This window comes from Pinus tabuliformis, chromosome 7 (genome assembly GCF_031772625.1).
Source record: "Pinus tabuliformis cultivar Carrire ecotype Pingquan chromosome 7, CPIR1, whole genome shotgun sequence".
NCBI lineage: Eukaryota > Viridiplantae > Streptophyta > Pinopsida > Pinales > Pinaceae > Pinus > Pinus tabuliformis.
In genome coordinates this window covers 1,561,694,409-1,561,766,497 of record NC_142293.1, presented here as the reverse complement: position 1 = coordinate 1,561,766,497, position 72,089 = coordinate 1,561,694,409, and the positions used below count along the sequence as shown (strand labels likewise).

General features: G+C 34.2%; 1 protein-coding gene and 2 pseudogenes across 1 annotated transcript; 1 reads left to right on the top strand and 2 right to left on the bottom strand.

The window, feature by feature from the left end:
- Positions 1-43,497: 43,497 nt before the first annotated feature.
- LOC149254001 (benzyl alcohol O-benzoyltransferase-like) lies at positions 43,498-45,011 on the top strand. The gene is made up of 2 exons (XM_089456974.1): positions 43,498-43,929; positions 44,020-45,011. The coding sequence occupies exons 1-2, from the start codon at positions 43,498-43,500 to the stop codon at positions 44,932-44,934; spliced, it is 1,347 nt and encodes a 448-aa protein (XP_089313100.1). The 3' UTR covers positions 44,935-45,011.
- Positions 45,012-49,883: 4,872 nt separating this feature from the next.
- LOC149254000 (heat shock 70 kDa protein, mitochondrial pseudogene) lies at positions 49,884-50,288 on the bottom strand (annotated as a pseudogene).
- Positions 50,289-53,106: 2,818 nt separating this feature from the next.
- LOC149253999 (glucan endo-1,3-beta-glucosidase 14 pseudogene) lies at positions 53,107-55,588 on the bottom strand (annotated as a pseudogene).
- Positions 55,589-72,089: the final 16,501 nt, after the last annotated feature.

Below are 72,089 nucleotides of genomic sequence, written 5' to 3'. Positions count from 1 at the left end.
GTGATTTTCCTTTAAAAATTGTGATTGTGATTTGTGATTCCCCATCACAAATAGCTTTCACAATTTTCAATGAAACTCACCATATCTCGCCTTTACAATCTTTGACTTGGACATGCAAATCTATTTTCTCCTCACAGCACTCTGGAAATATGACATAAAATTGTCGCCTATGGGTAGAGCTTGTCACCATTTAATAAAGCACAATTCATGCACAATTCACAATATATCTTCCGTCTCTATCTTTGAAAGATGCAACAACGACTTGTGATATATCTCCCATAATCACTTACCACTACCTCCTTTGCCATCGCAAATCGTAAACCTTATTTCAAGTGAATTCCCTTCTCCCTTCTCTCATTGTGACTTGTGATCTTGTGACCTTTTGTCTCCCTGATCCCATCAAACTCCACCTATTATAACCCATTAAACTAATACATCATGAAGTCAACCCCTTATTAAATACATTAACACATATTTATCCCATATAAACTACACATTGTACACATTGTTCTAGCCATCGAATGTGTTGCCACATATTTCTTACAACTCTAATGTCCAGGGATGAACCGAGATTACTTTCAAAGGAAAAACTATTATGAAGGAATAAAGAACCTCAAAAATAAGAAATGCCAGTTAATATGTAGTAGTTGGGTCATATTCACATATTCATGTGCATCTAAAGCGATTTTCATGTGCTATGAGACTAATAGGCTATCTAGAGTTTTGTAGAGATTAAATCATATGTGTTCTTGACAAACCTGTAAGAAATTTTATTAGGGGAACAACATACAATATTCAAAGAACTATGCAACATTTATTACTAATGCATTGGGACAAAATTCTGCTACCTAAAATTATGGAATTCTGTTTAGATTTTATCTTGCGATCGGGCTGCAAAAGGTCTAATACTACAGGATGTGTAAAATTCGTTATTGCATGGTCATTATTCCACCGTGGCTCAAAGTTGAATGTCAAAAGAAAATGCTAATGGTTGTTTAGGTGAGTTGCGCTTGGCACCAGATGGAAATAAAATAATTTCATAATGTTAAATGATCCCAAAACTAAATCTTTGTTTGGGAAACAACAAATTCACATGCATGGGAGGCCTACCTTTGTGATGCTAGATTTTGGTATATTATGTCATCTCCAATATTCAATGGCATACTAGAAAGTTTGAGTTTTCCATGTATATATGATTGCAGAACATACACAAGTTTCAAGCCATCAACCCCATATCCTGTCAAGGATTTGCATATATCCAATAATTTTTTATAAGGGAAGGAAAATTCACAATTACAATGATGGTAAGAGAACAAAATTGACTTCCTTTCCTATATGTTTCATCATAATACAACAACCTTGCTAAATGTGTAAGTGCCAGAGGGTCATTTGTCATTTTTTCATTGTTGTGGATCAGCATGAGTAGCTTGATCATCATTTTGGAAAGATTGTGAGACCATGGTATGAAATTTTTTTGGATCTAGCTACCAATAATTGGACAATCGAGAACAAAGGCTCCATATACTCTAAAAGGATATTTTCTCAACTCATATATGATTTGTTGTATTTTCATGGACAAGTTTTGCACACACTTAACAAGCTTGAAGGCTTTAGTGAGGCCTAAGGCTATGGTAGGCTAGAGACCAAAATATTATATATATGGCCTCTTCCTTGTAGCAAAAACACATTGGAATATGATTACAAAAGAGGAATTTTGGGAGATGATCGTGATTCAGAAGTATAAAGTTCTAGGAATGTCGTTGTATTGGATCCAGAGAGATAGGAAAAACAACAGATGTCTCAATAATTTGAAGGATTTAAGATTGGAATTCCCTCTAATTGGTAATTAGTTGTCTTGGCAAGTTGATAATCACACAGAGGTTAGGGTAGGTATTGATGGCATAAAGGGATAGCAAATCTAGTCCAACTGTTGTATGAGAGTGGCAGATGTACCTGAAATTTTAGGGGATCTATCTACAACAATTATTTGCATTAGGAATGGTAAATTGCCTAGGATGTAATAATTAAAGGCCAAAGTCACTTGGTCTTGTAACCAGGGTTGTGTACTTGGCGTTTTCTATGCTTTTTCAACTCTTCAATTTCACATCATATTCCATGTGGCTTCTAGCTTAATGTTATCGCTTTTGGCTCAAAATTGTTGGTGTCTTTCCCTACCTTATATACAATTAATTCCACAAAGGATCAAGGGATGAAGGTTGTAGGAAAATAACATCCCTTTGACATTACTGCATCAAAGGCGTCAAAGTTCATAACTTATTCTATTAATTTAATATTCCTATTCCATGAGAGGGTTGCACAACTAGGGTTTTCCTATTTGTAGAATGACTCAACAAAGTATCCAGGACATCCCCACATGATATGCATTGTATACTTCACTATATCAATAAAGGTAGAGAATTTTAATGCTTATGAGGAATCAAATATGACAACAAGCAAGTTGGCTACATACAAGCTTCTAGGAGAATAAACCAATGGAAACCATCTCGCGGTTTTCAACAACATTCTCAATAGGATTTTGGTTCAAAGCACATGTGGATACCTCATAATCTTCCTTTTGTTATAAATACTATTAATCCATATTATAAAAATGCAAAATTACCAAAATTCATTAAACATTAGAGAGTCATGAGGAAGTTCAAGTCATGAGGGTATGTGAAAGATAATGGTAGGTGAAAGGTTTCCTCACTTCTCTAAATATATCTTCATGCCTCATTTCTAAGGGGACTTTTAGCACTTGAGCTAGGCTAGGAACTAAATAGCTAATTTGTGTTGTAGGAGCTAGAGGCACTTAGCTCTTGGTAGATAGTAGGGTGAGTTGTGGTGAGGCTAGGGTTTTCCCTTGAAGATGGTATGAGCGGCCTATGTTCCACTACTAAGATTTGATGGAATTCCTAGATATGTACTTGAATTTGTAGCATGAATAATGAGAAGTTCTTCACCTTTGGCATTGATTCCCATGCATCTTCATAGTAGTTGTATTGACTATTCAATATTTCCATTATGTTTGTATGTGTTCTTTCATGTAATTAATATGTTTGTGAACTAATTCATAGATGTTGCATGTGTGTTTTCTTTCAAATATCTGCTATTTATTCCACGTTAATGCTAGTAATTTATTGTGAACTATTTTGCAGTTAATATCTAGCACTTTCTTAATTGTATGTCTTAGATGGTCTTGGCTAACCAACTCCTCTTTGAGACATACTTCTTCTTATTATTATTTTTCCTTATTCTTGTACATTGCTTTTTGAGTTTATTAATCATGGGTTGATATCATCCCATTGCTCTAGGAATTTCATTCTTGTCCTTGCACTAATGTATCCACATTTAACAACCAGGAGAAAAAACACGTGGTAGCAATTGATCCCACATATCGGAGGGGCTCCTATCCCAAATGGTGTGAGGTCTAATTGAGACTTCACATCAGGGAGACCCCTAACTCTTAGCGAGACATTTTTCCCAGTCAATAGGAATTCTAAACATCATAGCTCTCAGGCTAGCCAGAATGGTAGATCTAATGAGTAGATAAACTAGGAAGGGAACAAAAACAGAGCCAAAGAAGAGTTTAAAGGAAGAAGAACACTTAAATTTGGGACCTGCACTTTGATACCATGTCAGGCTAGGAAGGTAACTCCCAATGTGTTATTTTCATTAAGGTGAATGTGATTATATACAAGTAGAATGGTGACCTTTGGTATTCCAGTTCCAAGGTCTTTTCCTGTTATAATAATGTAATAAAATAAGTAAAAAATCTAGATACAAGTTCTATATTAAATATTAAATTAAAAATAATAATAAAACAAAAATTACAAACTAATACTAAAGAACTCCTGCTATAAAGTTCTAAAAAACTATGTATTTTCATGAAGATACTATAAAGATTTCAGCTATTTAATTTGAGGTACCTTTCTTGATGTTTGTTAAAGAATAATTATCTTTGCTACATTACTACAAGAAATATATTTTTTATTCATATTTTTTCTCCAAAACTAATTTTTGACTAGTTATGAAAAGATCAACTACATGTAGCCCCTATACTTTATTGAACTCATGAGCTTGAAACCCTTTTTAGGGAAATAGAAATGCCCATGAGATCCTGAGTTCAATTTTCTTGGGACAACATTTATATTAGCCACATTTGTAAAGATTTTATTCAATTGTGATTAAAATAATTTCCAAAATAATTGAGATAATTGAGATAGTGACAACATCAAAAAAATGACCATAGAGTTTTTAATTTCACTCATAATTTCATAATTTTCATAAAGAAAATTATTTTAATGTCCACGAGGCTAAAGATATCCTATGGGACAGACTTCTTCTTCATCTGCTTGATGTATTCATCCATTTTTCTGTGAAGCCTCACAATAAATGCTCCTAGCTTCTCGACAAACCCCTCGCTAAATAAATTATCCCAAGAGCTAGTTGTGAACATATCTGCACAACTTTCCCTATTGTCTTTGAAGGCCTCACATTCTAAAATAAAATGCTTTTCTGTGTCCACTTTTCCAAAAGAACAAAAACTACATACTCTTTCCTCCCACCCTTCTTTTGGCCTTTTCTAGCGCCTTTTTGCACAACGGAGTTGATGAGAATTAGTCCTTAACTGAGTAATAAGAATTTTGGCTCTCCAAGAGATATTGGCCTCTACATGTGCTTTTGGTTGATGACTATGAGTGGGATTAAACACTTCGATATAGTACTTTTTCTTTCTTCCTAGATCCTTATCCAAACTACGGTCTTTTGGAACTTATCCATACCAAAAGCTTTTATCTCTTTGTTGTTTATGGGACACACGTTCAAGCAAATACCCCATTTACTAAACCATTTGTTATTTTGATGCATCCAAGTCTTTTTCTATTGCACAATATGTCATTAAAGACAACCTTAGGCCATCTACCCTATTCCATTTACTCAATTGTTTTTAAATACCTTATGGCTTTCACCATAGCGATTGCTTCAATAGGAGCAACCCCTTTTTCACTTAACAAGATAGCATAAGGAACTGCACTTTTAATATTGAATTTGTTTGTAATCAATTGCTTCTGAATTTTCTCAATTTTTTCCGTTGCATGTTGAATGTACTGTTGGCCCATACTTCATAACCATATATAATCACTAAAATAACTAAAAGCCCAAAAAGAGTTTGATTGGTTTTCCAATCCCATAACTCTGCCTCTCTACACCTATTTTGAAAAGCATAAAATTCTTTCCAACCCCCCAAAGTTCTTTTCTTTCTACAACCATTCGAGCTTATATTTTTGCTGAAGTCAATTCCGAGGTATTTGTAATCTGTAACTTCTTCCAGAACGTTTCCTTCAAAGTAGAACTTATGTTGGTTATGTTTTATTTTTTTAGAGAAAACCACTACTTTCATTTTGTTCATATTGACTTGCATCCCCACACTTCTGCAAAAATGCTCAAGGGATAGTAAGTGCTCTTACAAATCAAGAGTCGATTTAGCAATCAAAATAAGGTCATATGCATACAAAAGAAGCCTTATAACAAATTTTCCCAAATAGATACCATCACCCACTTGTGAATTTAACCACTCCTCAAGCTTGTTGATATATAAACCAAAAATGGTAGGAGACAGCGGGCAACCTTGCTTGACCCCAATATAGCTTCTAAAACTTTCAGAAATGTCTGCTATAGTTCTAATTTTGACTTTCACCTCTTCATACAGCCTATGCACAACTGCTCTCAAATGTTTAGGAACCCCAAGTTCCTCCATTCTGTGCCAAATGTTATCCCTAGGAACCATGTCAAACGTTTTTCTAAAATCAACAAAGCAACAAAAGACTTCTTACTTTTTCTCCCAAAATTTTTCAAATGATGTGCCTTAAAGTTATACAATGATCAACTGTGGATTTTTTAGGTCTAAAACCTTCTTTCCCTTTAGCATGCTTATCTCTTGCTTCTTCCCACTTGCTAATTTTATTTTCTAGCATGCTTCCAAATAACTTTGCAAACAAATAAAATAGCTTTATGTAAAAAGTAAATATGCCACTTTTGGAGTCACGCCAAAGATCTGCACATCGAAGTTGGATACAACGGATGTAGGGGGAGGCGCCACGTTAGTTCATCCAACCTGCAAGATATTTTATGAACTGACGATGTTCGTACATGAGTTATAGTTGCAGAATAAGAACAAAAAAATTTGGACCAATAAAATATTAGATAAATAAAATTAAAATATTCAAAAAAAATAAATGAATTTCATTTTGTAAATATTTTAAATATTAATTAAAATATTTTTTTATATTAATTAATATTTATATTTTAAATTTTATTAAAAATAAAATTTATATATTCAAAATCAATCCAATGGAAGTACAAATTTATAAAAATTCCTAATTGGTGAAATTCTAATATGGATAAAAAAAAGGTTGTCTGAAGAAATCACATCGGTAAAAACAAACCAAAATATGACAAAGATCGCAAACTTATCTTATTCCTACCTGCAAAACAAAACAAAATATGACAAATATCGCCAACGTGGCGACCACTTTAAGAGTGTTGCGGATCATGTCATGCACCACACCAAGTTGTGAACTCTATAGTTTTGTGGGCGGAATAATTAGCACGATTTTCTAATCCTGTTGGCGGAGCTCATGATCTTCTGGATATTCCTACTATCATCCAAGCAATTACTTCGCACTCTCCCAAAGAAAGATCAATCAACCTCCAGGTGACTTGTATGATGACATCATGTAAAACTGAGTGAGCTACCATTTTTCTCGTTCTTTCTTCTCGTGTAATGAACCCCTACATTCATTTCCATGTCCTTTAGTGGATTCACTCCAAGATCTGCATGTTGAAGCTATATACAACGCATGTAGGAGGAGGTGACACGTTAGTTCATCCTACCTGCATTTTTTTTATGAACTAACAATGTTCATACATGAGTGATCATGGAGAAATAAAAGAAAAAGGATTTTAACCAATAAAACTCTAGGTAAATAAAATTAAAATATTCAAAAAAAAATAAATGAATTTCATTTTGTAATGCTATACTTATAAATTGTTATTTAATTTTTAGTCAAAAACTGGTTAATTCCCAATCAACACAAAAAACGAATGCGTAATACCCTGCCGCAATGAGGAAAACACAGATCTCCTTCATACTTAAAAAAAAAGTAATTATAAACCAAATTAAAATTTTTTTACTACCAATTACATTACCTCTCTATATAAAATTGATGTAAAATTAAATTGAAAATTAAAGTATTTTGTTTGTGAAAGATATAAGGAGATTTGTTTTATTGCTATTTTTTAAGTTGATATTGTTAATGTAAGTATTATTTGATTTTTTAAAATGTAACATTACAAAAAAACCTCTTTATTCTTATTGTAAAATGCCTCTCAACATTCACATACAAATTTTTGATGATGTGGTTGTGTGTAACATCCATTGGGAAAATTGTAAATAATAGTTACTTCAATTAAAAGACATGATAATGTTGAAAAACTTTGGAAAGGTTAAAGGTAAGTAGGAATGTTTAATTTTATTTTTTTTTGAAAATCATGTTTATAATGATGCAGGATTTGTGAACAACTCACTTGGAAGCCATGGCTATTTGTGCCTCACATGTCAAGGTGGTTAGTTAGTTATGGATCAGGCAGTTACCTGCCCATAATCTCTCCTTGAGAATTAAAAATGAAAAAAAGTAACCAAGAGGATAATGGTACTTGAGGTAATTAAGGAGAGAATGGTAGCAAGAAATAATTGTGCTAAGAAACCGTGTTGAAATGGGTTCATGCAACAATAAGGCTTGGACTAAGTCTGTTTATGACTAGATAGTCATAAAAAGATAATTGCGTAGAGTAACTGCTAGCACCCTGTCTGTGAGGATAGCACGGGGGAGACACAATGGGCACTGGTCTCATGGAAGGGACGTTAAGGCATTGTTTCCAAAGGAGTTCTAGAATCTCGGCACGAGGTCAAGGCGAACAAATCAGAGGAACACATGAGTATACTGGACCAGTGTATATTTTTATTAGTTATAAAAGAGTCATGTAAACAAGTCTGTAATGACAGAGTTAGAATAAATAGGGTCACTTGTCTGTTATGTGGAAGGCCAATAATGGATCAAATCGGATGTTGTAAATAAGATTAGTATAATGTGGAAAGTAGCATGCTTGTCCTTATAGTTGTATGTGGTGGAAAATAATTACAATTGAATAAGATTAAATTATAGTAAGTGTTTCTCTTTCTGGCAAACAAGTATGAAAACCCTCATTCAAAATTCAAGGGTTATTAAAGAACAATAATCTGGCAGTGTGGGTTAGTTTCCTAGCCTATCAAAGGAACGACTTAGCATGGAAACAGTCCCTGACTTTCTAACCTCACGATAATCAAACCAATAAATATAATCACCCAATATAATTATAAATATCAAAGACAGAATACAAGAATTTAATATTGATCAGAAGTATTTTAACAAATAGATATTCTTTTTCAAACCCCAACCACAAAATTCAGTGTAAACTACAAAAGCAATTCGGTGAACGATTTTAATAAATATACAGTAAAATATGCAATAGAACAATCATCGATAATCACATTGAAATCGTGGAAGTTATTGTATGCCAACCATGGATAACCCTTGCTCAAATAGAGCAATAACAGATCGCTATAATTCCCATTGCCTTGAGAATTTAACTACTACAGTGCTAGGAACTACTAGAGGGAAAATCTAGAAATCATTTTAATAAAATCTTATAACACGAGTATCGAATTTGTATTAAAATAAGAGTGATAACTCCACATTAAATATTAATCCTCCTAGATACGGAGGGGTCAAGCCTTTACAGTCGTAAAGTTCTAGCTCAACATAAAGAATAAACTTAGCCATGTAAACTCAAACACTTCATGTCTTCTGGCGACATCAATAACCTATAACAAGAAAACCTTGTAATAGCAGAAGGGTTCAATGTACCTGGAACAAGGTGAAAAGAGGCGGAAGATGATTAGGGTCATCATGTTGCCGTCAACAAGAATCATAAGAAGAGTTAAATACCTGCAGGAAGATAACAAATGTCAATATAACAGTTCTCAATTTAACTAAAAACAAAGTCAGAAATTAATCATAGAGGGGTTACTGTACCTATAAGTCACGAAGTCCTATATCCTCGGATAGTATTCCTGTCGGAGAGTAACCACATCAAAATTAGAATTTCCATTAGTATAAATCACCAAATAATAAGGTTGAGAGATGGCATGATATCATACAACCTTCTTAACAAGAAACCCTTCAGTGTATTCGACCATTGAAGAACCCCGTTCCAACTGGTTGAACAATGACCTGTAAGAAAATAATCGTAGGACTGAGGAAATCATTGTATTAAACCCTGGTGTGCAGTCAAATGAAAAATTTCAAGTGAACATACCTTAGTTCTATGTGTTATCGAGTTAATATTGACATGCCAATGCCAATTAAGAGCCTTAGTGACATAACATTCCATGGAGAAACAACAAGGAGACTATGGAGGTAGAAACAAGAAAACTCTACTGAGGATAGAGAAAATGAGACCGCACCAGAGAGAACCCAAGTGGTAGTTACTTGACCTATTAGAAAGAATCGCCACCATCGATCTAGCATCTTCACTCCAAGCTATGGATGAGACTCGAATCCCAAACACGTGCCAAGCGTAAAAAGGATATGAACTCGAAGCTTCCAACACTTGAGCTTGTTTGCCATTCTTAAATAACTAGGGTGGTTAAGTCCACTGGTTAGATCATACCACCAACAACATATAGAAATATATATAACAATGGCGTTCTAATATTTATGCATATGTATAGTCATCTTATCATAAAAGAAATATGTATGTAATGTAGAGTGTACAACCGCAAATGGAAACATAACCATGTTGTATGTTGGTTAATAAAAATTGAAATGCAGTTATAAAATTATCATTTAATTTAATACTGACATTAATACACCATTTGGTAAGAGTGAAGGTACTAGGAGTCATGACAAGTGGCATTGGAGCCATAGTTGCAAAACTATGGCCTCTAGGTTAACAAGGAAATAACAATAATTGTGATGTTCACAGAGAGTGAAGAGGTGGATACATTATGAGCAGAGCATGATTTACACCAGTAAGGCTTGGAATGGGAGCAGGTTCAACACCCTTTTCAAAAACTAATTTGGAAATGTGGGTACAACTGGGAGAAGAATCACACACCACTAATGCTACTATACTCGAGACAGTTCAAGAGTTGAAGAATGAAATGGCAAGATTACGAGCTGAAATTGAGAGGTTGATGCAAGAACAAGAAAAAAATATGAAAATTTTGTCTTACAGAAAAAACCAACGACAATCCATTCCCAGTCCAAAGCAAGAAAACATGATGGGAAATCAAGAGCAAAGAGATGAAAATCTAGAATCAGAAGGTGACCAAGAAAACCAAGAAGAGGAATCAAATAATGTGTCAGATCATAAAAAGCACAAGAGATAGAAGGTTGAATTGTAGGGAGAATTTAAGAAAATAAAGCCTCCAACATTTGATGGTGAACAAGAGGAGGTTGTTGATGCCTAACTTATCAATATGAATAAGTACTTCTAATTGTATGAATATGATAATAATTTAAAGGCTTGATTGGCAATCTATCAACAATAAGGGAAAGCCACCTTATGGTGCAAGGAAGTGAAAATAGTACGAGGAATTAATGAACAGAGTGTGACTTGGGAAAAATTTCAGAAACACTTTAAAGACAAGTATTTAACCAAAAGTTTTTATGATGAAAAAGCGAAGGAATTTCATGACCTCCGGTTAGGACAGCTGAGCATGAATGAGTTCATAACTAAATTCATATCTTTTCTATAATACGTTACTTATATACGTGAGGATAAGGTGAAATTTCAGTGATTTATTAGCATTTTTCCTGCATTTCTGAAAGAACGTATAGAGTTTGACAATCTGAAAACTATGGACAACTATAAGGAAGGTGCATATATGTTATCAACAAATGAAGCAAAAGGGAGATGCAAGAAAGAAGTGGGCTGAGAAGAAAGGACCCAAGTTTTCACAAAGTGCTAAAGGGAATAAGTCCACAATTGCTAAAGGATCTTATAAAAATTAGTAGAGACGAAATGCCAATTAGACCCAGCAAAGGTTCAGATTGCCAAATGAATCGAAATCCAGTGAACAATCAAATAAAACTGAAGTGGAGACAACAACTAGACCTCTAGTACAGTGTTGGGGATGTGGGGGACCACATTATGTTAAGAAATGTCCTTAGCATAAGGGGACAAAACTAATTGCATAGATTCAAGAAGCATCATCCGTAGGTGAAGTGGCAAGAAGTTTACCTAGAATTAATGCCGCTTTAGAAGACCATACGGCAGAGTATCAACCGACTATGGTATAATTTGAAGGTAAGATTTTTTACCAAACTGTATCTAATTTGATTGATCCATGAGCTAGTTTGAGTTATGTAAGCCCCAAAGTGGTGGAAAAATGTTGTTTGCAAACAGTTAGATTTAAAAATCCATGGTTGGTGCAACTGGCCACGGGGGCTAAAAGAAGGGTGTCAGCTAAGGTTACTAGCTGCCTCACGGAGCTGGCAGGTTAGCCAATTGTGGCAGACTTGAATGTTTTACCTTCAGGTTCTTATGATATTCTAATAGGCATGGATTGGCTTGAGAGAAATTGGTCCCTCATTAATTGTAGGGATAAAATTATCAGCTATTTAAATGAAAAAGGAGTAAGATAGGAGATTTAAAGAGTGAAAAGACCCCTAAAATTAAGACCTATAACTACTTCCCAGTTGGAAAAATGTATTCAAAAGGGGTGTCTGATTTATGCAATGCAAGTAGGATATTTAAATTCGAAAGAAAAAACTACTACTTTGGAAAATTTGCCTGTTGTACAAGATCGTTCTGATGTTTTTCCTGAAGATATTCCTGGATTACCCCCAAAATGGGATATAGACTTTACCATTGAATTAGTTCTTGGGGCTGCTCCGGTGTCCTGAGCACCTTACCGTATGAGTGTGCTAGAGTTAACAGAATTGAAAATGAAATTACATGAATTGATAGATAAAAAGTACATTTGCCCAAGTGTGTCACCTTGGGGAGCTCCTGTACTTTCCGTGAAAAAGGAGGATGGAACCTTACGTTTATGTATTAATTACCAACAATTAAATAAGTTTGACAAACAAGAACAAGTACCCCCTACCCCATATTGATGAGTTGTTTGATCAGGTGAAAGGGGCTACAATATTCTCTAAGATTGACCTTCGTTCGGGCTACCATCAAATAAGAATAAAATAAGAAGATGTATACAAAACAATATTTAGGACTCGCTATGGCCATTATGAATTTGTTATATTTCCCTTTGGGCTGACTAATGCCCCAACGATTTTTATGTGTCTTATGAACAATATTTTTCATCCATATTTGGATAAGTTTGTATTGATTTTTATTGATGACATACTAGTGTATTCCCGAAACATGGAAGAACACAAATAACATTTGTGGATAGTTTTACATAACTTAAGGGCACATCATATGTATGCAAAATATATTAAATGTGATTTCTTTAAATAACAAATTCAGTATTTAGGGCATGTCATAACTAAGGATGGAATTGTTGTAGACCCAGAGAAAATAAAAACCATAATGGAAAGGCCAGTTTAGAAAAAGGTGGCCGACATAAGATCATTTATGGGGTTGGCTGGATACTACAAGAGATTTGTTGAAGGATTTTCAAAAGTAGTGTTGTCTCCCCAGAGACAGCCTCATATTTCTTACAAGACCAGTGCCTGGGCACACACACATATATATAAATGGAATGGGTTGGTTCATTCATCTAAAAGAGTAAGCCATGAAATTTTGGTACTTCTTCACATATACAAATCACATAAATATATGCATATAATAATGGATGCCGAGTAGTTCAAGGACTTATAGTTTAATATGCTTTTATAGAATAATGAGAGAGGATAAGGAGAAGAAGTAACTCATCACATAGAGCTTAAAGCATCAATAATTCTACACTTATCACATAGAGCTTGATGCATCAAGAATTTCTACACTTATCTGAGTTACAGGTAGATATAATGGACAAAAGAGAGACTGAATGCTATGATTCATGTTGCGCAATTTTAAATATATAATCTCAATAATCCATCCAAGCACATGTATTAATAAGTCAATACAAATGAATCTGTGAGGAAGTATGAAATATTTCTAGTAGCTATGATTACATGAATTCAGAGAAGAAACATGAACATAATGTGGTTTAACAGAGGGATAACATATTGTAATACTTGAATGGGGAATCACCACCATTTACTTGATATTCTAAAAGATTTGTATTATAAAGTCATACAGTCTGAAAATAGAATGGAGCATTTTCTTCAGGAATTCTGAACCTTTGTAAAGTGTTGTTTTCCCCTATTTATCTAGAGAGGGGAGTGTTGAACATTCATTCCAACAAAATATCTTCGACCGAGTATCAACTGTCAGGTCTACTAGCTGTCTCGGCTAGGGATGGCTCTGTGGCCCAAAAACATTATGAAATATTGCCTCATTTAATGGTGGCACATTACAGGGTAATGAAACAAGTCAATAGTCAGATAAGAATGCTAACAAAATATCTTCATGCCCATCCTTGTGATTGCTTCTACTTCAGGTTGTTGCTTTCTCATTTACTGGCCTCCTGTCAGTTGCTTAGCTAGTTCCCGATGCTTGGGCCTTTACTGCTTGAACCATTCATCCATTAACATTGGGAGTGGGCAATTGTCAATTTCATGCCACAATGCAGGAGCAGAAGACCCTTGGGTAGTGCTTCGTCTTCCCTCTGTATGGTCCACACCATGCTTGATAATCAAGTCCCCCCCAACTTCTAAGTCCTTGCATATTTCTGTTAGCGTCGACCCTGGTTCCATGTCACAAAGGGCCTTTTTGGATCAGCCCATGTTGGGTTTGAATGCTCCAACTCCCTTATTAAATGCCATAGCTTCTGACCCACCACGCCTTGAAAGTTCTGCAATACATGGCCGTGGGATTCTCAAATCGGGGATTTTCACTGAAAATCCTTTACAGGATGGGGCCTTCGGATCCACTCCAGCCCCTTTTGCTTCAAATGAGGGGGGTCTATGACCAAGTCCTTAGTCCTCGGGTGCTAGGGCCTTTGGACTCCCCTCTAGGGATATTTTTTCTTTGTTATATGGAATACCACATACCGATGATTTATAACGATTTACCTTTGGTATCTCCCCTTGACACTTGCAATCATCGATCTGCGGCATTGGGTCCACCCAGGATATCACAATCACAATGCGGGAGAGAGTGTGAGGATGAGTGGTTTTCAGAGGGGGCATGAGCGATAAGTGGTAAGTGAGGGGGGGTGTGAAATGATATGAGAGGGACACGTAGCGGCGGAGCTCGGTGAGGAAACCACTTTTTCGGACCCCCACCCCCCGCCGATAAAGGAAAACATGGCAGAGGGGGGGGGGAATCCCGAGAGCCGTCGATCTAAGCGGAGTCAATCTAGGTCATCCAGAGATGGGGGATGTTTAATTAATATGTGGACTTTGAAAAGGGACGGACCCGACAACCTTTTAAATTTATTGTATAAAATATCACGTCTGGGAGAGTTCCCACATATTGTAATCGCAGGCTGGGAGGGACTTCGACAGAGGAGGAACCTTTGCTTTATGCGATCGCCAATTGCTGATCTACGGGATGGATGATGTCATCAATGCCACATGGCACTTCCTGAGTGGTGAGACATGTCACCTGGATATGCCCCCATAGGACCCTTGAAAATTCCAAATCTACATGCCATGTGTCCTTCGTACCACCACGTCATGTTGATGTCAGCTGCCATGTGGGTTCATCAGGACCAATGGTACTCTGCCACATGGCCCCCTGTAGGAGAGAGAAAAGGCTTACCTACCTTCGGTTTTGTAACTGATTTCCTTTGTAAATCGGCATTAGCCCTCCCCTATTGTTTTAACACTATCAGCGTATTTCCCCGCAATTCCTTAAGAATGGTCTGTTGGACCCGCCAATTGTTGATTTGCTGATATCAGAGCTCTGCCCCTTTGTACTGCACTTTGAAATCCCACCGATCATCGATATGTCGTGCCTTGGATCTTTGACTTTTTCGATTGTCGATATCAGAGATTGCTCAATCATAGGTTTGTTGTGTCCTCCCTCGCTGTCGCTGCTTGGAAACTACGATTGCGATTTGTGATCTGCCCCAGGACCTCCGATAAGCTCTTCTCCTTCATTTCAAAGTCAACAGAACCCCTCAACTTCAACAGGCCATATCTTCTGATCCAGAAGTCCATTTCGGACTTCCATATAATGTTGGAAAGCTCATTCCAAGCACTGTGCAACAGAGAGGGTCGGATTTGGATTTGAGTGCTTCTTTGGCTTGGAAGATGGCTTCAAAATTAACTTCTATTTGACAACTTTGGTCAACTAAAAACTCATAAGCCAGTGAGTGAAAGCAAGTAGCATACCCCATTACCTCCTTACAGAAAAAGGGAAGAACCTTCAGGTGGACAACTGAGTGTTAACATAGTTTTGACTAGTTGAAACGGTTGCCTACTCCTGCTCCTATTTTAAGCATTGTTGATCAAGACAAGGAATTTGTTGTCTGCACAAATGCTTGTAAGGAAGGTGTAAGGGGAATTTTAATGCAAGAAGGAAAGATTATAGCTTATGAATCTTGGAAGCTGAAAGAACATGAGCATAAATATTCAACTTATGACTTAGAACTAACCACATTAATACAAGCATTAAATATGTGGTGACATTATTTATTGGGAAAGAAATTTTTGCTAATGACAGATCATCATAGTTTAACTAACTATTTTAAACAATCTACTTTGAATGCTCAAAAAGCACTTTGGGTTTCCTTTCTGAGTGAGTTTTATTTTGAAATTAAACACCTAAAAGGTAAAGAAAACCGAGTAGTAAGTGCCTTGAGTCGGAAATTAAATTGTGTTTATGAACTTTCATTTAGCAAAATTTAAGTTACTTTTAAAGAGCAGATCAAGGAAGCTGCTCACAGAGATCCTGAATATCGATTTTTATGGAAAAGACCGAATCATGAACAACAGTGAACAACAACAAGAATTGTGCTAAATGATGAAAATATTCTAAACTACCGAAACATGATGTATGTGCCCAATCAAAAAAGTGTCAAATAGTTAATTCTTGACGAGTACCATATAAGTTCTTAAACAACTCACCTCGACTACCAGAAACTAATCACTACATTTAAAAAAGAATGCTTCTGGCCCGGTATGAAAAGAAAATTGGTTGATTGTATGGCTCATTGTTTAGAATGTCAACAGGTAAAAACTAAGAACCAACATCCAGCTGGGTTGCTTCACCCACTACCTATTCCAGAATGGAAATGGGAGACTGTTACGATTCATTTTATAACTAGTTTACCTAAGACTAAATGACAAAACGACTCTATTATGGTATTTGTGGACAAATTAAATAAATTTTCTCATTTTATTCCTGTACAGTCTACCTTTAAAACAATTCAAATTGCTAACGTATTTATGAAAGAAATTTTTATGCTACATGAGATACCAAAAGCAATAATTTTTTATAGAGGTGTGAAGTTTACATCTACATTCTGGAAAACTCTTTTCGAGGGGTTAGGCACCCAAATACAATTTAGTATGGCCTATCACCCTCCATGAAAATGAGCCCCTTCAAGGTACTATATGGACATAGATGTAAAACACCCATAAATTGGGGAGGGCCTAAAGGCAAATTAATGTTGGGACCAAAATGCTAAAAGAAATGGAGGAGGTAGTGAAGAAAATGAAACTGAACCTAAAGGTCGCACAAGATCCACAGAAGACATACACTGACAAAAAAAACAGTTACCGAGAATTCCAAGTTGGGGACCTTATATATGTACAAGTAAGACCCAAGAAAAGCACCTTACAATGGGGAAGTTGTGCCAAGCTAGCACCTTTGTTTTGTGGTCCTTTCCAGATTTTGGCATAGGTTAGGCTGATAGCTTACCAACTAGTCTTTCCAAGTCACATACATGTACATAACGTTTTCATGTTTATGTATTAAATAAATATATATATGATCCTAAACATATAATCAATTGGCAAGACATACAGGTCACATCGGACGACGAATTTCTATTCAAGCCCTTACACATACTCGATTAGAGAGAAGTAATGGGGCAGAAGCTAGTTATCACCCAGGTTAAAGTATAGTGGCAGCACTTTAGCCCAGACCTGTGAAGATGAAACTTATGAAAGAAGCTTACGCAAGCTTTAATTTTGGGCAACGTGAAAACATCGGGACAATGTTTGTCTTAAACCAGGTGGAGATGTAACATCCCCTCAGAAAATTGTAAATAATAGTTACTTCAGTTAAAAGACATGATAATGTTGATAGACTTTGGACAGGTCAAATGTCGAATGTTTAATTTTATTTTTTTGAAAATCATGTTTATAGTGATGCATGATTTGTGAACAACTCACTTAGAAGCCATGCCTAGTTGTGCCTCACCTGTCAAGGTATTTAGTCAATTATGGGTTAGGTGGTTACTTTCCCATAATCTCTCCTTGAGAATTAAAAATGAAAAAAAATAACCAAGAGGGTAATGATACCTAAGGTAATCAAGGAGAGAATGGTAATAAGAAAGAATTGTGCTAAGAAACTATGCTGAAATATCAGACAAGTTCTTGCAACAGTAAGGCTTGGACTAAGTCTGGTTAGGATCAAATAGACACAAAATGCTAACTGTGTAGAGTTACTGCTAACACCTAGCACTGCTTGAGAGGATAACACGAGGGGAGACACAATGGCCACTGGTCTCGTGGAAGGGAGGTTAAGGCATTATTTCCAAAGGAGTTCCAGAATATCGGTATGAGGTCAAGGTGAACAAATCAGAGGAACATATGAGTATACTGCAACTGTGTATATTTTTATTAGTTATAAAAGAGTCATGTAAACAAGTCTCTAATGACAAATTCAGAATAAATAGGGGCACTTGTCTGTTATGTGGAAGGCCAATAATGGATCAAACTGGATGTTGTAAATAAGATTAGTATACTGTGGAATTATAGTAAATGTTTCTCTTTTTGGCAAACAAGTGTGAAAATCCTCATTCAAAATTCAAGGGTTATTAAAGAACGGCATTCTGGCAGTCCGGGTTAGTTTCTTAGCCTAGCAGAGGAACAACTTAGCATGGAAATAGTTCTTGACTTGCTAATCTCACAATAACGAAACCAATAAATATAATCATCCAATATAATTATAAATACGAAAGACGGAATACTGGAATTTAACACTGATAAAAAGCCGTTTAACAAATAGATGTCCTTTTACAAACCGCAATCACAGAATTCAGTGTAAACTACATAAGCAATTCAGTGGACGATTTTAATAAAAATACAATAAAATATGCAATAGAAAAATCATCGATAATCACATTGAAACCGTGGAAGTTACTATATGTGAATCATGAATAACCATGGCTCAGATAGAGCAATAAGAGATCAATATAATTCCCATTGCCTTGAGAATTTAACTACTATAGTGCTAGGAACTACCAGAGGTAAAAACCCAGAAATCGTTTTAATAAAATCTTATAACAAAGAGTATCGAATCTGTATTAGGATAAGGGTGATAAATCTGCATTAAATCTTAATCCTCCCAGCTACGGAGGGGTCAATCCTTTACAGCCTTAAAGTTCTGGCTCAACATAAAAAATAAACTTAGCCATGTAAGCTCAAATCCTCTGTGTCTTTTGGCGACATCAATAACCTATAACACGAAAATCCTGTAATAGAAGAAGGGCTCAATGTACCTAGAACAAGGTGAAAAGAGGCAGAATATGATTAGGGTCATCCTGTTGTCGTCGACAAGAAGTCATAGGAAGAGTTAAATACTTGCAGGTAGATAACAAATGTCAATATAGTGGTTCACGATTTAACTGACAACGAACTTGGAACTTAGTCATGGAGGGGTTACTGTACTTGTAAGTCATGAAGTCCTCTATCCTCGAATAGGATTTATATCAGAGGGTAACCACATCAAAATTAGAATTTCCATACAACATACAATACTAAATACTAAATCACTAAATACTAACGTTGAGAGAGGGCATGACAACATACAATCTTCTCATCAAGAAACCCTTCACTGTATTCGACCATTGAAGAACCTCATTCTGGTTGGTTGAACGATGGCCTATAAGAAAAACATCATAGGACTGAGAGAAGGAAATCACTGTATTAAACCCTAGTGCGCAGTCAAATGACAAATTTCAAGTGCACATGCCTTAGTTTTGTTGTTATCGAGCTAATATCGACATGTCAGTGCCAATTAAGAGCCTTAGTGACAGAAAATTCTGTGGAGAAACATCAAGGAGACTCTGGAGGTAGCAACAACAAAACCCTATCGAAGAGCAGACTTTTTGTCCAAGCAAGGACTCACATCTCCGCGGGGCATATGGAGACTACAGATAAATGTGGACCTGCCAGATCCAAGATTTCACCATATCGGGTACACATCTCCAAATTTTGTGATGTCTAAAGATAAGTTTTCTATTCTCCTACTTATGACTCTCACATATGCTGTTATTTATACTATATTTTAGACCAATGGTTCCCACAAATAAATCTGTTTTTTTGTCTACACTCTCTATGTTTCAATTTTTTGGTATAGCTTCATATGCTCATCAATACGTACTGTTGACATATCAAAATGTTATACGCGTTATATTATTGATTAATACAATCAACATACCGCTTTTTTTCATGCTGAAAAAAAAACAACAAAACCCTATTAAGGACAGAGCAAATGAAACTGTCTCAGAGAGCACTCAGGTGGTAGTTACCTGACCTCGTTAGAAAGAATCGCCACCGTTGATCTAGCATCTTCACTCCAAGTCGTGGATGCGACTCGAATCCCAAACATGTGCCAAGTGTAAAAAGGATATGAACTCGAAGCTTCCAACATATGAGCTTGTTTACCATGCTTAAATAACTAGGGTGGTTAATTCCACTATATAGATGGCAAGGGCTAACCAGCCATATATTGAGTCATAAATGCTGGGCCAGCTAATGTATAGCCCTTGCCATACATGCATTCGATAACATGTATTCAACATCACATCCAATATTTCCGACGTCTTTGCCTAATTTTCTGATGACCGCGGAAACAGGCCAATACGGTCCACGTCTCCATCGCCGCCATCATCCTGTCCAGACCGTGCATGCAATTAAAGCATGGATGGACCAACCTACTATGTGAAATCTAAATTTTGAATTTTCAAAACTGCCGCGCCACTAGCCTAGTGTCTCTATTTGAAATTTGAATTCGGATTTTGTGCGCGCGTACATGAATGTCTATGCCTCGCAGGTTGGCTTCCTGTGTGTTTCTTCCTCTTTTGCGCTGCGTGTTGCTGGAAGATGGCCTTGCTTTGCTTTGCTTGTGCAAATCTTCACATCTCATCGAAATTTTTAGTGAGATAGAATTGGCAAGAATCAACAGGAATGTTCCCTCCGGTTATTTCAACCACCCCTATCAACGATGGGATCGCATGAGTGGTAGGATTCCTTTGGCAGGTTTCAACTCTCAAGAATCAAACAATGAAAGAGAGTGTAAACCTCTGTTTAGTCTCCTTAATGTGCAATGAAAAAAAATTCAAAATTTTTTGATGTAGGTTTCGAGAGACCTCACTATGTAGTGGATGAACGATCAAATCCAAGCGACAAACTTTGGCCCTTCTACAAATTGCTCATCAATTAAAACTAGTAGCAAATCAGATTTATCAAATCAGTTTTACTCATTTATTTTTTTTGGAATTATATGTGGCTAACTCTCTCTCTCTCATTTTCCTATAATAATCCTATTCACTAATTTTTTTTTTTTGTCGTTCAGCAAGATATTTTGATTGAGCAGCAAACGCAATGAGCCGTGGATATGGGGCGCACATCGTTCTACAGGGTCACTACATCTTTTCCAAAGAGTTAAGTTCCTTTGCGATCTACAGTTCAGGCAATTGCGATAGATCCAGATCGGTGCGAGTCGTGAACCAATTCCGGTTCCCGAATCAAAGTTAGCAGGTTAGAACCCACTCGGAAGTGAAGCACCAGCAACAGATGAAACGAATTAGACAACGTCTGAGAGGAAGCCAGAGGCAAATGGAATAAATTAGATTTTTTTGGTTATTAGACTAATTAATTAATGGATAAGACGTTGGTCTATGAAACCAGAGATTCTGGGTTCCATCCGCAATATGGTTGTTTGTTCCAATTTCACCTTTCCTATTGTTTAATGGCTTCCGATCTTTCATCGATTGGTAATGATTATAGTTCCAAATTGACCTTGGAACAATGGTTAATACAAAATATCATTCCAGGTAATCACTTTCAAGACTTTTGAAAGATTCTTGATGATGAGCGCAGAGTCTCGTTGGAGGAACAAGAAGTTGAGATAAACAAACTATAATTAGTCTTTCTATTGTGAATTTTCTCATATTTAGTCACATTGTTTTTACTTCAGTAGATGGTGAAGCTCAAATTTCCAATTCACTATTTTATTTTTTTATTATTAAATTAAATATACCTTATTTTTTTATTATTAGATTAAATATTTTTTCTACAGTGAACTTTTTCCTAATACTTAGTTACATTATTTTTACTTGAGTAGATGGTGAATCACATTGAAATTTAGTTATATAGTTATTTTTGTTTTAAGATTTTACACATGGTATATATAATTAGTTTTCTTATAAATTAATTAGAAACGAATTTGCTACTAGAGGAATAATCTCTCGAAGAGAATGCAACTATACTTTCTAAAAATGTAATGAGCGCTACTTTGATCTCTACTCTTGTTTGGCTAGTTCAATTTTTTTTGGTAGCTTTGACAATTCATGGTTGATCTAATGATGGATATAGTGTGTATATTGGTTTTTGAGGTAAAGAATGTATTCCATTTTCAATTAAGATAGTGATGCAAGTGCAATACACCTAAGGGGTTCATTTTTTAAATAAATAAGTGAGTATATTTTTTTGACAAAAAATATTATGAACTTTAGTAAAAATAAGTATCTGGAATAGATAATGTCAACATTATGTGCTTTCTCTTTAATGACATGCAAACAGTACGATTATTGATTTTTCTCAATAATTTCTATGTGCAAAATAATTACATTCAACAATATTGGCATCCATGGTGAGAGTCAATGTTTTTTTAATTACATTCTTTGTAGGACTCAAACAGTGAGAAGCATCAACACTTTGGTTACAATTTTTTAATGACAGAGAAAGGTTATTTCTTTTTCATAATAGCTTTTATGTGAGAAATAATTACATTCAACAATATCAACATTCAATGTGAGAGTCAATGTTTCTTTAATTACATTCTATATATGATTCAAGTAGTGAGAAGCATCAACATTTTAATTAGAGTTTTTTGACATTGTTTTCTATTTCAACACAGATTGAAACACATTAAGAATATAGTCAAAGAATTTCACAAATTATGAATTTAAATGATATTTACAAATATAAACCATTTAAAATTTCAACTATGGGTAACAAATTTACCTATGATATTATGTCTCCTAAATCCAACTCTTTATAAAAAAAATTAGGATTGCTTTCTTTCATGTGAATGGATTTTAAAACATGGAAATAAACTTTTTCAATGCACATGTTAAAAGTATTTACTCATTGTCCAAAAAAAAATTCCATAAACATTTATTAATAGGTGTGAAATCATATTAACACACTAAAATTGTGATGATAGACACTTAATGATGTGAATGGATTTTAAAACATGGAAATGAACTTTTTCAACCCACATGTTAAAAGTTTTTACTCATTGTCCAAAAAAAATTCCATAAACATCTATTAATAGGTGTGAAATTATATTAGCACACTAAAATTGTGATTATAGACACTCAATGTTGATTAAGAGAAGTATGGATTGTTTCTTCACCAGTTTTTTTTCTTAAAATATCAATTAAGTGAAATTTGTCAAGGGAAAAAAATTAAATTAAATTAAATGATAAAATTGTGATTATAAATATTGAATATTTATTAAGAGATGTATTAAATATCTCTTAACTGATCTTCATCTTAAAAAATCAATTAAGTGAAATTTGTGAAGGGCAAAAATTAAATAAAATAAAATAATCACAATAACCAGTAAAAATTTACAAATTGCTACAATTTTCATTAACTTTCAATATATATATTGAAATATCAAAAATCCGTCATCAAATGTAGTAATGAGTATATTCAATAATGATTTTCTTTTTCTCTCAAAATAAAAATTGTCATTCTTTTTTTCCAAAAAAATTAGTTGATGTAGAATTTCAGTCCCTAAATCCAAAATATGCATGAAGTAGCTCTTACATATAAGTTGTAGAAAATAAGATTATGATTTATTTTTGTATGACATTAGAATGCAAAAGTATTATGATGTAGATTTTTTTTTTAACAAATTCCAATTTATTATAAAACAATTACACTATAGAAATTCAACCATAAAGGCACAAGGATAGTAGAGATCACAATGCACAAAGAAAACACATTTACTCTAAAAAATCTCACTTGGGAAAAACCCAACAACATTTAATGTAGTTAGTCAACTATGAGATTAAATTGTCCAACAAGTTATGGTCAAACATGGTCAAAGAACTCTCTATAGTCAAGTCAAACTTTTGCCCTTCAATATTTGACCCCTTTTTACTTGCCTAGGCTGAATTTTGACCTCCCATAATATGCCTAGAATTTGGGCCTCCCTAGAATATGGCACCTGAAAACTTCCTAGAATTATTGCTTATGTGTGTTTGAATGGTGCCTTGATGAGGTCGAATGCTCTTTATATATTGTTTTGCCTTTGTGAATGGGTGTCTCTACATTGGGCCGACTTGACTTGAGGGAGGGTCAACTTGACTAGTTTGAAGCTAAAACTTCAAAATTCGAATTTTGAAATTTCCTTTTAAATCTAACATGAAGAACATGTCTCATGTTAATTCTTCAATGGACTAATCAATGAAAATGAACATTTTTAATTCAATATTAAAAATTTAAGTGCCATGGCTACACAAATTTAATATATATAAAAAAAATCAATAGACTTTCATATCAATAACACCACCTATAGAGAAGACCTTGTGAATAATATAGTCCATGTATCCCATGTAGCATATGTTATAAAGACATTCCAAAACAATAGAAATCACATATATGTTCACTACAACTTAAAGAGAAATATGTTAGTTCTGATTATGGAAATAAAAACAAAAAAGGTCCTCATTCTGCAAAAATGTACTCATGGAAATTAGATTTTCTCGGTTGCATGATAATTGTCATTGATCAAAGCAGAGTAGATGTTCTTCTCAGGATGATATCTATGGCCAACTTTAGATAGAGCATCAACAATTCCATTATGTTCTTGGAAAATATGGGTGAATGTCAACCCACCAAACAAGCCAATCATGTTCCTAATCATTTTCATCTAATAGGAAAACATAGGAGGATCAAAGGAAATCTTCTCCACATCCCATTCAATAATCTCTTTGGAGACACCAAATACATCGATCACCTTAATGGATAACCATTTAGTGCAATATAATACACCCCAGAGTGCAATGATCTCCACCTTGGTGTTGGAGCCCGCCCCACTATTCCAACAAAAATAAAAGTATTGACTAGACTTTAAAATAATGTATGCCCTGCTATGACATATGTTCATATTTGCAGCGCTATCAAAAAACCCTTCCGAATATCTGCGCTAGATATCCACAAGTTTTGCAGACAAACTAGTATTCCATACTAGGCAGTTTATTGAACCTTCCATACTAGTTTGTTTGTAAAACTCAATAAACTGTCTGTAGTCCTGAAAAGGAAGAGACCCATATTGTGTTATAATTTTTATTTGGAGCTGCAACCAATGTTCTTTTAGGAAGTGAGCATAAGATTTTGATGGTTTCCTGTGTTAAAAATAACAACAAGAAATCCTAATTTAATTTGTCCTTGAATTAAATTAGGAATTAAATCGAAATTCTATTTTCATAGTAAATAGTTAACTAAGTTAATTTGACATAGTTGGCTTAGAAAATTCGAGTTGGAAGTCTATCTAGAGTCATGTAGAGTGATTCCTAAATTTGAGGGGTCCAAGTTGAGTTCCTTTGAGTTGTAATGATCTAATTCAGATTAACTGATTTAAATTCAGTTAAACTAGTTCAAAGAGTTGAAGGAACTAGTAGGAGGTCTAGTAGTGGGGATAAAATTCAGTGCAGCTTTACAACCCCACCAATTAATAGCGCAGGCAGAGGAGGTCACCAGAGAGGAACACTAGCTACAGGGCTCTGATGAGCGAGAGAGTAGAGATTGAGTCATCCTGTTTTGAGGAAGCAGCGCAACAACTAGTTTGGGTTGATGACATGGCTAAGGAGTATGACTCAATTATCAACAACAATGTTTGGGAAGTGGTCCCAAGACTGACATACAAGTCATTGGTGAGTTCGACATGACTTTACAAGGTAAAACAAGCAGTTGATGGTAGTGTGGAGAAACAAAAGGCCAAGTTTGTGGTGAGATGATTCTCTTAGGTGGAGGGGATTGATTACGATGATACTTTTGCTCCAGTATCAAGGTACTCATCAATCGGATCCATTCTAGCACTGTCAGTGTAGATGGGATGGAAGATACATTAGATCGATGTAAAGACAACATTCCTCAACGACATGATTGAGGAAGAGGTGTATATTGAGCAGCATGAAGGATTTGAGACCTTCAACAGAGAGTCACATGTGTGTAGACTCAAGCGAGCGTTGTATGGACTGAAATAAGCACCTTGTCCTTGGTACACCAAGATCGATAGCTATTTCACCAGGATAGGCTTCACCAAAAGTGAAGCAGATGCGAAACTTTACCATATTGTGGTTGAAGGTAAATTGTTGATTATTGTTTTATATGTCGATGATTTGATTCTGACAGGTGATGATAAGTTGATCAAGTCTTGCAAAGAGGATCTTGCAAGAGAGTTCGAAATGAAGGACTTGGGGCTCATGCACTACTTTCTAGGGATAGAAGTATGGAAAGGAGATGAGGAATTGTTTGTCTCTTAGGGAAGGTATGCCAACGAGATACTAAAGAAGTTCCACATGGAGAGCAGTAAACCCATGGAGACTCCTCTAGCTGGTAACTGGAGGAAGGAGGATGTTACTTCAGGTGAAGTAGTGGAGGCTACTATTTATAGACAGCTTGTGGGTTCACTCATGTATTTAGTGAACACACGGGCATACATGTTTTATGCTGTTAACTAGCTTAGTCAGGCTATGGTTAAGCCTACCAAATTGTATTGGAAGGTAGCCAAACATGTGTTGAGATACCTCAAAGGCACCACTCAGTTTGGTCTTTGGTAGAGATGGATAGAGGGAGTGAAGCTTCAAGGCTTCACTGATGCAGATTGGGTAGGGAGTCCATCTGACATGAAGAGCACATCAGGGGGGATCTTGAGTATTGGGTCAACAATTGTTTCTTGGCACAAGAAGTAACAAATATCAATTGCACTCAGTTCAGCAGAAGAAAAGTACATGGATGTCAGTCAAGCATATTGTGAGGCTATCTAGATGAGGAAGATTCTAGTTGGTTTGTTTTGTCAACAGAGGGTTCCAACATTGATTTATTGTGACAATCAGAGTTGTATCAAACTCTCTAAGAATCCAGTTTTTCATGATCGGTCCAAGCATATTGATATCCAGTATCATCACCTTCACGATTATGTGTAGGGGAGAATCATGTTGCTGGAGTACATTCCCACAGAGGAGCGGGATGCATATATTTTGACAAAGACATTGTCAAGATGAAAATTTGAGTTTCATGGAGGCATGATCAGGGTAGCAAATAATCCCTTTCTTGTTGAGAGGGAGTGTTAAAAATAGTAACAAGAAATCCTAATTTAATTTGTCCTTGAATTAAATTAGGAATTAAATCTAAATTCTATTCTCATAGCAACTTGTAATAGTTAACTATGTTAATTTGACTTAGTTGGCTCAATAAGTTCGAGTTTAAATTATATCTAGAGTCATGTAGAGTGATTCCTAAATTTTAGGGGCCTAAGTTGAGTTCTTTTGAGTTGTAATTATTTAATTTAGTTTAACTGAGTTAAATTAAGTTAAACTAGTTCAAACAGTTGGAGGAACTAGTAGGAGGTCTTGTAGTGGAGATCAACTTTATTACAGCTTCACTGATCCACCAGTTAACTGAAGATTCACTCATAAATAACTCATGCATGTTATTTCAGAGGAAGACCCAGTTGAGATTAGAGTACAGGGAAAACATACTATCAATTGTATAATTTTTTGAGTTGTACATATGGTTCATGCAATCAATAGAAGGCCTATGATGGATTGCAAAGTTGTGGTGATGCATTTTCCCAATTAAATATGGGCTAGTTCTCTTGGGAATTGCACAAGGAAGCTAGGGGTTGGGAGGCAGCAAAATTGGCTAAGTGCTAGCTTGTGCTGGTTTGTGAAGTAGAGAGATAGATTGTACTTGTGTAGGAATTGTTTGGGTTGAAAAAGTATTTTATTTTCTTCTCAAATCTTCTCCTTAATGCAATATATATAGTCGAGGTTTTGAGCAGTTGCTTTCCCTAGAAAAATATTGTGTTATGTGCGATTGAAATTCTTCCTTTTCTTCTTAGTGTTTTCATCGATCAGTTTTGGTTTCCGCTAATGAGTAGATTACATTATTGTCTTTTATTTTAGCATATCACATAAGCTATTGAATCTACAAGTAAGAATATACATCCTACATTGCAGGACTTTCATATAGAGACTCAGCATGGTGGAAAGTTGTGTTTATTTCTCATGCAACCTCTCTCTCAACCATGTTTTTAATGCATGTAGCTTCTCCTTCATAATAGACTCCCTTTGTCTCAAATCACTCAATTCCTTTCTCATTTCAATGAATTTCTCCTCCATGAGGCCCACATATTCCACATGCTTGGATTTGGCAATTTGCATCCACCTATGGGTTCTGACCCCCTCTCTCTCCAGCTCATAGAGGACTGGTATTGCAAAATTTCCAAGGATAATCCTTCCTCCAATAAATTTGTAGTAGGACCCCAAGCTAGGCTGTGGATCAGGCTCTTGGAGCTCTTGGAGGTCCTTTCCAACTGACTTTGAGGTGGCTTCTTCTTTTTGTAGTTCATTTTTCTCCTCCTGTAGCTTCCCATGTTCCTCCTATAGCGAACTCTTCCTCTCCTGTAGCAAACCTTATCTCTCCTATAGCTTCTCTTCTTCTGCTTGCTAAAAGGCAACCTGTATCCTGGGTTTCTTGAAGGTCACTGACCTAGTGGTGGGCCTACCCACATATGCTACATGTGACTTAGTTTTGGTTTTAGGAGAAGTGACCTCCTCAATATTTCCCTCACCGGGTCCTACATCTTCCTTTTTACTTGGTCATTCATCAATAATGATAGTGTCCCTTGTGGGAGTTTGTGATTTCCCTTGTCTAATTCTGGTGCTTTTCCTGGTTCTGAAATATAAGGGACCTTGTCTTGTTTTCCAACTATTGGGCTTGAAAGGTGTGCCCAATGTAGCCAATGTTTCAGCTTCTTCTTGTTTAGTGTCCCCTAGATATAGACTTGTTTGATGTGGTTGTTTCTCTACTTCTTGGGGTTTAGAAGTATACTTAGGGCTTACTTTTCCTTATACTTGTTTCTTCCCCTCTTCTCGTTTAATTTATGATTCTCTTTCCTCTGTCTTTGTTTCCTCCTCTTCCTCTTTTTTTCTTTCTTGTTCTTCTATTTTTGCTGCCACTTCCTCTCTTTTTTCTCCTTCTTCTTCCTATGTTTTTCCTTCTTTATCACCAGTGCTAGAGGTTGGGGTTTCTCGAGGTGTGATGGCTTGGGTTTTTATGAAAATTTCCCTACCTATGTCCACAAATTTAGTCCATAGAACAAGGTTCCTTAAGTGGCTCAAAACATCTATCACAATTAACTTGATGAGGCCATGGTGAGCTAAGTGTTAGTGCTTTCCTTCCCTCAATTGACTCATCTCCATGATTAGCTGTAGGATGAAATGGGGAACATTAAGTCTTTGAGGGAGAGGCGATTATGCCTTGAATCTCAACTCATGGAGCAATATGAAGTGGTAGGCATAAAGCACACTCAATCTTCCTTCACAAGATATATACGAATCAAGGGTCTTCTTTAAGATATTTGGTGCTAGAAACTCCATGTTTATTGATTTTGGTGCTATAAACTCCATGTTTATTGCTTTGATTTCTAAAGTATCATTGGAGAAATACTTTATGGATTATAGGTGAATTTCACTGTGCAATATTTCCTACAAAATGATCTCGGATTAGTGCAATGTCGCTAAAGGATACCCTGTCAAAATATATTGCACTAGAACAATATGGGTTCTTAAAAAAATGAAAAATACAAGATGTAGTGGTGATTGCACATAAATCTATGCACTCCATTTAGGTGAAAAAGAAGAATACTTTATATTTAAAATTAGACCTGATTAAAGCTTATGAATGTGTTGACTTGTGTTTTCTACAAGTGGTCCTACACAAGATTAGTCTCTAGGTGGAGATAGTCAATTGGATTACGGCTTGTATCACCTTTGTAAACTTTGTAGTATTGATTAGTGCGGTGCCTTCTTGGATTTTCAAAGCCTCTAGGGGTTTGAGACAAGGATTTTCTTTATCCCCTCTTTTATTTTTACTAGTTATTGATGGGATGAACATAATGATTTCTGAGGCTCATCTCTAGGGTTATTTCTTGGGGTTGCAGATCACCAAAAATATTTCCATCACACACTTAATTTTTGTGGATGATCTCTTATTTTTTGGGAAGGCTTATGCTGGGGAATGGAAATATTTATACCAGATTATCTCTTCTTTTGGTCATGCCTTTGGATTTTATACAATCCATGTAAAATCTATGTTAATCGATGCAACATTGGAGCTGAACATTGTTGATATATTTGTTGTCGAGGTAGTCCCAATAGATTTGGTATTCAAATACATCGATTTCCATCTGAAATCAAATAATTATGGCAATAGAGACTGGGGTTGGCTAATTGAATTTTTTGATTGGTGATTATCAAATTGGTCTCTAAAGTGGTGGACACTAAGTGGCAAGTTGATTCCAGTTCATTCGGTCTTGTAGAGTATCATTTCTTATTAGATGCATCTATATTTATTTCCTCGCAATATCATCAAGTGGATTAATTCTATTATTTCTAATTTTATCTAGGTTGGTTCCAACATCGTAAAAAAAAATCATATGGTTCAGTTGGAAGATATATCCAAGATGAAAGAGGATTGTGGATAGGGTATAATTAATATTGAGAAGTTTAGTTGGGCTTTGGGGGTGAAGAGCATAGGGCATGCATTATGCAAAAATGGCATTTGAAAACGTATTATAAAGCAGATATATCAAAGGAATATGTCGATAACTGAGTGGATAAAGGCAGAGGCTCGAGCACCTTGCTCAGTTTCATACATATGGAATGGTTTGATGAAAATTAAACATTGGTTGATTGGGAACTTAAGATGGGAGATTGAATCAAGCACACTGTTGGAGATTGGGCTCGAATATCCCGTTCGAGGATTCAATGGTGATCATTCATTGCCTATAACACTCATTCAACATATCCATAATACGAGAATATATTATTTAAATCATCTCCAAGTGGAATATGATCCTATTTTTCAATATCCATCCTGGGTATGCTCTCAAGATTTGGGTCTTTTTGGGGAAATGGTTGTGTGTTGGTACATGTACATATAGAACTTATCTATGGAGGGTATGATCATATTAAGGGATAAGGAAGACATTTTCACGTGGGATAGCAAGATTGAATAGCGGTTGATCTTTGTAAAGGAGGCTTATAGGTATATCACGCATGTTCAATAGTGTCCTATAGATTGCAGGTGGTTTAGAAAATATTGGGATTGAAAACTTCCTCTAAAGCTAAAATGTTTTGGTTGGCCAGTCAAGCGAAATAAATATTAACTTGAGATAATTTATGTCATAGGGTTTTATTGGACTGGGCAGGTGTGTATTATGTAGGGTTGCACTTGAGGGCATGACACATCTTATTGCTAAATTGTTCATTTGCGGTATCCATATGGATTGCAGTGTTGAACATTTTAAATATATTTGTTGGTTGCAATACAACATTTGTGGATTCTTGTATTTAGGACTATAAGATGGGCTACAATGACCATCTATTTCTTACTTTCTATCTTATGTCGAACATTTGGAGGTGTAGAGATGCGTTTTTGAAAATATTTCACAGGACGTAAAGTGAATATGCATTATGATTTGTTCATACTTCAATGTGATTAGATCTGTGGCCAAAAAGGGACCACTGAGATGCATCAAACTTATGGACATCTAGTGAAAATGCTCAGAAGGGTTTTTCGATAGTGATGCAAATATGAATATATATCGCAGCAGGGCATACATTGTTTTAAAGTCTAGTCAATACTTTTATTTTTGTTGGAATATTGTGGCGGGCTCCAACGCTAGGGCGGAGATCATTGCACTCTAGGGTGTATTATATTGCACTAAATGGTTATCCATTAAGTTGATTGACGTATTTGGTGATGCCAAAGTGATTATTGAATGGACTGCAGAGAATATTCCCTTTGATCCTCCTATGTTTTCCTATTAGATGAAAAGGATTAGGAAGATGATTGGTTTGTTTGGTGGGTTGACATTCACCCTTATTTTCCAAGAACATAATGGAATTGTTGATGCTCTATCTAAAGTTGGCCATAGATAACATCCTAAGAAGATCATCTACTCTGCTTTCATCAATGACAATTATCATGTGACTGGGAAAATCCACTTTCCATGAGTATGTTTTTGCAAAATGAGGACCTTTTTGTTTTTATTTCCATAATCAGAACTAACTATTTCACTTTAAGTTGTAGTGAACATATATGTAATTTCTATTATTTTGGAATGTCTTTATAACATATGCTACATGGGATACATGGACTATATTATTAACAAGGTCTTCTCTAGAGAATGGTGTTATTGATATGAAAGTCTATTGGTTTTTTATTATATATATATTGAATTTGTGTAGCTATGGTCACCTAAATTTTGAGTATTGAATTAAAAATATTCATTTTCATTGATTATTTCTTGGAAGAATTAATATGAGACATGTTCTTCATGTTAGATTTGACAGAGAATTTCAAAATGCTAATTTTGAATTTTTAGCTTCAAACTAGTCAAGTCGACCGTCCCTCAAGTCAAGTCGGCCCTAGTGTAGAGACACCTCGCAAAGGCAGAACAATATATAAATATCATTCGACCTCATCAAGGCATAATTCAACCACACATAAGCAAGAATTCTAGGAAGTTTTCTGGTGGCATATTCTGGGAATGCCCAAATTCTAGGCATATTATGGGAGGCCAAAATTCGACCTAGGCAAATAAAAAATGGTCAAATATTGAAGGGAAAAATTTTGACTTGAGTAGAGAGTTCTTTGACCAAGTTTGACCATACCTTGTTGGACAATTTAATCTCATAGTTGACTAACTAAATTAAAAGGGTCAAATATTGAAGGGCAAAATTTTGACTTGAGTAGAGATTTCTTTGACCAAGTTTGACCATAACTTGTTGGACAATTTAATCTCATAGTTGACTAACTACATTAAAAAATTATCGAAGGAAAAAGTTGTTGGGTTTTTCCCCAAATGGTTTTTTTAGGGTAAATGTGTTTTCTTTGTGCATTGTGGTCTCTACTATCCTTGTGTTTTTATGGTTGAATTTCTAAACTGTAATTATTTAATAATAAACTGGAATTTGTTAAAAGTTGTTGGGTTTTCCAAATGGCTTTTTTAGGGTAAATGTGTTTTCTTTGTGCATTATGGTCTACATCATAATACTTTTGTATTCTAATGTCATACAAAAATAAATCATAATCTTATTTTCTACAACTTATATGTAACAGCTACTACATGCATATTTTGGATTTAGGGTCTGAAATACTACATCAACTCCTTTTTTTGGAAAAAAAGAATGACAATTTTTATTTTAGAGAAAAAATTAGATATTGAAATTACTCATTACTACATTTGATTATGGATTTTTGATATTTCAATATATATATTGAAAGTTAATGAAAATTGTAGCAATTTGTAAATTTTTACTAGTTATTGTGATTATTTTATTTTATTTAATTTTTTCCTTTACAAATTTCACTTAATTGATATTTCAAGAAAAACATTGGTTAAGAGACATTTAATACATCTCTTAATAAACATTCAATGTTTATAATCACAATTTTAGCATTTAATTTAATTTAATTTTTTCCCTTGACATATTTCACTTAATTGATATTTTAAGAAAAACACTAGTTAAGAAACAATTAATACTTCTCTTAATCAACATTGAGTGTCTATAAACACAATTTTAGTGTGCTAATATGATACACCTATTAATAGATGTTTATGGAATTTCTTTTGGGCAATGAGTAAATACTTTTAACATGTGGGTTGAAAAAGTTCATTTCCATGTTTTAAAATCCATTCACGTCATTCAATGTCTATAATCACAATTTTAGTGTGCTAATATGATTTCACACCTATTAATAGATGTTTATGGATTTTTTTTTTGGACAATGAGTAAGTACTTTTAACATGTGCGTTGACAAATTTCATTCCATGTTTTAAAATCCATTCACATGAAAGAAAGAAATCCTATTTTTTTATAAAGAGTTGGATTTAGGAGACATAATATTATAGGTAAATTGTGTTACCCATAGTCGAAATTTTAAGTGTTTTAAATTTTTAAATATCATTTAAATTCAGAATTTGTGAAATTCTTTGACTGTATTCTTAATGTGTTTCAATCTTTGGTGAAATAGAAAACAATGTCAAATAACCCAAATTAAAATGTTGATGCTTCTCACTACTTGAGTCATACATAGAATGTAATTAAAGAAACAATGACTCTCACATTGAATGTTAATATTGTTGAATGTAATTATTTCGCAAATAAAAGCTATTGTGAAAAAGCAATAACCTTTCTCTGTCATTAAAAAACCGTAATCGAAGTGTTGATGCTTCTCACTGCTTGTGTCCTACAGAGAATGTAATTAAACAAACATTGACTCTCACCATGGATGCCAATATTGTTGAGTGTAATTATTTTGCACGTAGAAATTCTTGAGAAAAATCAATAACCATACTTTTTGCATGTCGTTAAAGAGAAAGCACATAATGTTGACATTGTCTATTCCAGATATTTATTTTTACGAATGTTCCTAATATTTTTTTGTCAAAAAAATATACTCAATATTTTAGTTTGAAAAATGAACTCGTTAAGTGTTTGCATCACTATCTTAATTGAAAATGGAATACATTCTTTACCTCAAAAACCAATATACACACTATATCCATCATTAGATCAACCATGAATTGTCAAAGCTACCAAAAAAAAATTGAACTAGCCAAACAAGAGTAGAGATCAAAGTAGCGCTCATTACATTTTTAGAAAGTATAGTTGCATTCTCTTCGAGAGATTATTCCTCTAGTAGCAAATTCGTTTCTAATTAATTTATAAGAAAACTAATTATATATACCATGTGTAAAATCTTAAAACAAAAATAACTATATAACTAAATTTCAATGTGATTCACCATCTACTCAAGTAAAAATAATGTAACTAAGTATTAGGAAATAGTTCACTGTAGAAAAAATATTTAATCTAATAATAAAAAAATAAGGTATATTTAATTTAATAATAAAAAAATAAAGTAGTGAATTGGAAATTTGAGCTTCACCATCTACTGAAGTAAAAACAATGTGACTAAATATGAGAAAATTCACAATAGAAAGACTAATTATAGTTTGTTTATCTCAACTTCTTGTTCCTCCAACGAGACTCTGCGCTCATCATCAAGAATCTTTCAAAAGTCTTGAAAGTGATTACCTGGAATGATATTTTGTATTAACCATTGTTCCAAGGTCAAAGGTGAAATTGGAACAAACAACCATATTGCGGATGGAACCCAGAATCTCTGGTTTCATAGACCAACGTCTTATCCATTAATTAATTAGTCTAATAACCAAAAAAATCTAATTTATTCCATTTGCCTCTGGCTTCCTCTCAGACGTTGTCTAATTCGTTTCATCTGTTGCTGGTGCTTCACTTCCGAGTGGGTTCTAACCTGCTAACTTTGATTCGAGAACCGGAATTGGTTCACGACTCGCACCGATCTGGATCTATCGCAATTGCCTGAACTGTAGATCGCAAAGGAACTTAACTCTTTGGAAAAGATGTAGTGACCCTGTAGAACGATGTGCGCCCCATATCCACGGCTCATTGCGTTTGCTGCTCTATCAAAATATCTTGCTGAACGACAAAAAAAAAAATTAGTGAATAGGATTATTATAGGAAAATGAGAGAGAGAGAGAGTTAGCCACATATAATTCCAAAAAAAATAAATGATTAAAACTGATTTGATAAATCTGATTTGCTACCAGTTTTAATTGATAAGCCATTTGTAGAAGGGCCAAAGTTTGTCGCTTGGATTTGATCGTTCATCCACTACATAGTGAGGTCTCTCGAAATCTACATCAAAAAATTTTGAATTTTTTTTCATTGCACATTAAGGAGACTAAACAGAGGTTTACACTCTCTTTCATTGTTTGATTCTTGAGAGTTGAAACCTGCCAAAGGAATCCTACCACTCATGCGATCCCATCGTTGATAGGGGTGGTTGAAATAACCGGAGGGAACATTCCTGTTGATTCTTGCCAATTCTATCTCACTAAAAATTTCGATGAGATGTGAAGATTTGCACAAGCAAAGCAAAGCAAGGCCATCTTCCAGCAACACGCAGCGCAAAAGAGGAAGAAACACACAGGAAGCCAACCTGCGAGGCATAGACATTCATGTACGCGCGCACAAAATCCGAATTCAAATTTCAAATAGAGACACTAGGCTAGTGGCACGGCAGTTTTGAAAATTCAAAATTTAGATTTCACATAGTAGGTTGGTCCATCCATGCTTTAATTGCATGCACGGTCTGGACAGGATGATGGCGGCGATGGAGACGTGGACCGTATTGGCCTGTTTCCGCGGTCATCAGAAAATTAGGCAAAGACGTCGGAAATATGGGATGTGATGTTGAATACATGTTATCGAATGTATGTATGGCAAAGGCTATACATTAGCTGGCCCAGCATTTATGACTCAATATATGGCTGGTTAGCCCTTGCCCTATATAGATCATACCACCAACAAGATATAACAATATATATAACAGCGATGTTCCAATATTTCTGCAAATGTATAGTCATCTTATCATAAAAGAAATATGTATGTAATGTAGAGTGTACAGTCGCCAATGGAAACATAATCACGTTGTATGTTGGTTAATAAAAATTTAAATGTAGTTATAAAATTATCATGTCATTTAATACTGACATTAATACACCATCTGTATATTCGCATGCTAATAAAAGATTTAAAGTTTTACATTTTTTTAATTTGGTAAGAGTGAAAGTACTAGGATTTGCGACATTGTGGTAGTTTTATTTTAAATTTTTTATTTTCCATCTTTTCCATTAACGATAAAATAAATATATATCTATTATCTTTAACATTTTTTTATTTCGAAGAAAAAATTACATTTTTTATGTGAACATATGTGAGCTTGAAAGCTGTGAACAAAGTTGGCCTTGTCCTGCCAAAAAATTGGACTAAGTTGGTGGTGTCCTGCCCAAAATTTGGACTCTTAAGTCCTCATAGCCAAAAGCATAAGTAAACCAAAAAACACATGTCTTTCCGTCGTAGTTGGTGGGGTGGAAAATTGAGAGGGTTGCGTGTCATTCGTTGTTGTCGTGCGCCGTAGCGGTTTCCATGGCCGTATCTGTGGGCTGTAATGACTGTACTGGTCGTAGTTAATCTGTAAGAGAGACTGATTCAAACAAATATTAACTAATATCCCATTTAAGGCTATCAGATAGAGAGACTATCGTGTCGCTGAGAAGTTAACACACTAAATTTCCTTTGGAAACAAAAATATGACTTACAAATGGTTTAATGACAGGTAGTTTAAGAAACAAAAATATGACTCGAAGATGGTTTAATGACGGGTAGTTTAAGAAGGTGACATTTTTATTAGAAAATAGTGGAAATTTGAGTATAATTTTGATAAAATTTGATGGAAATTTTTAGAAATTTAGATTACAGTTTCAGAATTTTGGATTTTTTTTTATGGTGTTGAATTTATTTTGATCATAAAAAATTATTTTAAATACTTTTAAAATCATTTTTTTTAAAATGAATAAATAAATTCCAACCAAATATAATCCAATAAGCACAATTGTTGCCTCAATAATAACACTAGAAAATGAAAAGTTAGATTAATCGTTAGAAAAAGGTACAAGTTCAAATCTCATTGATAAAATGAAATTAACTTTTGTTTTTAAAAAGCATTCAGTAGTAAAAATAATTCAAAGTGTAAATAGATTCTCAATATATAAAAAAAAAATCAAGAAAAAGCTAAGTCCCTAAACACTAGAAGGTTCATAAAAGCATAAATTGTTGATACCCCGTGTACACAAGAACATACCTAACACCGATAATTAATTGTGAAACAATATTTAAATCTTGGAAATTTAGATGAGAGTAAAATTAAGTAGTCCACGGAGACACCTAACAATCAAGATTTAAGGTTAGACTTATATTTCATCTCAAACGGAAATCAAAACTAAAATATCAGAGTTACCTGTGCACTCATAAAAGATTTTGTCCCAAATATGTGTAACGTATAAATGAATGATAATGTTATATTAAAAAAAATCCGCCCCCTTTCCAAACCTAATCTAATAAAGTAGCTTTGGACCAAGAAAGATTTGAACTCAAGACCTCTATTATCATAAAGTAGCTTTGGACCAAGTGAGCCAGATTAAAAGGTTACTAAATTTTGGAAAAGAGGAAGGGTTAGTCACTGAAGCTTTGGGCAGCGTGCTTACTTGAGAAAGCTCTTTTTTCCCTACAAAACAAAAAACACAAAACCTAACACGGACATACAAGAAAATAAACAAACCTTCCGACTTGAAGTTAGCTTTAGCCGGAAACTATATATTTTCCTCAATGCTTCTGATTTTCCGAGATCACATTAAGGCGCGGTAGAAAAGACCATACGCATGAGAAAAATCCTTCCTCTCTGTTTTTGATTTGCCCAGATGCACAGAGTCACGGGGCAAAGAGCATACATAGAAATGAAAGGTATAGATCCGATAATAAAAAAAACAAAGAGCTAAATAAACTGAAATAAATAGAGAGAAAATAACTAGAAACTACAAATAAACACTATATACCTCAAGATCTTAAAAATGACGTAGCTAGGGCTACCAGAAACCTTTTTGCGTGAAACGAAAGGGGTTCCTCACTGGAATAGATGCTCCTAACACAATAGGGTAGTCAGAAATAGTAGATCTAGGAAACTGCAGTTGGATGCAGTTCTATCGGCTTCAAATTTGGATTACCAACGGATGCGGCCCTCAAATAGCTCTGATACCATGTATGAATTTACAGGGTAAGTTCCTCAGACAGAACACCAAATGACACCGCTCACAAACAGATCACAGATCAATACACCAGTATTGTTGATGTGGTTAAAACCCTCAAAGAGGGAAACAGTCCACGGCCTGAGCCAACGTGGCCACTTCAGGCAATTTATTAATAAAAGAATGAAAATTTACATAAGCTTCTCTCATGAACGATTACCCTAAAAATGACCCCCCATGCTCTTTAAATAGAGATCATGGACCAATCGGGTGTCAAGCCACGGATCAAGTGTCGGTAATACTGAGGAGAGAGAATGAACCGTCGGATCACTACATATCGTGACCATCGAATTGTAAGTTACAAAAGTACATAGTAAAGAAACACATTTTACCTAACTCTACACTAGACCAAGTTATACTTAAGTATTTCCAATGTGTCGGAATATCCTAACAAAAGGAAGTTAAATTACACAATCTTTTTTTTGTATTTTTTTACGATTAATTTTACTCAATATTAAGCAGAGATTTTTAAGAATCACAAGATCAAGTTGTTTAATCTACAATTTTTTAAGAATCCCAAGATCAAGTCATTTAATCTACAAAATTTGAGTGTGATAGCGTTTTTTAATCTATTTATGTATTCAAAAGAGTATTTTGAACAACAAAAATTCACAATCTCACCTAAAATTGTATCATCAGATTCCACTACAAAGGTCATTATTGTCTATTAGCTTCTTAGCATAATATTTTAAATACCACTTTTCCGCTCCATATTAAATAATGAGGAAATTGTGTATTAATTACATTATCTCTCTGTGAAATTAAACTAATTACATTATCTCTCTGTGAAATTAAACTGGAAATTGAAGTATTGTGTATTAATTACATTATCTCTCTGTGAAATTAAACTAATTACATTATCTCTCTGTGAAATTAAACTGGAAATTGAAGTATTTATTTGTGAAAGATATACAAATATTTTTATGACTATTTTTTAATTTGTTGAAGTATTTATTTGTGAAAGATATACAAATATTTTTATGACTATTTTTTAATTTGTTATTGTTAACTAAGTATTATTTATTTTTTTTTAATTTAAAACGCTACATCGAGTATTTTTAATAATGTGGTTGTACTAGTTTTTATTTTAAATTATTTATTTTTCATATTTTCCATACATACATATATATATATATATATATATATTTAAAATAATAGATATGATAAAAAATAAAAATGTTTGGTTTATTTAATTAAAAGTATTATAAAACATCAAGTAATCAAGTAGTAAAAATATTTTACTCATTCTCAACCATATATATATATATATATATATATATATATATAATAAAAAAATAAAAATGAATATATGAGTGATGATTGACACTATGTGATTTATTTTCGCTAGTTTCAATCCCACTTCTTCACCCTTGTGAGCATCACCCGATGCAATGAGTGTTAAGTGGACTATTCAAAATGATGAGAAATTAGGCAGTTACGACTACCTCTCATGGAAATGGTCATAGATGAATGACTTACTTAACGCAGTTGAATCCCAAAACATGATATTTAAAATAAATATATGTGTTTGGTTTGTTTGATTAAAAGTATAATAAACATCAATAATCTCATTCTATGTCCATACTATGAAGGATCGGTAAAAACTATATATAGCGTTAAAAACTATATATACATTATATAAAGCAACTGAAAAAATAAAATAATAAATAAATAAATTATTGAGTCGAGAGGGGGGTCATTTTGCATTGCAGTATGATGATGTGTAAGTATGTCAGTGCTCAACTTGGAGTTGACATCTTAAAAAATATATAAAATTGTATAGAATAAAATATGCAATGCGGGTTGTGAATACAATATTTTAATATGAATTAATATTGACATATACTTAAAAATATATTAATAATAAAAAATCATTTCAATGTACATATTTTGCAATCTCTATAGCATTCAAAAATACAATTTAAACAATGAAAAACTACACATTGTTTGTTGCACTCTAAACTAAGTTTTCACCTGAAGAAATTTGATCCCTCTCTACTGATTTTAAATTTGTGCTTAAAATGGATCTATACTAGTAGGTGAAACATTTTAAGCAATCTCACTACTATGCCCATGTAAATTTTGATCCATTTTATACATTCAAAAATGCAACATAAACAATGAAAAATTACAAGGTGAAATTACAAATGGTCTCTCTCTATATATACTAGAAGATCAAAATGAAAATATTTTATTCAAATTTTGCGAAGTTTTCAACTCAAAAGTTTTGATCCCTCTTAGATCTTGTTAGAAACGTGATTAAGGTTATCATTAAAAGTGGTTAACATAAGTTGTTATTAACAAGATCCATATTAATCATGGATCTAATAAGAACTGAGAGGGATCAAATCTCTTGAGATGAAAATTTATGTTAGAGTTCAAAATTTGAATAAAATGTCTACACGTTGATCCTATATATATATATAAATAAACTAAAAAGGAAATTCAATTAATTCATATATATATATATATATATTTCTTTTTAAACTTTTAACTACTTTATTTCTATATAAAGTTGATCATATAAGATTATGTTGTTTAATATTGACATCAAAATATTTTATTTATGGTTGAGAGTGAAAGTTAAATATTTTTACCACTTCTTAGTATGGTCATAAAGTGAGATTATTGATGTTTTATTATACTTTTAATTAAACAAACTAAACATGTATATTCACTTTTGTTTTTTTATTATATATTTTATTTATGGTCGAGAGTGAGCGAAATATTTTTACAACTTCTTCTTAGTATGGACATAAAGTGAGATTATGATATTTTATAATACTTTTAATTAAAAAACTAAATAATTATATTCATTTTTGTTTTTTATTATATTTGTCATTTTTTTAAGATATATATATATATATTAAAGGGACACATGTCAATTCCAATTTGAACAGGGGCATACTTACACATCTCTTTGGGTTGTAGAATGAGCCTCTCGGCTCAATTAGTATTTATATTTCAAATATATGATTTTATAAGTATGAAAACATTTAGCTCATGATATATTTCACATTGCCAAAATTTTAAAAAGTCATAAAACTTAACTAAATTATAATTTTATTTTAAATGATTTGTGTTATTAATTAGAAAAAGAATATATATATATATATATATATATATATATATATATATATATATATATAATTTCTTATGATAAATAGACTTTGTCGCAATATCAAAGGTCAATCTCATGACTTAGTAATACCACATGCCAAAAAAAACATAACTCATATTTGTATGACATGAATATGACATTTTTTTAATTAATCAATTTAATTAAAAATGTTGAAGGAGTATACTACTTTTGAAATAAATCTCAAGTTTTCACCTATTACTACATCGAAAAATATTCTAAAATATTTTGTAAATTAAATATCTATGATTAAAACTATATCATAAAATTTATTATGATAAATAGACTCTGTCGCATTATCAAAGGTCAATCTCATGACTTAGTAATACTACATGCCAAAAAAAAACACAACTCATATTTATATGACATGAATATGACATTTTTTAAATTAATCAATTTAATTAAAAATGTTGAAGGAGTATAACTATTTTTGAAATAAATCTCAAGTTTTCATCTACTAAAATATTTTGTAAATTAAATATCTATTATTAAAACTATTTTAAAATATTATGTAAATTAAATTTCTACCATCCACTTAATCACTTGCACAACAGATTAAAGACTTACCCTTATTTTATCATGAAGATTCTTAATTTCTAAATAGTCTTTGTTACAATACCATGGCCTAATACTATGGCTTATCAATACCACATACCTGAAAAAACCATAATTGACTTTATATGACACTATTTAACATGAGAAATTTTTAATTAATATGTATAATTAAAAATAAATAAATAATTACCATAATTGACTTTATATGATACTATTTCACATGAGAATTTTTTAATTAATAAATTTATAAAACAAAAACAAAAAAAATTACTTTAAAGATAAATTTCAACTTTTGACTTATGTATATACTTATAAATATTCTAGAAAATTTGACATGGATACACTACTATTGGTTAATACTATGGCTTATCAATATTACATACTTGGAAAAACCTTAATTGACTTTATATAATACTCTTTCACATGAAATTTTTTTAGTTAACAAATTTAATTAAAAAAACAAAAAAAAAATAATTACTTTGTTCATAAATTCCAACTTTCTAAATAGTCTTTGTTACAATATGATGGGCTAATACTATGACTTATCAATACCACATATGTGAAAAACACATAATTGACTTTATATAATACTCTTTCACATGAGAATTTTTTAATTAATAAAAAATAATTACTTTGAAAATAAATTTCAATTTTTGACTTATGTATATAAGTGCAAATATTCTACATAAAATTTAACATATATACAATACTATATGACTTATAATACCACATACTTAAAAAAAACCATAATTGAATTTATATAATAGTATTTTAGATGAAATTTTTTTAATTAATAAATTTAATTAAAAAAAATGTTCATAATTTTAACTTTTGACTTATATATCACTCTAAATATTATACTAATATTCTAGAAAATTTAGAAAAAATCAGATCCATACCATTTCCTTGAATTTAAAAAAAAAAAACCTATTATAAAAATAAAAATTTAAGAATCCAATTCCATAAAAACGTATGACGTCACCTTTGTTTTACATCTTTCATGTTTACTCTTTCATGGCGGCTGGTATTCGTTATACTGGTCACATCAGTAGAAAAAGGCGGGCTTCGATTTATATATATCTCACCAAACGCAGGCTTCAGCGTCTCATCCATCTTCGATTGCGTGCTCGCTTCATAGCCTTTCATTGATTCTCCACAGCTTTGTTTTCATGGCTGCTCTGAATATGAAGGTCACCAGAAAGCCGGCTATCCTGGTCGATCCTCTCCTGCCTACTCCCAAAGGGTTGCTATACCTTTCCAATCTAGATGATCAACTGTCTCTCAGATTTCATATTCCCGTCCTTCAATTCTATCGGTTCGATCCGTCGAAAAAAGGTGAGGATCCCGCCAAAGTTATCAGAGAGGCGCTGGCGAAGGTTTTGGTGTTTTACTATCCTTTTGCCGGAAGATTGAGAGAAGCGCCCTTCGGTAAGCTCGTCGTGGACTGCACGAGCGAAGGCGTGCTGTTTGTGGAAGCTGATGCCGACGTTTCCATGGAGGAATTCGGAGACCTGCACCCGCCTTTCCCCTGCTTCGCTGATCTGCTGCATGATGTACCGAGCTCTGAAACTATTACCAATTCTCCCCTCCTCCTCATTCAGGTTAATTGATAACTCATTTTTTGATGAACGCAATTCATATTCCAGTCGAAATTATGTTTTTTTAACGTGTTGCTTATCACGATATTTCAGGTAACGCGGTTGAGATGCGGAGGGTTCATTTTCGCCCTTAGTTTGAATCACACCATGAGCGACGCGCTTGGCCTCGTTCAATTCTTGAAAGCTCTCGGCGAAATGGCGAGAGGGGCTGCGAGGCCTTCGGTTCGTCCAGTCTGGGAAAGAGAAATCCTCCGACCGCGGACGAATCCCACAGTTAAATTCCCCCACTACGAATATGATCAAATCGAAGACAAAGACGGGCAGATGGCGAACGTGAAGGAGATGAGGCAGAGATCATTCTTTTTCGGGCCGAAGGAGATCGAGTCGCTGAAGAGACAAGCAGTAGGGCAAGGCAAGTGCCCGACCTTTGAAGTTCTATCGGCCTGTTTGTGGCGTTCGAGAACGAGGGCTCTCCAACTGCCCTCTGAGCAGGAAATTCGGTTCATATTCATGCTGGATGGCCGAGCGAGATTCGACCCGCCGATTCCCGAAAACTTCTACGGTAATGCGATCATTTTCCCGTGCGCTAAGACGACCGCAGGAGAGCTGGCAACCAAACCGTTGTCCTTCGCTGTGAAGTTGATCCGCCAAGCGAAAATGAGCGTGAATGGCGAGTACATGCGATCAGTGATAGATTTGATGGAGTTGAGAGGGCGCCCTCTCTTCACAGTGGTGGGCACCTATGCGGTCTCGGACTGTACTAAGATCGGGTTTGGAGATGTGGATTTGGGGTGGGGAAGAGCAGCCTACGGCGGGCCAGCACAAGGTGGAGTGGGACCAGCGGCAATGGCGGGCTTGGCAAGCTTCCTCATCCCTTATCGTAACAGAAGTGGGGTGGAGGGCATAGTGGTTCCAGTATGTTTGCCGCCGGCTGCTATGCATATATTTGAAGCAGAAATCAATGAAGCTATCGAGAACGCAGCCCCATATCTACGATCCTCCCTATAAAATAGCAATCTCTAAGCTTAATTATATTAAATTGCTGTTTAATTCAATAAAATCTAATATTAAGTTGCTCTTACGTGAATAAAATCGGCACACTGCGCAAGAGTGTCCTTGTATTTCTGTGAAGTAAATTGGCACACTGCAACTTCTTGAGTTGTGTACGGTACAAAGGTCGTTGGGATTCGTTTCATCAGTTGAGAATATATGATTCTTATTCATTGAGATTGTTATATTTCTTCTTATTACCTTGCGAAAACCCCACCGTGTTTCTAATCTAAGAGAAAGTGGAGTTACATCGAGTAAAAGAAGTTCCATTACATTAGCCCGCAAAATTCCACTTTGGATGGCAGCACCCATTGTTATACCCTCGTCTGGATTAACACATTTACTCAACAACAATCTCTTGAACCCTTGGCACCAGGTACATTCCTCCCATAAGAATAACTTCATCCAATTCCAATGTGGTAATCCATGCTTGTTTTTTACAACTCTTCGAAGGGATTCTTGTTCTCTCGATTAAGTGATCTGCTAAGATTTCAAACTTCAAATGAGTTCATGTAACATTCAAATGCTTTATACTCGTGATAAATGGTAGATTAATCTATCAACTCCACAACTCCACCTTCGCCTTTGTAAGGCTAGCTTATCCTAGGATAAGTCATTTTTTTTGTCTTTTTGAGCTCAACAAATAAATACTGGAGCAGAGCATTATCAAAATCCTCACCCCAAAAAATTATCACCATTTGTGGCCTTTACCTATAATAAAAAGCTAACAAGGTTACAATAATTTGCGTGATAAAGTAGAGAATGAGAAGAAATAAATAATGAATGTAAAATAACCTAACATCTCAAGGGAAGGAACATGCATCGAATACAATACTTTATGAACCATCCTTTTCATAAAATACCTATCTCGTTATTTGATTATTGTGCACTTATTGCCTTTGCGTTGAAACTGTATGTTGCGCTATATGATGTTCGTGTTGATCCATACTATTGTACTTATGCTTTTCTATATGAACGTTTCGCTACCTCACTTTCCGATCACAGGCCACCCACGACCATACTTAGACTTTTTACGTACCTCAAAATTCCTATCCAAAGATTATTCGGTAAATAAATCCCAACATTTGTATATATGTGATGCTATAGAATAAGCTATCAAAATTAGCATGTAATAAATCCCAACATTTGTATATATCAAAATTAGCATGTATCTCGCTAAATAGTACAAATGCCAACATTTGTATATATGTGATGCTATAGAATAAGCTATCAAGATTAGCATGTATCTCGTTAAATAGTACAAATGCCTTTGTCCAACAGGGAAAAAATAATTCAATCATGATTATTACTATGTCTTAATATTGATAATCTGTTACAATCCTTCACATGATATGTACAAATGCCCATCCAATACAAAACAAAATCCTCTTTTATTTTTTAAAAAATTAACAAATATATTTAAATGAATACATAGATTTTAATTATAATTCATGGTTTTTAGAAAAAATAAATTATTTTTTATAAAATCAAAATATTTAAATATGGATTTTGAGTCAATTATGATTTAATTGTTTTTTTTAATTTTTTTTGGGAAAACAATTAGAGATACTAAATTGTATTGTTATTAAATTTAATTTTGATGCTTTGGGGTCCAAAACTTTTTGAAACTCATTTAAAGCTTTAAATGATTATTTTTTAGTCAAAAATTTGTCAACAAAGTTCATAATACACTAAGAGCTTTCCAATTAAAAAATCATCTTAATAGGAGTTTTTTGAGAAAGTTAATTTATATTGTTGACCAAAGTGATATTAAATAGATGTTAGGTCAATTTTCATTACTTACAATGTGGAGCTAGTCACACCTTGACCACCCTGATACTAAGTAGATGCCATGCTAACTAGCATCACTGAGAATGTGGAGTTACTCACATGTAGAATTTTAAAAAGGTATTAAAGAGACTAAAACCTTCACATTGATTAGGTATTGAGACATGTAAAAACTCTTAGCTTAACCCTAAATTATTATCATATCATGTTAAAAATTGAGTTAAATTGGGTTAAATACTAGGTTTATAGGAAACAACTTTGAAGGATAAGAAGGAAGTAGAAGATCATCTTAATGTAACAACCATTTAAAACATACATTATCCATGGAAACTCCATAGTGGCAGCATTTTCTTTATATTTTCACTTATACACATGTGAAAAGAGTAGATCATATGCCTCTCCCCCAACTTGGATGTTTTGGATTTTTTTCAAAGTACATCTTATGTTCGTGTTCTTTATATGTATGATAAGTTATGCAACATTAAATATGTGAATGAAATAAACACGTCATCTCTCTCTCTCTCTCTCTCACACACACACACACACACACACACACACATATATACGAACTAGGTGTTAGCCCCAATGTTGGATGGAAGAGCGATCTCTCTACTTGTGGGATGCTATGATGCTATGATATGTTGTTATTCTCTCCCCAACTTTTAACTTTCTTGTCATATTCAATAGTTTCTTTGAAGTCCTAAATTCCTCATATAAATTATAAAAATATGTCTTCACAAAGAATATATATGTGTGTGTGTTTAATATTACTATAAAGACTAAATATTATCTTTTTATTTTAGTCTAAGCCTAGGCAAGGGCAAGCCCCAATGTTGGATGGAAAAAAACGATCTCCCTACTAGTGGGATGTTATGATGCTATGGGTAGATCGTTTTTCCATTCAACATTGGAATTAGATGTATTTTGGGTAGTTGGGATAAATGTTATTATTCTCTTCCTAGATTTTATCTTTGTTGTCATACTCCATTCAACATTAGAATTGGATATATTTTGGGTAGTTGGGATAAATTTTATTATTCTCTTTTTAGCTTTTGTCTTTGTTGTCATACTCAATATTCTCCTAAAAGTCCTAAATTCCTTATATAAAATATGAAAAAATAAATATATATATATATATATATATATATATATATATATATATATATATATATATATATATATATTATTTTTTGGTTTTAAGGGAATGAAAAATAGAAAATTAAAATATTAAAAATTATTTTTCCTTAACCTGAGTGGTAGGTGAGAAATTTAAATACAAAAAATGGAAATTAAATATTAAATTATTGAAGAAAATAATTAAGATAATTTAAATTAGGGAAAGAAAATAAATTTATAGTATTTTTATTTTTAAAAAATCAATTAATACTACTACATTATTATTAATTTTGTATTTTGTATTTTAAACTGTATATAAAATATACATAGTAACAAGGGGCTTACCATATGGAAAATAAAATCTTTTCCTTTTAATTTAAAATTAAAATTAGATTATTATTAATAAATTATTTAGGAGATATAAAACTCAAGGTAGAAAATAATACTATAACAATTTATAGTCTATAATCCAAACACATTTCATCAATAGAAAATAACAAGATAGAAAAAAATACAACTAACAAAAAGAATAGAGACTAGTGGAAGATGATTTTTGCTTGAGAACAATATCTAGAGTTACCTCCTCCGTTGTTGATGTTTGCAATAGAGATTATTAAATTTTAAATAGGATTTGTTACAATTTCATGGGCTAATACCATGGCTTATTAATATTAATGCCCCAGAAAACCCATAACTCACTTGTTTATATGTCATTTTTTAATTAATCAATTTAATTAAAAGGGAAAAAAATAACACATAATTATTTTGGAGATAAATCTCAAGATTTGATTTGTGTATATTGTTATTAATATTCTAGAATATTCCTTGGAGGTTAAGTCCTTCCACCTAACACAACCATATAAATTAAGCGGTTGGTAAATTCCCATAGACATTAATCTATAATAGGTAACAAAAAACTTATTACATGACACATCTCACATTGCTAAAATTAAAAAACCATAAAACTAATTAAATTATAGCTTTATTATTATACAACTTGAGTGGCCTAATGGTTAAGAGCATGTGTTTCCTAGTAAGAGGTCACAACCAGAGGGGGGTAGAGGATGTATGCTTCGAAGACTTTAGCAGTTAAGGGAGATTCATCCCTTGTCCCACAAACAAGGGACTCTCATACACCAATTTGGTCTCTGGACGTGACATTAAAATCAAATATATCATTACTAACAATTACACCAGATGTTACAAATGAAACACCGTAAGGAATAAATTCGAGAAGAATAACATGAGCTTGAACACCTACTAATTCTACACCTTAAATGCCCACTATGTTGCTAGAATGAAACCTTGAAGCACTTGTTTTAGTTTTGAAAATATGCTCATTTTAAGGTTAGCCCCTCCATGCTCTCATCTAATATTCCCTCAAATATTTCCGTATTGGGAGATTCTCTCCCCTAGGCCATATATTTTCACACAACACAACACTAGATTAGAATTGGTATCTTATATCTTTGGAACACAACAAACATATGTGTATCAAGTGATTTTTAGCATATTGTTGATGTAATTAACAAGAAGGGTCTCTCATTTGTGCACATTTGAGTTTGCATATCCAAGAAAAAATGTGGAGGGGAGGATGGAAATAATCCACTTACATGAGTTAATGGACTACTAGATAATGCACAATAAAACAAAGTGTCACCTCAAGGATATTCTCTAGCACACTACACACTCTCAACCTTCAAGCAACAACATTAACATAAGGAAGTCAAGTTGTAAGAGAGTGTCAAGAGAAGCAAAGGCATTGACCCGCAACAAGAACCCTAAAGTGGTCTCTCACTTCGACAAATTTCCTACTATTGCTCTATCCATCATGATGAACCCACACATGAAAATTATGGATAGCTGATACTAAGCCCACAACTAAAGGTTTGGGGCCTCCTCCCAAGGATGAAGACTCTCCTCCCTGAATGGGTTTAATTCTTGTAACATCATGGTCTATCTACTGAGTTTGACCTTCTGCATCAGTTGATAATATATGACTCTTATTCATTGGGATTGTTATATTTCTGCTTATTAACCTTGTGAAAACCCCGTCGTGTTTCTAATCTAAGAGAAAGTGGAGTCACATCCAGTATAAGAAGTTCCCTTACATTAGCCTGCAAAATTCCACTTTGGATGGCAGCACCCATTGTTATAGCCTCATCTGGATTAACACATTTACTTGGCGTATTTCCAAAAATCTGAACAACAATCTCTTGAACCCTTGGCGCCCGGTACATTCCTCCCATAAGAATAACTTCATCCAATTCCAATGTCGTAATCCCTGCTTTTTTTTTACAACTCTTGGAAGGGATTCTTGTTCTCTCGATTAAGTGATTTGCTAAGATTTCAAACTTCAAATGAGTTAATGTAACATTCAAATGCTCTATACTAGATGCATCTTCCATGATAAATGGTAGATTAATCTATCTAAGAAGAATATGACAACTCCACCTTCGGTTTCTCTGCAGCCTCTTGAAGCCTTCGTAAGGCTATCTTATCCTAGAATAAGTAATTTTTTGTCTTTTTGAACTCAACAACTAAATACTCAAGGAGAGCATTATCAAAATCCTCACTCGCCAAAAAAGTATCACCATTTGTGGCCTTGACTTGCAAAAAAAAGCTAACAAGGTTACAATAATTTGTGTGAAAAAGCAGAGAAGGAGAAGAAATAAATAATCAATGTAAAATAACCTAACATCTCAAGGGAAGGAACATGCCTCGAATACACCATTGGATATTTCAAGCATTGTTACATCGAAAGTACCCCCACTAAGATTAAACACAACAACTAGGCCCTCCTTCTCATTCATGCCATAAGAAAGGGTTGTTAGAGTAGGCTTATTGCTAATTCTTTTTACATCTAATCTTGTAATTTTACCAACATATTTCATTGCTTAGCACTAAGCATCACTAAAATACAGAGGCATAGTAATGACTGCATTTTAGACAATATTTCTAAGGTAACCCTCAACAATTTTTTTTCCCAAGTCAAGAAAAACTAGGTGTAGAGATAAATGTAAACTAATGCACAATGCATAATTGAAGAGATACGGTGAAAACAAATGGAAAAAATAGAGCACACGTGTCTTCTATGTGATGAACAATCCTTTTCATAAAATAGTTATCTAGTTATTTGACTATTGTGCACTGATTGCCTTTGCATTGAAACTATATGCTGCACTATATGATGTCTGTGTTGATCCATACTATTGTAGTTATGCTTTTCCATATGAATGTTTCGCTACCTCACTTTCTGATCACAGGCCACCCACAACCATACTTAGACTTTTCAATGTTCATGGCTGCTACGTATGTCAAAATTCCTATTCAAAAGATTATTCGGTAAATAAATCCCAACATTTGTATATATGTGATGCTATAGAATAAGCTATCAAGATTAGCATGTATATTGCTAAATAGTACAAATGCCTTTGCCCAACAGGGAAAAAATAATTCAATCGTGATTATTACGCTGTCTTAATATTGATAATATGTTACAATCATTCACATGATATGTACAAATGCCCATCCGATACAAAACAAAATCATAATGTCTTATACCAGTACCAAAATAGATAGTAGCTTAACATTCACATGACACATGCAAATATCGCATTCCATACTCCATCTTAGTATCAATCATTATTTACGATCAAATATAGTTTGAACACTTTGTAAAGTTAAAAAAACAAATCCATTGTTGCCCTACCAGTAGCTTACAGGTAGTTAGAACATTTTTGGGATGTACCTATTGCATCCATGAGGAATAAAGATGAACCAAAAAGTGGAAGTAAGCAACTCCATAATAACATATAATTAATGCTTTACTATGACCCAATTTAGATACATATAAAGAATTGTCGTGTCCAATTCTAGTCATCTATCCCTAAAACTTTGTTGAATGTTACAATGATCTTTGTCAATCAATGACATGAACCAATTTCATTACAATATCATGGGTAGCATACCTCAGAACCAAAATCGCATGTAGAACACATAAAGCATAACTAAAACATATGTTCTTGTGGATGTAAGGGAATGGCATAAAACCCATAGGTTCCCTAAAAATTTCCACTATAGTCTTCTTAAATTGAAGAGAAAAACCCCAACAAAGGAACCAAATTGAAAACTCAAAGCAAGATTTTGAAGCAACCACCCATTGAAGAAGCAGATTATTACATCATTGTGCATTAGTTAGAAAGTTGATGAAATAATGTTTTGTTCAGTGATTCAACAATGGCCCATTAAATTTGACATCCCTACTAGATTTCATCAACACAACAAGTCACCCATCATTGAATTGGATTCATATCAATTAAGTCATATCACAAAAACCTAGTTTTGATTCAATATCTTCATATTAGTCAAGTCATGTTAGTATGAACTAATTTTTATTGGATGGTTTAAATTGATAACAAATTTAACTAACCATTTGGAATTTACATAAAAGAGAATCTCCACAAACAAATACAATGAAGAATTCAAGCACTCTTTCAAGGTAGATCCACTCGTTTGATAAAAAACATGGATAATACACAAGAAGTTCAATTATAAGCCATGTTTAACAAGTGAAACTAAATAGTTAGTTTCCCAGAAAAATGGAAGTCCTAATCTGTATTAAGGTTACAATTCTATATAGGCAGTACTACCCATTTGGAGAATGTGTCAAACATTAGCCAGTACAATAAATATATCTTGCAACTACAGACATCACATATATATCAATTTATGTATCCTCTAAAATATACAAAGTTGACACCACATCAAAATTTCCTTCTCATTCCTCACTGAATATAAGCATTCTACTCCATACGTTCAAAACAATACAAAATTATCCAATCCACTGGGTTGCGATAGCCTGTGCTTAGCCTATAGCGCATGAAAAACATAAACACAAAGCTTCACTAGAGAAGCAGAATAAGTTGTCTGAATTTCATATCTAGGAAGTGGTACTATAAATAAATATGTCGAATAAGCTCCCAATGGTTCTATTAGTACATGTGACGATTAAGTTTAAATCACATTTTGGATAACCTGCTAAAATTCCTCAGGGTTCCAAAATCATTTGTAAGTACACCATCACAATGAGCAACTGATTCAAATAATGAGTATTACAATCAGTCCAATGTTCTGGAAAAAGGATTGGCTTTTATAATCTTTGATATCTAAGAGGAATGGATGAGATTGAGTTTCTGAAAGCACCTTGCCAATTTTATTGGATGCTCATTCTTGAGGATAGTGACAAGATCCATAGCCTGAACCAAAACAACACATGATTTAACCAGTCAGGCCCTCATTTTAATAGTTTATATTGAAAATTTTAGTGACCTGCACACTGGTATCTTCATGGCGATTTTGGTTTAAAAATTTGAACTATACATTATGAGGGTGATTATAGTGCATAAATTAGAATATAGAAGAATACTTCCAAGTCCAATTCCCAATATATGGAAATTTAATGTATGGAATCATATTAAGTATGAGGCACAAAAACAAATAATGCATCATACTTTTCAAGTAGCCAAAAAAAAGGAAAAATTAAAGGAAGACATTCCCTAGAAGATAAAATGAGTGGAATAATCCTTACCTGGATCGGTAAATGTGGCCATACTAGTGCCTTTGAAATCACAATTCTAGTAGTTTCTACTGTGAATCTGATAGTAACTATTCATTGTATATGAAGCACGGGCATGAACAATATTTGGATTATAGTAAGGTCCACCTTGACGAATTGAAGCACGATTTTCACTACCCATCCCACAAGAAAAATCAAAAGACTCTTGAAGAACAGATGGATCAGAACTTGGTTTGGCAATGCAATAAAAAACACTGCCAAGGCCTCCCCTTGAACCTTTTGGTGGTCTTGAAAATAAATAAATCATGTTAGGTGGTGGGCTTGCACGAGGAAAATATGGTGGAGGAGGAGATGCACACCAACCACAACTCAAATCTACATCATATAATTTTGAACCATCAGGGTTTAGCAACCCAAAGTTCCTCTCAGTGGTTGGCCCTAGTTTATGGTTCTCATTAAAAAGTGCAAAAATAAAGGTATCTATGACTCTATAGGCCTCATTGGAGTTCCTTCATTGGAAGTAACATGTTTGATGACTCTGGTGTTATAATTTCTAGCATTCTTAGGATTCAATCCTATATCATCTGGGTCTCCTTTGGAAGGCCAACCAGTCTCAGAGACAGTTACAGGGATAGTGTCATTGTGAACCAAAGCAACCATAATAGAGTAAATGGAATGAATTTGAACATCTAGCATATTGTTATAGGTGAACCCTTTTGGATCTGAAACCCCTAAAGACTACCCAAACATCACATAGTCCATTGAAACTTCTTTGGGATTGTCTTTGTTTTCAAAATAAGGATATGAATTCAACATGAATAGAACACCTATATCATCCAAGAATTGGAGGGGAGGATACATAATTGGTAGAAAACTAGTAGCAAATGTGGAGGCCGAAGGAGGAAAGGAACTTGAAAGGATAGCCATATGGTGTGGAGTAGATACCTTAATATTGTCATCCAAGCGTAAAGAAACCAAACTAGAATGAATGTTCTGTATTGCAAGCACTAGTTCAGAGTCTAATGACCCATAACTATTTGTAAGGACCTCATTCCCTACGGTTATCATAAATATTAAGGTTGAAGGGTAATAAGGAGAAATCCTCTAAGCCACCCAAGCTTAGCTTGTAGTTGGACTTTCACTTATCCTATGGACTTTCTCATTCTCAAGACCCACAACAACTGCAATGCCTGTGTTGGAAAATGCTTACAGTATAGAGGAATATGAGTTGTAGATCTTGACTCTATTGACAATGATGTTTCCAAGCATCTTGGCTACCTGCTTCGGTGATGGAAATTTATTCCTTTTTGTTCCATAGTTTACACCAATTCTAGTGTTTGGTTGTGATGATTCCTTCGACTCATTTTCCCCTGCAATGTGAAATACCAAAAAACATGCAACCATAACCCACATTAACCCAATTTTTGGCCTTAATGGATGCAGGAACCCTTCAAATTTCAAAAACCCACACTAACACAACATGCAGCCACTGATGCTTCCAAATGTATATATATTCAATGGATAATGAAGTTCTTAGATCGATTTATTACCTGTTGAAATCAAAAGAATCGAAATATAAGCAACAACTAATAGAGTTTTATATGAATGCAGTCTCTGACAATCCATCTTAAACAAAAATACAATCGTGATACCTTCAATGCACCTTTAGACTACTACCCTTATTGGCTTAGAATGATCCATTCTTGATACATTTGTACATTACACCATACCAACTTCTTTTCTGAAATTTGCTTTTAAATCCGAGACCAAGATATTGTCTAATCCACCCCATATTATTACAAATATTCTAAAACCTTTAATAAAAATTAAATCCCTACTTAATAAATATTAATATTTAAATTGAAATTTTAAAAACTCTATTATAAAATTAAAAACAATCGTATCAATAAAATTATTAATAATTAAATTACAATTTTAAAAACCCTGTTACAAAATAATAAACATATGAGACGACGTTGTACTGGTCATATCACCTGAGAAAAGGCTTCAATTTATATATATCTCACCAAACGCTTGCTTCGTCGTCTTCCCCATCTTGAAACAAGTCTGCAACGCACTACATCCTGCTCTGCTGATCTTCGATTGCGTGCTTGCGTCATAGTTTTTCATTGATTCTCGATACCTTTGTTTTCATGGTTGCTCTGAATATGAAGGTCACCAGAAAGCCATCTGTCCTCGTCGTTCCTTCCCTGCCTACTCCGAAAGTGTTGCTATACCTTTCCAATATAGATGATCAACTGTCTTTCAGATTTCATATTCCCATCGTCCAATTCTATCGCTTCAATCCGTCGAAAAAAAGTGAGGATACCGCCAAAGTTATCAGAGAAGCGCTGGTGAAGGTTTTGGTATTTTACTATCCTTTTGCCGGAAGATTGAGAGAAGCGCCCTGCGATAAGCTCCTCGTGAACTGCACCAGCGAAGGCGTGTTGTTTGTAGAAGCTGATGCCGATGTTTCCATGGAGGAATTCAGAGACCTGCACCCGCCCTCCCCTACTTGGCTGATCTGCTGCATGATGTGCCGGGCTCAGAAACTATTACCAATTCTCCCCTCCTTCACTCATGCTTTGATGAACTCAATTCATGTTCCAATCGAAATTATGTAAGGCGGTTGAGATGCGGAGGGTTCATTTTCGCCCTTCGTTTGAATCACACCATGAGCGACGCGCTTGGCCTCGTTTAGTTCTTGAAAGCTCTGGGCGAAATGGCGAGGGAAGCTGCGAGGCCTTCGGTTCATCCAGTCTGGGAAAGAGAAATCCTCTGACCCCCGACGAATCCCACAGTTAAATTCCCCCACTACGAATATGATCAAATCGAATACAAAGACGGGCAGATGGCAAACGTGAAGGAGATGAGGCAAAGTTCATTCTTATGTGGGGCCGAAGGAGATCGAGTCGCTGAAGAGACAAGCAGCAGGATTGATAAAAATAATTTTTTTTTTATCAATCCTACACAGCTTTAATCTATATATCTATAAAAGCATACAATGTTTGTCTCACTCCAAAAGCTATATATCTATAAAGGCATACAATGTTTGTCTCACTCCATAATCTTATTTGTAAATATAAAGTGATTAGATATCACAATGTAATTAAAATATCTATAAATCTTTGCAACTAAACTATTGATTAAAAAAATATTAGCTAATATGCTATTTAAAAAAATATTAGCTAATATGCTATTTAATTATGTTAGGGCTATGTGGTATCTGAAGACAAGTAACTTTTAACGGCTTACATACCTGAAGTTTGGCTACTAAAACTGAATGCAATTTGACCTCAAAATAGGAAAGAAAAATATGACTTACAAATGGTTTAATGACAGGTAGTTTAAATTTTCTTTGGAAACAAAAATATGACTTACAAATAGTTTAATGAGAAGGTGACATTTTTATTAGAAAATAGTGGAAATTTTTATTAGAAAATAGTGGAAATGTGAGTATAATTTTGATAAAATTAGTAGAAATTTTTGGAAATTTAGGTTACAATTGTTAAGTTTTAGAATTTTAGATTTTTTAGGAATTTTTGATGATGTTGAATTCATTTTGACCATTAAAAAATAATTCAAACACTTCCAAAATGGATTTTTTTGAAAAACAAATAAGTAAATTTCAATCAAATATAACCCACTGAACACAATTGTTGCTTCAATAACAACACCACTTAATAATAAAAAGTTACGTTAATAATTATGAGAGAAAGGTCCAAGTTCAAATCTCATTCATCCAAATGAAATTAACTAATTCAGAGAAAAGTCCAAGTTCAAATCTCATTCATCCAAATGAAATTAACTAATTCAGATAAAGGTCCAATGTCCAAGTTCAAATCTCATTCATCCAAATGAAATTAACTTTTGTTTTTAAGAAACATTAAGTAGTAGAAATAATTCAAAGTGCAAATAAATTCTCAATATAAAAAAGATCAAGAAGAAGCTAAGCCCCTAAACACTAGAAGGTTCACAGAGCATAAATTTTTTATAAGCCGTGTATACATGAACATGAACCTACATAACACTGAGAATTAATTGTCAAGCAATATTTTAATCTTGAAAACTTAAATGAGAGTAAAATTAAATAGTACATAGAGACACCTAACAATAAAGATTTAAGCTTAAACTTATATTTCATCTCATCGGAAATCAAAAGTAAAATATCAGAGTTACCTATGAACTCAGAAGATTTTGATTTTGCCCAAAATACGTGTAAGGTATAAGACACATAACAAATGATGATCGGTAAAGTAAATTAACCAGACAACTAATATTGAGAATTATTAGTTGAGAATCAAATAGAAGAAACCATACAGAATTCATACATTAATATATTATTTTAAAACCAAGTTACATACATAAAACTTTTTCAATGGTAAACTCCTAAAAAAAATTATAATGAACATGAAAACACATATCTCTCTCCAATACCAAGTAAAATCACATATTACAGTAACCATAGAATATGATTATTTTATTAAATATTGTACATCCATAGAATCCCATTCATTTTAGGCCAGGAGAAACCTAATCCTCGCCATCAACAACATTTCTCGCACAATCTACAACACCACAAAGCAGTAAGGCTGCAAATCCATTAAATAAGAAAACGAATCAATATTACAAAAATCATTGAACGTGAGTTCAACAAACCAAGCATATAAATAAGTGGGAAGCTGAATTGAATTCATACGAATGAATCCTTTCTCTTCTTCTCGTCTGCATTTTGATAGGGACTTCGACATATTGAGGCTGAGGAACTTGAGTAGGGTTACGTGATAACCACTCCAAAAATGAGTCACTGTAAATGAAAACTATCTATAATTATCTAAGTAATGAAACAATTGATGAAATTAAGAGAAGAGGACAGGAACTTAAGAGTTTCTTATTTTTTAGCATTGAAAACAAAGACAAAAGTAAACCCACTTACTTTGAAGTCATTATTTGGATTAACGGTACCTGTGAGCGTATTCACATGAGTGGTTAATCGATTCGAATTTCTAATGTGAAAAAGGATAAGCAGAGGATATTCTTGCATTTCTATTTACTTACAAGGAAGTGTTTTTTTTTTTTTTTTTTCTATTTACTCACAAAGAAATGAAAAATTGTTATATTAATGAAGATATGGTCAGTTATTTCAAGTTGTTTTCAGTTAAACTAGTTCTCAAAGTTGATAGAACTAGTGGAAGGTCAGTTGTGTAGTCAGAGAACAGTGTCACTCAGCCCAAAATAGCTAGTGCATGTAGAGAATTCGAGTTCCGGAGCTCTGGTGGAGATTCCAAGGCAGTGTAACATCAATTGTAGACTAGTCTTGAGTGTACAAGTGTTGCATGCAACCAAATTATCAACCTTGGGAATTATGCACTCAATTGGAGGAAAATTCCTAAATAATAGGGGCCTAATTCCTCATGAATTGCACAAGGAAATAGGGGTTGAAGCTGAGGCATAATTTGACTAAGTTTGGGTCAGAGCTTCTCATTTAGCAGAGAGAGATTATTCACTTGTAATACATCTCTATTCATCTGATTAATGCAAGTAGGCATAAGTGGTTTTTAGAAGTTGTTTTCCTTGGGAAAAATATTGTGCATGTGTGTTATTTCATATTGCATGTGTGTGATTGTTATTCTAAATTGTGAATTGAATTCCAAAAATTAGTAGAGTAGGATTGGGTCTCTTGATTTTAGATAAAACTTCTTGAGCATTTGCAATTCTACATCATATTTCTACAAGGCCTTCTCCACTATACAAGTAAAAAGGCAATCAAAATTCAATGAATCTATAAACATTCCTCTCCCAGAGCAAACCCAAGCATTTCCCTTTACCCTTACTCCTAGGTGTATAACTACCCTACATTGCTCCCTTACACTTCAAGACATATGCATATTAGAAAAATGATTTCACATGCACATTGCAAATTTCACACTAGGATAGATCAACCCTATTGCACCCACACCTGCTCAATCCATAAAGAATCACATCCAAGCATCTAGGTGCAAGCTTCATATGGCATCCATTCTTAACGTAGATGCCTGGTAAAGAAACATGGTAATCATTACTTGACATGCAACAACCTTTATCCTTGAGAGAAACCTTCTATCCTAGCAAACCTTACACAAAGCATGCATGTTGAAAACTAATACTTCAGATTACCCATGCATGTGGTGGCTAGTACATATATAGCCACCATACAATTTGCTTCGCGTAAGACATTTCTTTTGTCTTTAAATACCTTCCTCATCATGTTCAAGACTTGGGGATTTTTTATTGTCACATTCCTTAGTTTTAAACAACATAAATATCAATGTATTATGAGTAGATCCTAAATTATGGCAACATTGGAATGCAACATAAGAAACGATCCATACTATAAAATGTTGAGCTTGACTATTATATATGGAAAGGACCATTAACCACTTTGTTGTGTTGTTACAGTATAAACTCCTGAGTTATTGGTTTCATTAAAAAATTCATCGAGTGTTGTTTAATTGGTCCATACCAAACACTCCCCATGATTAAGAATATTGACATAATTACATTTTAACAAAAATGTTAATAAAAAAATTCAAAGATGATGAACCATTTGTCAATTTCAGGAGAGCCATCTTAACTTATATTTCAATCCTCTTGCAAATCACTATTGTATATAAATGACATATTCATCCAACAACCTTTTCACAGAGATGCTAATATTTCTTAATAGGAATGCCCGAGCGAGTTGTCTTGATCACAGAGATTTTCATGATTACTTTCACAACATTCATTGATACAACAATTCTATCTGTGAACTGATTTTTTCTCATATTTACAGTAAATTACTGATAAAATTCATTTCTTCCTAGTGTTGATGATATTTTTAACTGATAGATACCTCATAATTTTTGTCTTCAAAATTTATTTCATGTCATTTTAAAAAACCCCGAAGAAATTGAACTCCTCTAATATGTACCTTGTGCCTGCAAAGATTTTCATTATTTTGGGACATTTATGTTAGTGTAACTTTCTTCTTAAATTTAACCTCCCGCTACATTCTTTAGAAGATATATAGAAACTTAAATTTCTCTTGTATTTCATTGTCCATATATAGAATAAATATTATATAAAGATGAAATGGATCAATTTTCATAGTCACTATCATGTCTTATCACTTAAAACAGTTTGAGACTTTGAAAATTACCATTCTAATCTCAACAAACTCATCAAACTTTTAACTTGTCAACAGGTTGTGAGGGTACCCCCTCTTTATGTGTTATTAACAAGATAACTAGTTTGGAAGCAAAATTACATCCTTAGTTGGTCTAGGGTTCAAAATTGCATATACCCAACCCACCCCTCATAACAAATCCAAATTATCTTTCCCGCCATAATGCCCTCCTTGTCATAATGTCACGAAAGCATCGAGTTCCCCACTTTTGCAAGCATGCTCTACTCCCAACCTTCCATTTCTTGTTTACTTATTTCATCAGAGGTCATTGAGAATGATAACCCTATGCTAATGAGATTGTTTACAAGCCTATAACAATGACTAATTCATCGAAATACCAAATTACCAATGAGATTTGTTTGCAAAAATGGAATAATGAAAGATTCAACCAAATCACAGAGATCATCAAATAATAAAAATCGGACTCAGTAATCCTGCTTGCAAATTATTTTATTATAAAAACAACATTTGCAGTAGAGGTAACATTTTTTGGAGTCATTAGGAATAAATATAACAATAAGAGAAGGATGTTACATCAAATATAAGAATTCCATATATCAATATTAGGGTTTAATATTGAAGATTTAGAGTGATGGAAAAATTTAGTTTGGGAAGATGATAATGTAGAAATTAATCTTTCTCATCTTGAATGTTGAATACGAAGAATATATATATATGGATAATATACGTGTTACTATCTAAATGACTCATCAAATTTTAGTATCTAAAGAGTCCCTTCCTAAAAGTCCAAATAACCACTATAATTATGACATTAAATTCACCATTTTTATTAACAAAACAAAAAGCATTTCCTTAATGATAACAAAAGTTGATGCTTAACCACTTGTTTCAAGAAACATCTCTGAAACATTTGCACATGAAAGAGATACAAAAAATGATGAGTTCTTAGCTATCCCAATACTCATAGAAACAAAAAAGTATGGGCTATAATTCCAAAACTGCATCTAATAATTCATCTACCTTTTGATTCAATATTTTTTGTTATGCTTGAAAGAGTACCATTGAAAACTATAGAAGAATATTTTGAATTTCCTAAAGCAGGGGAAAGACATACATTATCTACCACAAAATTTTTGCATGTCCAATCTATCACCAATTTAGAGTCATCAGTGACCTCTAATCTGGATACTTCCTACTTACATGCAAAATGAAGAAAGGTCTATAAAGCTACAAACTCAACCTTTTTGTTTGAGCCTTTGCACAAACAATATTCATATGATCCACAGATTGCTGTAGATATTCCATTGGAATTGTGTAACACCCCAAAGTGCATGAAATTACTAAGGTTAATAAGTTAATTTTATTATCTGTTACTTTAAGTTTTATTACATTATGTTGTGTAACAATAAGTGGTTGAGGTTGGAAGGCCAAGAAAAATAAATTATGGTTACCTAAATATTTGGTAATGATACTTTAACAAAAAATAGAAACTTTTAACAAGAATTAAAAGAAACAGTTACAAAGACAATTACCCAATCTTCCCTGAAGGGAGATTTAGAAGGGAGCAAAAGAATCCAGGAGATATCATGGAGCTAGAGGAAACAGACAAGTGGGAGAATTCTCGAGAAAGACAGTCAGAAAAGAGTACAGGACTTGGGGGTAGGATTGTAGTCCAGGAACCCAAGGTACTTGACTGTAACTGGAAATAATTAACTGTGATACTAAAAGAAAGTGTTGGGGGAGAGTTTGGACGTAATTGCCAGAACTCGTGGCAGGGAGGAGAGACTTTTCAACGAGGATTGTTGGCTAGCTGTTGCTGTTATTAAAACAGATAAGTACCATGAAATGCTTAATTTAAGAATTGGTACTATGCTATATGGTAATAATTTAATTGATTAAGTAGGACATCTTATTGTCTTTAGTATAAAGAAATTCTCTGTATGTACTACAGATAAGCAAGGAAGTTCTTTAGAAAAAGATACATTAAAACAGTAGATGGAGTATATTTAATTTCATTCTCACTATAAGGAACAATAAAAACTCTCTGATGAAATTATGTAAAGAATATTGTAGGTAATTTCCGTGTATGAAAGATTTAACTTAGTATAAAACAAATGAGATTACGCTCTTAAGTATTCAGAACGAATTGTGCAAAACCTTCATGGAATACACCCAAGGACTAGTTGTATTATACGTGTCGAGATTATACACATATGTTACTGCTCCATAATTTAACTACAACATGCAACTAGAAAATGCAATGAAGATCTGTTTGGAAAGCAGAGGTACCACCTCATCTGTCACCCATGTAATATCTATCAGTCTACGAATAAACCCTTGTATAAACCCTCATTCTACAAACCCTTATTAAAACAGTTAATCCACAAGGACCGAATAGTATTCAATAACAATAATACTCTGAGATTAGAACAGAGTCAGTCGACCCTTTGTGAAATATGAAACGGCATACCCAAAATATCAGTTAACTTACAAATGTATTACATATCAGCATATACTCCACTATGAACAAACAATTACAGTTTCAGAATGACGCCTTCGAGTCAATTACGACCAAAATCTTAGAGTTTTTTAGCTAATAACTTAATTGACATAAGAACAAGATACAACAACAAAAAGAAATATGTTCAGGGACAAGTAAATTTTCCCCATATTGCTCAAACCATACACAGAGTCTGTCAACTCGCTTAAATGACTAACTAATTAAGGAGTACAAGAAATCTAGGCAGCTCTCTGCTCTCGACTAAGTGGAACATTAAACCCCTCTTTAACTAAACTGCTGAGGACCAGAATTCCAACCTGGAAACAACTAGCGAAACCATAAGAGTTTGAATCTTGAAGGGTAAGTTCCAGGCTTGCACGAGCAGAACAGGGTAAAGAGAATACCTATCATAAAACACATTCAAACATAAAATTATTAATTGGCTATCTAACAGAGATAAAAATTGTGAAAACACGTTTCATTTTAAGAAGAATGATACCTGAAACTGGAGGATGTACTCTCCAAGCAACCACCTGCACATTCACTGAAACCCTTAATAAATCATTCTAAGCTCAAGAAATTGTCAAAAACTCATGAGTCTTCGAGTTAACGAAGTTTACCTTCCGAACCCCGGAGTATAACTATTGGCATCGCTCTGAGATACCCTCGACCCAACCTAGACAAAGGCAACAGTCTATCAGCCTCTGTAAGAGCCATGTCTTCCAAAAAATTAAAAGAACTATTGATATTCTGTATCAAACAACACTCTCCTTCTCCGAACCAGCCATCATAACTAGTGCAAGCCGCAGAAGGAGGGACTGCCCCACTGTAACCCTCAGCAAATCATTTCGCCATTGCAGAACAACAAGAAGCCACAAACCAAAGGTAACACTGAATCCACAAGACGCTAGGTGCGAGGAAGCAGTTAGGTGATAAAATCCTACACAACCACCACCGTTGGATCGCCAGACAAGAATCGACGGAGGTGAGGTGGGCAGATGGCACTGTAATGCTGAATTAGGTAGCAATCAAATATAGCATCATCGGCCGAGATCACGCCACGTATCCCAACGTACGAGGACCAACTAAGCGAGAGAAAGGTAGTAAATGCCAAGGTACCGATGTGGCCATGTGATCCACTAACACTAACCTCCGTTGCAACATGGTAATATGTGCATGTATTAAGCACATACAACTGGAGGGTGAGCTGACCGATTCTACGGTAACCATAAATCATATCAAGAAATTAAATGCAGAAATATAAATATGTATCGATAACCAAGTTTCTGGGTAAATGAAATTATATATATATATATATATATATATATATATATATATATATATATATATATATATATATATATATATATTGTTATTATATTTTGTTAAAAGTGACTGTTACAAATGGTATCAGAGCTCAGGTTCGTATACTGAGACTCTCTAGGATATATGTACAACTATACCTGAAATAAATGTGTTGAGTATATAAAAATATATATAATAATTAACTATGTAAATGTATGTATAAACACAGAGACTATGAAAAGAAAAGAAAGTTTAGAATGCAGAGGAGCTCATGGACCACCTGAATCACCCAGAACAACATATGTGAAAGCTAATCTGATATTTGGATACAACTGGGTGAGGAATCAAGGCAAGTTAATGCAATGTTACTCGAAACTGTACAGCGGCTGCCTGCGGAAATGACAAATTTAAGAACAGATAATGAATGGTTGTGTTTAGAACAGGAGAGAATTCTAAGAAGTCTTTCCAATCGATAGAATCAACGCCACCCAGACCCCAGTGCGGAAGACCGGGAAAAGACCTCAACAACTCAGAATGGAGAAGAAAATGTTGAGTCAGTTGAAAAACATAGGGAAGATGAAGAAGGACGTTTAGACAATGTCTCTGACCAACGTAAAACCAAAAGAAGAAAGTCAGAATTACAAGGAGAATTTAAAAATATCAAGCCCTCACTCTTTGAGGGAGAATCTGAAGAGGCAGCGGAGGCCTGGTTAATCGATATGGGCAAGTACTTTCAAATTTACGAGTACACTGACAAACTGAAGGCACGATTGGTTGTTTATCAGCTAAGGGGTAAAGCGACCCTCCAGTGGGAGGAAATCAAGACGGTAAGAAAAATTGACAAAGAGCAGGTTACATGGAATGAGTTTCAAAAACATTTTAAAGACAAGTATCTAACTGAGTGCTATTATGATGAAAAATCAAAAGAATTTCACGAGTTAAGATTGGGAACCTTAACCATGGATGAATACATGGCACGATTCACATCCTTACTATGTTATGTGCCTTACATGCAAGAGGAAAAGGCCAAAATTCAGCACTTCATCAGCAGCTTACCCAACTTTATGAAGGAAAAACTGGAATTTGACTACCCCAAGACAATGGACGATGCCATGCAGAAAGCCCGCATTTGCTACCATCAAATGAAATAGAATAATGAAGGACCAAAAGGGGGGTTGAATAGGAAGGGTAGAAACCTGATTCCAAACAGACACCCAAAATTTGCTAGTAGTAGGAATGTACAACAAAAACCTTTCAGCAAGTTTCCAGCCAGGAATCAACCCAAAACTGCATATTCTAAGAACAGACTAGCAGAATGAGTCACTAGATCTGTCAATGATCAACAATCAAAACCACCGCTGCAATGTTGGGGATGCAGAGAACCCCATTATTACAAAAATTGTCCACACAGGGCTAGAACAGAACAATTATCAAATATGCAAGAAGCATCCACGATTGGGGAAGTGGCAAGGAGCATGCCCAGAATTAACGCTGCTCTGGATGATCATTAGGTAGAATTTCAAACCACCATGATTGAATGTGAAGGTATGATTACTAAGCAACCTGTCTCTGTCTTATTTGATCTAGGCACTACTTAAGCTATGTTAGTCCTAAGGTGGTAGAAAAGTGTCAACTACTGAGCATAAAATTTTCAAAACCTTGGCTAGTTCAATTAGCCACTGGGACAAAAAGAAGGGTAAGCACAAAAATAGAACGTTGTCCCATAACCATTTCAGGGCAACCTATTTATGTTGACCTTAATATACTTCCTTTGGGTTCTTATGATATTTTAATCGGGATGGACTGGTTGGAAAAATGTTGGTCCCTAGTGGACTGCAAACAGAAAACTGTAAGTTTTATTTTTGAATCAGGCCAAAGGAAGGAACTCCAAGGAATAAAAACCAGCACCAAGTTACGTCCTATTATTGTTAATCAGTTAGGAAAATGTATCAGAAAAGGCTGTCAAATATATGTTGTTTAGGTGGGGTTTACCAATACCAAAAATAAAATGACCTCCTTGGAAAACATTCTTGTCATTCAAGAATTTGTTGATGTGTTTTCGGAATCCATTCCAAGTTTACCTCCAAAACATGATATTGATTTCACTATTGAGCTCATTTTGGGTGTAGCCCCTATATCCAGGGCCCCTTATCGCATGAGCATACCTAAGTTAATAGAACTCAAAATGCAGCTTCAGGAGCTCCTAAACAAAAAGTATATCCACCCTAGTGTGTCTCCTTGGGGAGCTCCCATATTATTTGTACGGAAAAAGGATGCGACCCTAAGATTATGTATCAATTATTGTCAATTAAACAAGCTAACCATTAAGAATAAATATCCTTTGCCCCATATTGATGATCTATTTGATCAGGTACAAGGAGCTAAAGTGTTCTCGAAAATCGACTTAAGATCGGGCTACCATCAAATAAGAATAAAAGAGGAGGAAATTTACAAGACAACATTCCATACCCATTATGGTAATTATGAGTTCATGGTGTTGCCATTTGGCCTCGCAAATTCCCCAGCCACTTTTATGAGTCTGATGCATGGTATTTTCCAGCCCTACCTTGATAAATTTGTACTAATTTTCATTGATGACATTTTAATATACTCTATGAATCAGCAGGAGCAGAAAGAACATATGAGAATAGTATTACAAACGCTGCAGGAAAATCAATTATATGCTAAATTCAGCAAGTGTGACTTTCTCAAAGATCTGATTTTGTACTTGGGTCATGTTATTTCAACTGATGGAATAGCGGTATATTCGGAGAAGATAAAAACAATCATGGAATGGATAGCCCCAAAGAATGTCGCTGATATCAGATCATTCTTGGGTTTCGCCGGGTACTACTGTTTCCAATGACCTCCTTACAAAAAAAGAGGCGTGCTTTCAAATGGACAGTCGAGTGTGAGAAAAGTTTTGAAAAGCCGAAACACCTTCTTACCACTGCACCAGTGTTAAAAGTGGCAGATCCGGAAAAGTCTTTCATGGTTTGCACAGATGCAAGTAAAGAGGGTGTTGGTGGAGCACTGACACAAGAAGGAAATGTTATTGCATATGAATCATATAAATTGAAGGAATATGAACAACGATATTTTGTGTATGACCTTGAGTTGACAGCGGTAGTGCATGCACTTAAAATGTGGAAACACTAGTTCGGGAAGAAATTCCTGTTATTAACTGATCATAGCAGCCTTACAAATTTCTTCAACCAATCTAGCTTAAACGCTTGACAAGCCAGATGGACAACATTCTTAAGCGAATTCAATTTCGACATGAAACATCTTAAAGGAAAGGAAAATCGGGTGGCCGACGCATTGAGCAGAAAAGTACATTACATTTATGAGGTCCAAATGAGCCAAGCAAGCTCAAATATCCATGAAATCATAAAGGAAGCAGCTATGAAAGATCCGGAGTATACCTTCCTCTAGAAAAAGACAAGGGAGGCCCTACTGAAAAAGGAAGCATCCGAATTTGAAATAGATTCTGACAATCTTCTTAGTTTTAAAAATAAAATTTATGTCCCTAACCAAAACTCGGTTAAACAATTGATATTGGATGAATTTCATAGAAAACCATGTGTTGGTCACTCAGGGTACCAGAAATTATTTTCAGCCATCAAAAAAGGGTATTATTGGCCTGGGTTAAGGATGGATATCATTGAATATTTGTCCAAATGTTTGGAGTGCCAATTGGTGAAGGCAGAACATCAACATCCCGCAAGTTTGTTGCAGCCATTGCCCATTTCGGAATGAAATGGGAGACCATATCTCTGGATTTTATCACTGACTTACCTCGTACCAAAAAGAAACATGACTCAATTATGGTGGTAATAGATGGATTGAGTAAAACTACTCACTTTATACCCGTGAAATCCACTTACAAAATTGTGGAGATCGTAGACATATTTATGAAGGAGATTTTTCGTTTACATGGAATACCCAAAGTGGTAATCTCCGATAGGGATGTAAAATTTACATCCACCTTTTGGAAAACTCTCTTTTCAGGATTGGGTACTCAGATCCAATTTAGTACTACCTATCACCCCCAAATGGACGGACAAACTGAACGAGTAAATCAGGTGTTGGAGGACATGCTACGCATGTTCGTGATGTAGCAGCCACATAAATGGGAGGATTATCTCCATTTAGTGGAATTTGCATATAATAATGGACATCATGAATCATTGGGCATGATCCTCTTCGAGGTGTTGTATCAAAGAAAGTGCAGGGTGCCCATATACTGGAATAACCCAGTTAATAAACTAGCATTGGGTCCTGACATGCTAGTAGAAATGGAGGAGACTGTTAAGAAGATTTGGAAAAATCTAAGGGTAGCCCAAGATAGACAAAAAGTGTATGCAGATAAAAAGAGATCATACAAAGAATTTCAATCAGGGGATCACGTATATTTAAGGGTAAAACCCCAAAAAATCTCCTTACAGTGGCAGGGTTGCGCTAAGTTAGCACCTCGATACTGTGGACCTTTTCAAGTCTTGGAATGAATTGGGCCAATGGCCTATAAGCTTGTGCTACCCAACCACATTCGGGTCCATAATGTGTTTCGTGTATCCTTACTAAAAAAGTGTGTGTATAACCCTCAACACATTATTAACTAGGAAAACATTCAGGTAACCAGTGAAGTGAGATATATGAATTTTAGAGATATTTTTTATTATTATTTATTTAATAGAGTCATGACTGTGAGTTGTTAAGTACAGGTCGAACCGGAAGGAGAGTTCCTGGCATAACCTCTTTGTATTCTCGACCAGAGAGAAACCACCCTGCGGAAGCGAGTCATCACCCAAGTTAAAGTGCAGTGGAAGCACTTTGGCTCGGATGAAGCCACCTGGGAAGAAGAAGAATTTATGTAGAAATCTTATCTGGCATTGTTTTTTGAAAGTTGAAATGAACACTAGCGATGGTGTTCCTCATATGGGAGGGGGGGGGGGGGGAGATGTAACACCCCAAAGTGCATGAAATTACTAAGGTTAATAAGTTAATTTTATTATCTGTTACTTTAAGTTTTATTACATTATGTTGTGTAACAATAAGTGGTTGAGGCTGGAAGGCCAAGAAAAATAAATTATGGTTACCTAAATATTTGGTAATAACAAAAAATAGAAACTATTTACAAGAATTAAAAGAAACAGTTACAAAGACAGTTACCCAATCTGCCCTGAAGGGAGATTTAGAGGGGAGCAAAAGAATCTAGGAGATATCCTTGAGCTGGAGGAAATAGACCAGTGGGAGAATTCTCAAGAAAGACAATCAGAAAAGAGTACAGGACTTGGGGGCAGGATTGTAGTCCAGGAACCCAAGGTAATTAACTGTAACTAGAAATAATTGACTGTGATACTAACAGAAAGTGCTCGGGGGAGAGTCTGGATGTAATTGCCAGAACTCGTGGCAAGGAGGAGAGACTTTCCAACGAGGATTGTTGGCTAGTTGTTGCTATTATTAAAACTGATAAGTACCATGAAATTCTTAATTTAAGAATTGGTACTATGCTATAGATTAATAACTTAATTGATTAGGTAGGAACATCTTACTGTCTTTAGTATAAAGAAACTCTTTGTATGCAGTACAGATAAGTAAGGAAATTCTTTAGAAAAGATACATTAGAAACAATAGACAGAGTGTATTTAATTTCTTTCTTAGTATAAGCAACAATAAAAACTCTTTGATGAAATTATGTAAAGAATATTGCAGGTAATTTCCGTGTATGAAAGACTTAACATAGTATAAAACAAATGAGATTATGCTCTTAAGTATTCAAAAAAAACTATGCAAAACCTTCATGGAATACACCCAAGGAATAACTGTATTATGCGTGTCCAGATTATACACATATGTTACTGCTCCATAATTTAACTATAACATGAAACTAGAAAACACAATGAAGATATGTTCGAAAAGCAGAGGTACCACCTCATCTGTCACCCATGTAATATCTATCAGTCTACGAATAAACCCTTGTATAAAACCTCATTCTACAAACCCTTATTAAAACAGTTAATTCACAAGGACCGAACAATATTCAATAACCATAATACTTTGAGATTAGAACAGAGGCATCCGACCCTTTGCGAAATATGAAATGGTATACCCAAAATATCAGTTAAGTTAACAATGTATTATATATCAGCATATACTCCACTATGAACAAATAGTTACAGTTCTAGAATGACGCCTTTGAGTCATTACGACCAAATTCTCGGATTTCTTTACCTAATAACTTAATTGACATAAGAAAAAGATACAATAGCGAAAAGAAATATGTTTAGGGACTGGTAAATTTTCCACATATTGCTCAAACCATACATAGAGTCTATCGGCTCACTTAAATGACTAACTAATTAAGGAGTACAAGAAATCTAGGTAGCTCTCTGTGCTCGACTCGGTGGAACATTATACCCCTCTTTAACTAAACTGTTGAGGACCAGAATGCCAACTTGGAAACGACTAGCGAAACCATAAGAGTTTGAATCTTGAAGGGTAAGTTCCAGGTTTGCACGAGCAGAAGAGGGCAAAGAGAATACCTATCATAAACCACATTCAAACATAAAATTATTACACGGCTATCTAACTTAGATAAAAACTGTGAAAACACATGTTTTAGTTTAAGAAGAATGATACCTAAACTGGAGGATGTCCTCTCCAAGCAACCACCTACACATTCACCGAAACCCCTAATAAATCATTCTAAGCTCAAGAAATTGTCAAAAACTCATGAGTCTTTGGGTTAACGAAATTTACCTTCTGAATCTTGGAGCAGAACTGTTTCCATCGCTCTGAGATACCCTTGACCCAACCTGGACAGAGGTAACAGTCTGTCAACCTCGACAAGAGCCATGTCTTTGAGAAAATTAAAAGTACTATTGATATTATGTATCAAACAACACTCGCCTTCTCCGGACTAGCCATCATAACCAATGCAAGCCACAGAAGGAGGGACTGCCCCATTGTAACCCTCATCGAATCATTTTGCCATTGCAGAGAACCAAGAAGAATTGGACCAAAGGTAACACTGAATCCAATTGACGATGGGCGCGAGGAAGCGGTTAGGTGATAAAACCATAAACAACCACCACTGTTGGATTGTCAGACAAGAATCGACGGAGGTGAGGCGGGACAGATGGCAATGGAATGCTGAACCAGGTAGCGATCGAATGTAGCATCCTCAGCCGAGATCATGCCATGTTTCCCAACGTACGAGGACCAACTAAGCCAGAGCAAGGCCATAAATGCCAGTATTGATGGCCATGTGATCCACTAACACTAACGTCTGTGGAAACATGGTAATATGTGCATGTATTAACCACATACAACTCGAGGGTGAGCTGACCAATTCTATGGCAACCATAAATCATATCAAAAATTAAATGCAGAAATATAAATATGTATCAGTAACCAAGTTTCTCGGTAGATGAAATTATATATATATATATATATATATATATATATATATATATAATTTTATTATTACATTTGTTAAAAGTGACTCTAACAAATTGTTTGTCAAATCTCAAAAAATCACCTAAATACTTATTGTTAATTTTTCCAGTTCCAGATTCTTTAGTTAGCTTATTTTCTACTTAATTAATTGTGAGGAATAGAAAATAGAAAAAAATGCACACACCATCCACAATAGA

Bases quoted from the DNA above. Each gene is read 5' to 3' on its own strand.
- LOC149254001 (XM_089456974.1), top strand. From the start codon at position 43,498: ATGGCTGCTCTGAATATGAAGGTCACCAGAAAGCCGGCTATCCTGGTC. The intron at 43,930-44,019 runs GTTAATTGATAA...ACGATATTTCAG, and splicing joins CTCCCCTCCTCCTCATTCAG to GTAACGCGGTTGAGATGCGG.